The sequence below is a fragment of the Myxine glutinosa genome, chromosome 6 (genome assembly GCF_964187855.1).
Source record: "Myxine glutinosa chromosome 6, kmMyxGlut1.1, whole genome shotgun sequence".
Taxonomy (NCBI): Eukaryota; Metazoa; Chordata; class Myxini; order Myxiniformes; family Myxinidae; genus Myxine; species Myxine glutinosa.
In genome coordinates, this window is record NC_136266.1 from 179,627,054 (window position 1) to 179,691,639 (window position 64,586).

Sequence of the window (64,586 nt, forward strand, 5' to 3'; positions counted from 1 at the left end):
CTTGAACCTAACAACACAATAGAGCACTAGAACGGAGCGCTCAGTACTGCTTAACAACATGGCGGCCTCCATATAATAACAACATGGCGGCTTCCAAAAAAACAATGCTATCGTGGCCCGTACTCGAGCAAATGCTGTCCGGGTCGCCATTTTCTGTTTTACTCGATCCACTTATGACAACTTCCCCACACAAATGTATTGTGTTGGCAGAGGCTCCTGAGAGTACGAGGAGGCAAATAAATATGGAGTTAGAAGTGGTAGGCCCCACCAAGCTTATCTATGGCCGGCCTACCACTGCATTTTGGGGAAGGGTGGGTGGATTTTGCAGGTTTGTAGATGTTAAAGAATTAGGATGAAAGGTAGATTAAAGAAGTAACTAAAAGAATGAAATGCACGTTTTAATCTCATCCTCTGCCACTGCGATAGCAAAATGGAAGCTATAGCCACCAGTGGTTTTGAATTAGACTACGGCGGCCATTTTTGCTAACATGCGAAAGCGTTCCGTTCGCCAAACTCCTCAGTCTTGCTCCGCTTGCCAAGCGGTTGACGTGGAACGACTGGCTTGGCAAGCGACGGTCAAAGATGGGGCTGCCACAGCCCAGCATGGAGAGAACGGAAACATTAGTATGAAAAGAGAGAATAAGAGACTGAAGGCCGTAATGTTGATGTCCTTTGTCGGAAAGAGAATTAATGTCATGTGTCACCAGTAATGATGATTAAACAGTGTTTTACATTGTGTGTCGCTAAACGGTTACAATTTACATAATTATCTTCATATGTTTGAACAGTTTAACCGTAAATAATTCTAATAGTAATGATGATACTACTGGACTGACAGTTCGATAATTTCAACATATTTTTACCCTCATTTTACATTAGAATGCATATGTACTGGTACGTAAAAGGTAGAAATGTCATACTTATAGTTGATGATTAAGCCAGGTGTTGGCTTAACGGTTGAGGTGGGCTTAGAATCTGTAGGTTCCTGAGTTTGAGTACTGTCCATGTTATGAAGCTTGTGTAGTGTTATTCTGAAATACACCACTGGTAGAGTGCTCAGTGAGTGTGAGGACACAGCAGACTGTGGTGTACCTGCACCGACACCGACACTGGAAACGGATAAATTTTCAATTATAGAATAAACAAGAAAGCACCTGAAAATGCAAAGCTCGTCCAGGTCCGCTTTGTATTCAGACTTCTTCTTCTTCTCCTTCCGTAACATGATGAAAACAGCTAGACATTAGAACAGCACTCGGTAGAGTATACCTCCACCTGGTTGAACAGTTTATGTTTTGTATCTCACTGTTGGCCAGATCTGCTGAACTGAACCAAAATCTGATAGGCCAGGCTTGTACTTGTCACACACCCAACCTGACCACCAAGTTTCGTCCGAATCCGTCCATTAATTTTTTGAAATATCCTGCTCACAGACAAACAGACAGGGGGTCTAGAATTAGATAGAAATATATAATTATATTTAAATAAAGGTTTAAATGTGTATAAATAAATAAATTTCGATTTTTACCGCCGTTTTACCCAGAGTCTATTAAATCACCCTAACACCTTACATTAGAATTATTTGTGTCTGTTGTTTGTGTCTTTTATAACTTTATTGTGGGTTTAAAAACAGTAATTTTCCTGTTTGGAATGTTGTTGTTTTTCTCCGCTGCTCGGGGTAACTGGAGAGATCAAAGATCACCTTAACCCGTGCTGTCTTGAGAAACAAGAAGGGATTAATGGGCTGTGGTTATAAACACCGCACAGCTAAGATCTTGGTAGGTAGGCTTATACAAGTGTGGCACGATATCTGGGCGGAGTCTTCAGGCAGCAAATTTGATTGGTCGAAAATGCCGTTAAAGCGCGGCGTTACGCGCGCTGCTTGTGAGCAAGGAGGAAGCGGACAAGCGGTAACATATAAACGTCTTTATTGTAAGACTACACTGTAACACTGAAATGCTCCGGGCTGGTCGCCCGGTGTATATCATGAGGCCACGCCTACCCCTCGGGCGTGGCCACCGCCCACTTGGTGCGTGGAATGATGTCACCACGCCAGTGGGCTTTTGTGTCCGCCACACGCGCCCCCCCAGAATTCCCGCGCACCTGGAGGGCCAGTTTGCGGGGCAGACGAATGACCCGGCCGAAGCGCCCCCTGGCGATCGGCGGTGTCCGGGGTGCAGGGATGCCAGGTGGGATGCCCCTGGCTGCCCCTGGGATGGGTGCAGGACCGGGGGGCGGCGTGGCGGCGGGGCTGGGCGGTGCCGGGGGTCCGCCCGCAGGAGGGCGGCCCCGACGTGGGGGTCGGGCCACTGGCGGTGGATGGTCCACATCGAGGTGGGCCGGCTTGAGGCGGTCTACCGAAACGCGGTCAGGAGTACCGCCGATGTCCAGGGTGAAGTGCTTCGCCCCGTCTCCAGCACGCGGAAAGGCCCGTCGTACGGGGGCCGCAGTGGTGTCCGATGGGCATCGTGGCGGACAAAGACGTACTCCGCCGTGCGAAGCTCCGGGGCGACGTGTGTCGGTGGGTGCCCGTGGCATGCCGTTGGCACCGGGGCGAACCTCTGGGCGGTCTCTTGCAGAGCGGAGCGCTGCTGTGCCGCGGACCATGGTGCTGTGGAGTCGGGGAGGAACTCGCCCGGCACCCGCAGTGGTTGCCCGAAGACCAACTCCGCCGCGGATGCGCGCAGGTCCTCCTTGGGCGTCGTCCGGAGGCCCAGCAGGACCCAGGGGAGCCTGTCGACCCAGCCGCCATCGCGGAGGGTGGCCCGGAGCGCGGCCTTCAATGAGCGGTGAAATCGCTCACACAGGCCGTTAGCCTGGGGGTGGTAGGCCGTGGTTCGGTGCAGCCGGACCCCGAGCCCCTGCGCAACCGCCCCCCAGAGCTCCGAGGTGAACTGGGGGCCGCGGTCGGATGAGATGTCTGAGGGGGCGCCGAACCGGGCGACCCAGGTGGCGATGAAAGCCTGCGCGACATCGGCCGCCGTTGTCGACGCCAAGGGCACGGCCTCCGGCCACCGGGTGGTGCGGTCCACCATGGTGAGGACGTAGGTGAAACCCCGCGAGGGGGGCAGAGGTCCCACCAGGTCCACGTGGACGTGGTCAAACCGGCGTTCCGGCACCGTGAACGGGGCCAAAGGGGCCTGGGTGTGCCGGTGCACCTTGGCGCGCTGGCACGCGAGGCACGTCCTGGCCCAGCCGCGGACGGCCTTCCGGAGGCCATGCCAGACGAACTTGTCGGCGATCAGCCTTTGGGAGGCCCTCGCGCCCGAGTGGGACAGGCCGTGGATGGCGTCAAACACCTGGCGCTGCCAGCCCGCGGGCACGATGGGGCGAGGACGCCCGAGGGAGACGTCGCACAAGAGGGCCACGCCCGCGCCGTCGAACGGCACCTCGGTGATGCGGAGGCCCGTGACGGCGGTCCGCAATGCCTGGACGTCGGGGTCAGCGGCCTGGTCCGCTGCCATCCGGGCATAGTCGATGCCGAGGTGGACTGCGTGGGCGACGGCCCGGGAAAGGCAATCCGCCACCGGGTTGTCCTTCCCCGCGACGTGCTGGATGTCCGTCGTGTACTCGGACACGGCCGAGAGGTGACGCTGCTGCCGGGCCGACCACGGCTCGGTGACCTTGCCCATCGCGAAGATCAGCGGCTTGTGGTCGACGAAGGCAGTGAACGCCCGGCCCTCGAGCAGATGGCGGAAGTGCCTGACCGCCAAGTGAAGTCCGAGCAACTCGCGGTCGAAGGTACTGTAACGGCGTTCGGGCGGGCGAAGCTGCCGGCTAAAGAACGCCAGCGGTTGCCAAGCTCCACGCACCCATTGCTCGTGCACCGCGCCCACCGCGTAGTCCGAGGCATCGGTGGTGAGGGCGATCGGTGCATCGGGCGCCGGGTGCGCGAGCATGGTGGCGTTAGCCAAGGCGAGCTTCGCGCCCGTGAACGCCGTGTCCATCTGCTCGGTCCAGGTAACGTCGCCTTTGCCCGGCTTACCTCGGAGAGCTTCGTGCAGGGGGCGCAGGAGCTGGGCGATACGGGGCAGGAACCGATGGTAAAAGTTCACCATGCCCAGGAACTCCTGCAGCCCTCTGATCGTGCGGGGGCGCGGAAACCCCTTCACCGCCTCCACCTTGGCCGGCAGGGGGACGGCTCCGTGCCTGGTGACACGGTGCCCCAGAAAATCGATTGTGGCGGCGCCGAACCGGCACTTTGCGGGGTTCACAATCAGGCCATGCTGGCCCAGGCGTTCGAAGAGCGTGCGGAGGTGGCGTAGGTGCTCTTCGCGGGACGCGCTGGCGACGAGGATGTCGTCCAGGTAGACATAGACAAAATCCAAGTCGCGCAGGACACTGTCCATCAGTCGCTGGAACGCCTGAGCCGCATTCTTCAGACCGAAGGGCATGCGCAGGAACTCGAAGAGTCCGAATGGCGTGATGACCGCCGTCTTCGGGACGTCCTCCGGCCTGACGGGGACCTGATGGTAGCCGCGTATGAGGTCCACCTTCGAGAAGAAGGACCTGCCCGCCAAACGGGCGGAAACGTCCTGAATGTGGGGGACGGGGTAGCGGTCGGGAGTCGTGGCGTCATTGAGACGGCGATAGTCCCCGCACGGTCGCCATCCCCCGCCGGGCTTCGGCACGATGTGCAGCGGCGACGCCCAAGCGCTCTCTGAGCGCCGAACGATGCCGAGTCGCTCCAGGGTAGCGAACGCCGCTTTTGCCACCGCCAGCTTCGTCGGCTCGAGGCGGCGTGCCCGGGCGTAGACCGGTGGCCCGACGGTGGGGATGTGATGGGCCACCCCGTGCTTGACGGCCCCCGCCGAGAAGGTGGGCCGCGTGAGGGCCGGGAAGCCGGCGAGGAGGCGGGTGAATGCGTCCGCTGCCGGAAGCGTACAGACCAACGTGGCCGGAACCGAATCGTTCGGCAAGCCGCTTGGCAAGCCGCTCGTTGAGCTGGGCAACGCACAAGCGAGCGAGCTGAACGTCTCGGCCTGGACAAGCCGTCTGCGCTTGACGTCGACCAGGAGCCCATTAGCGCACAGGAAGTCCGCGCCAAGCAGTGCCATGGGCACGTCGGCGGTGACGAACGTCCATCGGAAAACCTGCCCTCCAAACCGCAGAGAGAGGCAGCGTTTTCCGTACGTACGGATGGGCGTCCCGTTCGCGGCAAGCAGCGCGGGGCCCCCACCCGCGGCGTGCTTGTCTGACGTGCCGGCGGGAATGACACTCACCTGCGCTCCCGTGTCGCACAGGTAACGGTGCCCGGAGAAGGTGTCCGTTATGAACAGCAGGCTGCTCGAACGGCCGGCGCTCATCGCCACTATTGAGCGCCGGCCCGGGCATTTCCCGACCCGTTGAAGGAGCACGGCGGATGACACCGCCGAGCTTCGTGGCCGAACTTGGCGTGGAACCAGCACCAGGTGGTGGAGCTGGAGGAGCGCGGCTGGCTCCGCCCGGCCGGTGGAGTTGGCGGGTTTCCCCGCGGTGGCGGTTTTCGCAGCGGCGGTGGGCGGGGCGTGGCGGCGTTCACGAGGTGCGTATCAGCATGCTGCTGAACATCAGCGCGCTGCTGAACATCAGCGCGCTGTAGAAGCTGATGCTGTGGAACATGCTGCTGAACATCAGCGTCGAGGGCCGTGATGGCCACGCCGACGCTCGCCCGCGTGTCCGAAGCGGCGAAGTACCTGTCCGCCTTGGCGGCCAATGCTCGGGGTTCCGTTAGCTCGGTCCCGGCCAACGCGAGGCGAACCTGCGCTGGAAGTTGGCGCCGGAAAAGCGCCCGGAATAGCGAACCGGGGGCTTCGTCGCCCAACAGTGACAGCATATGGTCCATTCGGACCGACGGGCGCGTCTCACCGAGCTCGGGGAGATCCAGGAGGCGATCGGCCCGTGCGTCGTCCGTGAGGCCGAACGTGGCTAGGAGTAGCCGCTTGAGTGCCTCGTACTTGTGGCCGTCCGGTGGATGGCGAAGGACGGACACAACTCGAGCGGCCGTGCCGGGCCCGAGGGAGGCGACGACATGGCAGTAGCGCAGGTCGTCGTTGGTGAGGCGCCGAAGCTGAAATTGGGCTTCGGCTTGAACGAACCAGACTTCGGCCTGGGCCTCCCAAAATTCGGGAAGTTTAATCGCCATTGCCTTGTCGTTGGCCATTGCAATGGCGTCGTGTTCGGAAGGATCGCTACGGCAGATCCAACGTCGAGGGTCACCAGTAAAGCGCGGCGTTACGCGCGCTGCTTGTGAGCAAGGAGGAAGCGGACAAGCGGTAACATATAAACGTCTTTATTGTAAGACTACACTGTAACACTGAAATGCTCCGGGCTGGTCGCCCGGTGTATATCATGAGGCCACGCCTACCCCTCGGGCGTGGCCACCGCCCACTTGGTGCGTGGAATGATGTCACCACGCCAGTGGGCTTTTGTGTCCGCCACACCGTAATATTTTGTCCAAATCCTGTTATAAACGGAAGGGTTTGGAAAGTGGCAAAAGGCGATTTGTGTGTTAATTATTTAATTGAAATAAAATATAGATTTTAAGAGTTGAAGAAAAACAAGAATGTTTACTACATCTTTTACACCACCTTATCAAACACATTACATTTGTTATTCGTGCCTGTTGTTTGTGTCCTTTATGACGTCCCTAAAAACAGTAGGTTTACTGCTTGAATGATTTTCAGTTTTGTTTGACTGACAGGGAGACAGAGTAAGAAAAATTGTCTCGCTCCTCCCTGCGTATGTGCGATCGGGACGAATTCAGAGCCAAGTTACTGCAAAACGACATGTTCGCTTTACTATTCATGTTAAACATCTTAATATAATTCACCAAATGTCCGTCTGTTCCCATGTAATGCAAAAACGGCTGAACCGATCGCAACGAAATTTTGGGTGGGTAATCCTGGGACCCCCTGGAGTAAAATAGGCTATATTGTTTTTCCAATTTTTTTCCCCAATTTCCAGCTTTTCCAAACATGATGGAATAATATTTACCGATATGAACAGTGATGTGGCTTTTGTTGAAATTCTACAAATACTGTTTAGATTTTGATGATTTGTGTGTGATATAATTTAACGGATGTTTATATAAATCGTTTAAAATAAAAAAAGCCTTCAATTTCTGATATTTTACCTTTTCATTTTGGCCTCCCAATGGAAGCCCCGCCCGTAGGGCAGGTACCGTTGCTAGTAATATAGAATTTGAACTTAAGATGTTCCTCGTTTGAGACAAAGACAGAAGTGAACCAATTGCTTAAACCCACTTTTCGCTTCACACGTGTGAGGAAATAACAAGAACAGTACCTGAAAATAAGTCTCCAGCCTCATCATTTACCACACAACAACAACTATCGGGGAGCCGTGGAGGTTGTACCCCCCCCCCCCCCCCCGCCGCCCAATGCAAGTCGGATCGGCTGTCTCCGTGCTGCGGGCCTGTTCAAGAGAACTGTCCGGGGCTATACAACAACAACAATAACCACACCATTGTGAAGGTTCGGCGTAACAATGGTCAAGCCAGGTGGTGAAGATTTCATGATAGTTCACTGACATTCCACTCCATGAAACCTAAGATTTAAGATTGATAATCCATATTTGGACATGGCTGCCTCAAACAGAAATTATTGGGAAACATACGGATGCTTCCACTCAGTGCTTTATCTCTTCGATTCAGGTTTGTATTGGAACCCATGCCTCGTCTCCAGCTACACTACAAGATAGCAAGTCGTTCAATTTGGAAACACTGGAGTAAGGATGTTAGTTTACAAAAGGTGGGCTTTTTTTTTTTTGTATACAAGATCGAGGCTCGTGTAAGAGGTAACATGAATCACAAAAAGACAAACTGATACATAAAACATAAGATAAAGGGAGCGGGAGACAAGATGGGGAGAGAGAGGGAAGCACACAAGTACAACATTTGAGAGCAGGCACATCGGGAGATCTGTGGGAGGGAGAGGGTTTGGGGGGAATGAAAGAGTGAAGGTGAGCAGAGGGTCCTGATTTTGGCAGTTTAACCAGAAGAGGGTTGCTGGCAGATCTTGTGTGACCTGAATATATATTTGGGGGACAGAGCACAGACAGAGCTGGGGGAGTTAGGCCGTAGAGGAGTCTTAAAAGGCATATGTGAGAATCTTTGGAACTCACCTGCATATCTTTCAAAAGTCGAGTTGGCCATGAGACAAATTTCCATCCCATGGTCTCCTATGATGTTGTTCGTTGCACACACCTTGTCTGCCTTCTCCAAGCTTTTCGATCCATCTGTGCACGTTTGTGCGGTCCAGCATGATGTTCGTTTGAGCATGATGCTCCATACCGCACACTCATTCCATTATAAATCCAAATTCGCACCTTCTGTCCGCAGAAAATGAACAACTCGATGGCACCACCATCTTGGTCAAATGATTCAAAGTTGTCAATGTGCCACCACGGATTATCACCACCAAGCACACGATGAAACGATGCTGACGTACATTTGTGGATCGAGAGAGGCATGATGCATCATGTGCGGCTGGAATGAATTTATCGGATCTTGTAATTTTGAAAAAGATGGTTTGCATTCCACATTGAATTCATCAATTATTTTTAACAGTTATATTTAATCAATTAATTGATTAATCACTTTAATCAATCAACTTGCATTCCCTGTGAGAATAAACTGGAGCTAGCAGGATAGCCCACACTCACCTTAGCTACCTATCCTCTGACCAAATATTCACCCAGGTCGATGGTGCACACTCAATATCCCACACCGTCTTTCGTGAAGAGTGAGTTAGTTATCATCGACACCCTAAACAAAGTACAAATTCCTGACAAATCTCCTTCACTTGAGTATCCTGTGTCGGAGTGGCGACCCTACCCAGGATTGGTTCTAGCCTCAAAACATTTCTCGACCAATCGCGATACACGCCGGAGCTCAGTAAAAAGAGCGTAAGTTTCCAATATTATGATTATGCAAAACTGACAGTGAGTTTGAATGCACAAGAGAAATTTTATTGATCAACAGCAAGAAAAAATCAACCTGATTCCTTCGACGGCACAAAAAAGGCCGAAAAGATGAAGCAAAACGATCATTACTAGCACGAAGCTCGACCAGGCCCGGTCAACATCTTCAGAAATCAGGTCCGTTTTTCTTCAACTTGCTGTAATCAGTCGAGATTGAAAGAAACTGCAAAAGGAGAAATAAACAAGAATATCCTCAGCATTATTCATTCCTCTTTTCTTCATAATTCATATTCACATTTCACAAATTCATTTCATATTCACATATTCATTCCTCTTTTCTCCCGCCTCTGGAACAAACTCCCTCACTCTCTTCAATCCCACTCCTTCCTCCAGGTCTTTAAAACAGCTGTTTCACCACCATCTCTTATACAAAACGTTCATCTTTTCTACCCCCGTTAATTCACCCCAGATCCACTTTTTTGAAATACCGACTTCTTTCCTGGAAGTCCTAGCAGTGTCCATGTGTTTTATACCTCCCCCCCCCCCTCCCCCCACCCCACCTTCCGGTGCCTCCTCTCCACAAGCCCTCTCCCTCCCACAGATCTCCCGATGTCCCTGTTCTCTGCTGTTGTACTTGTGTGCTTTCCTCTCTCCACCATCTTGTCTCCGATTCCCTTTATCTTACGTTTTATGTGTCAGTTTATTTTTATGTGATCGATGTGCGTTCTTACACGAGTCTCGATCTTGTATACAAAAAAAAAAAAGACCAGAAAAAAAACAAAAAACGGGGGACAAAAAAAAGAAGCATATTTCATCAAATCGGCATCAAAACTGAAATTAAGGAAAGATCTTCCACAAAGCAAAAGCCTAATACGACAAATAAAATACACAACATGTTCCATACAAATAAACCCAAAGAGCACAATATTCACACATCTACTGTGATTTCATTGATCCAGTCGACTTCAATCGGTGTATTATCACTTGCTTTGGAGTGCCAAACAAAAGGATACCTATCTTTTGCAGGCATCATTTGTCAATACCAAAGTTTTGCAATGATCATATCTACTCACGGGACTTTCCGTTGGTATCAGAAATCCCAGACACAAATCCCCAACGATAACCTCAAACAATCCAAACCGAACCAGACAAGACCTGGACCATACCCCAAAGGTGAACTCTCACCAACGCTAGCATTAATAACCTCAAACAATCCAAACCGAACCAGACAAGACCTGGACCATACCCCAAAGGTGACCTCTCACCAACGCTAGCATTAATAACCTCAAACAATCCAAACCGAACCCGACAAGACCTGGACCATACCCCAAAGGTGAACTCTCACCAACGCTAGCATTAATAACCTCAAACAATCCAAACCGAACCCGACAAGACCTGGACCATACCCCAAAGGTGAACTCTCACCAACGCTAGCATTAATAACCTCAAACAATCCAAACCTAACCAGACAGGACCTGGACCATACCCCAAAGGTGAACTCTCACCATTAATAACCTCAAACAATCCAAACCGAACCAGACAAGACCTGGACCATACCCCAAAGGTGAACTCTCACCAACGCTAGCATTAATAACCTCAAACAATCCAAACCGAACCAGACAAGACCTGGACCATACCCCAAAGGTGAACTCTCACCAACGCTAGCATTAATAACCTCAAACAATCCAAACCTAACCAGACAAGACCTGGACCATACCCCAAAGGTGAACTCTCACCAACGCTAGCATTAATAACCTCAAACAATCCAAACCGAACCCGACAAGACCTGGACCATACCCCAAAGGTGAACTCTCACCAACGCTAGCATTAATAACCTCAAACAATCCAAACCTAACCAGACAAGACCTGGACCATACCCCAAAGGTGAACTCTCACCAACGCTAGCATTAATAACCTCAAACAATCCAAACCGAACCAGACAAGACCTGGACCATACCCCAAAGGTGAACTCTCACCAACGCTAGCATTAATAACCTCAAACAATCCAAACCGAACCCGACAAGACCTGGACCATACCCCAAAGGTGAACTCTCACCAACGCTAGCATTAATAACCTCAAACAATCCAAACCGAACCAGACAGGACCTGGACCATACCCCAAAGGTGAACTCTCACCATTAATAACCTCAAACAATCCAAACCGAACCCGACAAGACCTGGACCATACCCCAAAGGTGAACTCTCACCCACGCTAGCATTAATAACCTCAAACAATCCAAACCTAACCAGACCAGACCTGGACCATACCCCAAAGGTGAACTCTCACCATTAATAACCTCAAACAATCCAAACCGAACCAGACAAGACGTGGACCATACCCCAAAGGTGAACTCTCACCAACGCTAGCATTAATAACCTCAAACAATCCAAACCTAACCAGACCAGACCTGGACCATACCCCAAAGGTGAACTCTCACCATTAATAACCTCAAACAATCCAAACCGAACCAGACAAGACGTGGACCATACCCCAAAGGTGAACTCTCACCCACGCTAGCATTAATAACCTCAAACAATCCAAACCTAACCAGACCAGACCTGGACCATACCCCAAAGGTGAACTCTCACCATTAATAACCTCAAACAATCCAAACCGAACCCGACAAGACCTGGACCATACCCCAAAGGTGAACTCTCACCCACGCTAGCATTAATAACCTCAAACAATCCAAACCTAACCAGACCAGACCTGGACCATACCCCAAAGGTGAACTCTCACCATTAATAACCTCAAACAATCCAAACCGAACCAGACAAGACGTGGACCATACCCCAAAGGTGAACTCTCACCAACGCTAGCATTAATAACCTCAAACAATCCAAACCTAACCAGACAGGACCTGGACCATACCCCAAAGGTGAACTCTCACCATTAATAACCTCAAACAATCCAAACCGAACCCGACAAGACCTGGACCATACCCCAAAGGTGAACTCTCACCAACGCTAGCATTAATAACCTCAAACAATCCAAACCTAACCAGACAAGACCTGGACCATACCCCAAAGGTGAACTCTCACCAACGCTAGCATTAATAACCTCAAACAATCCAAACCGAACCCGACAAGACCTGGACCATACCCCAAAGGTGAACTCTCACCAACGCTAGCATTAATAACCTCAAACAATCCAAACCGAACCAGACAAGACCTGGACCATACCCCAAAGGTGAACTCTCACCAACGCTAGCATTAATAACCTCAAACAATCCAAACCGAACCAGACAAGACGTGGACCATACCCCAAAGGTGAACTCTCACCCACGCTAGCATTAATAACCTCAAACAATCCAAACCGAACCAGACCAGACCTGGACCATACCCCAAAGGTGAACTCTCACCAACGCTAGCATAAATAACCTCAAACAATCCAAACCTAACCAGACCAGACCTGGACCATACCCCAAAGGTGAACTCTCACCATTAATAACCTCAAACAATCCAAACCGAACCAGACAAGACGTGGACCATACCCCAAAGGTGAACTCTCACCAACGCTAGCATTAATAACCTCAAACAATCCAAACCGAACCAGACCAGACCTGGACCATACCCCAAAGGTGAACTCTCACCAACGCTAGCATAAATAACCTCAAACAATCCAAACCTAACCAGACCAGACCTGGACCATACCCCAAAGGTGAACTCTCACCAACGCTAGCATTAATAACCTCAAACAATCCAAACCTAACCAGACCAGACCTGGACCATACCCCAAAGGTGAACTCTCACCATTAATAACCTCAAACAATCCAAACCTAACCAGACAAGACGTGGACCATACCCCAAAGGTGAACTCTCACCAACGCTAGCATTAATAACCTCAAACAATCCAAACCTAACCAGACAAGACGTGGACCATACCCCAAAGGTGAACTCTCACCAACGCTAGCATTAATAACCTCAAACAATCCAAACCTAACCAGACCAGACCTGGACCATACCCCAAAGGTGAACTCTCACCATTAATAACCTCAAACAATCCAAACCTAACCAGACAAGACCTGGACCATACCCCAAAGGTGAACTCTCACCAACGCTAGCATTAATAACCTCAAACAATCCAAACCGAACCAGACCAGACCTGGACCATACCCCAAAGGTGAACTCTCACCAACGCTAGCATAAATAACCTCAAACAATCCAAACCTAACCAGACCAGACCTGGACCATACCCCAAAGGTGAACTCTCACCAACGCTAGCATTAATAACCTCAAACAATCCAAACCTAACCAGACCAGACCTGGACCATACCCCAAAGGTGAACTCTCACCAACGCTAGCATTAATAACCTCAAACAATCCAAACCTAACCAGACCAGACCTGGACCATACCCCAAAGGTGAACTCTCACCAACGCTAGCATTAATAACCTCAAACAATCCAAACCTAACCAGACCAGACCTGGACCATACCCCAAAGGTGAACTCTCACCAACGCTAGCATTAATAACCTCAAACAATCCAAACCTAACCAGACAAGACCTGGACCATACCCCAAAGGTAAACTCTCACCAACGCTAGCATTAATAACCTCAAACAATCCAAACCGAACCAGACAAGACCTGGACCATACCCCAAAGGTGAACTCTCACCAACGCTAGCATTAGCTCTAGATCTAAAAACCCCGTGTGAAACCATCACCCAAAGCGTAATCTCAGCACAGATGCAGTGCTGAGCACATGGCGAACCGTTTCACACCCCAACGACAGCACCAACTTTAACACAAACCATAACTTCACAAACACGATGAGTAGCGGCTGATTCAGTATGTGTCACCACAGGAGGAAGTGCAATCATTTAGCACGTCATCATTTATCAACGATAAGAAAGAAATAAAATGACTGCACAAAGCATGCACACATGAACGCAGTAAAACACTGTGTAAGAGTAAAAAGGTGGTGGATGATGAGCTTTCTTCATTTGCGGTTCTTATCATCCCCTTTTGGATGGCAACAGCCGATACGACAACTATTGGGGACGCCTCTTCACGGTGGTTGTACCCCCCCCCCACCCCCCACCCTCCACCCCCACCCAACGCAAGTCGGGGGACAAATCTTCCCCATTCTTCCCTGCTGCCCGGATTCGTCAGGGCAGCGCGGTCACGGTCAGAGTGCCGATTGGTCCCCATGCACCGGCCCTTTCCCTCTCTAACTCTCCCTCCCTATGTCTCCCTCCCTATGTCTCCCTCTCTATGTCTCCCTCTCTATGTCTCCCTCTCTATGTCTCCCTCTCTATGTCTCCCTCTCTATGTCTCCCTCTCTATGTCTCCCTCTCTATGTCTCCCTCTCTATGTCTCCCTCTCTATGTCTCCCTCTCTATGTCTCCCTCTCTATGTCTCCCTCTCTATGTCTCCCTCCCTATGTCTCCCTCCCTATGTCTCCCTCCCTATGTCTCCCTCCCTATGTCTCCCTCCCTATGTCTCCCTCCCTATGTCTCCCTCTCTATGTCTCCCTCTCTAACTCTCCCTCTCTAACTCTCCCTCTCTATGTCTCCCTCTCTATGTCTCCCTCCCTATGTCTCCCTCCCTATGTCTCCCTCCCTATGTCTCCCTCCCTATGTCTCCCTCCCTATGTCTCCCTCCCTATGTCTCCCTCCCTATGTCTCCCTCCCTATTTCTCCCTCCCTATGTCTCCCTCCCTATGTCTCCCTCTCTAACTCTCCCTCTCTAACTCTCCCTCTCTAACTCTCCCTCCCTAACTCTCTCTCTCTCTCTCTAACTGTCTCTCCAACTCTGTCGTGGTCCTGACTTCATGAAGGATGGGGTAAACCATCCTGTACGTGGGGGATCTGTGGGTCGCTCCTGCTGGTGTCTCTGTGCCACGGGCTTGTTTGAGAGAACTGTCTGGGGCTATCCAACAACACCACCACCAACAACAACAAAAACAACAACAGCAGCAGCCGATACAAGCACAATAAAACGTTCACATTCATTTGCATGCCAAGCAAATTCCCGCTTAGCTCAATGAAGCAGAGGAGACAGACATTGTGGAGGCACAGGAATTCCATGTACAGAACTGAAGTGTTTATTACCATTCCATGGCACTAGCACCATGCACCTACACCTTACTCAACACAGAAAAAGGGTCAGCTTACAAAGTTCAATTACACAAAACAGAAATGAAGACGAGTCTGGTGACGTGATGGTGGAGGCGATGTTTCCCCACCATGTGCAATTTACAATGAGCTCATACATCGAAGATGTACGTTGAGCACCAATGAGATGTCACATGCCCAGACACCTTCCCAAAACACTTTTGACCACACAACAAAATAACAAAACCCTACGGCAGAACAAACAGCACTCAAAACTTCCCGTCTAACCCAGGTTGATTATACTTCCTTGAGCAGATACCATATGGCTGCAGAGTCCACAATAAGGGATTGGATGGAAAGTGGAGCAGCGATTTGGCGAATCCCGGTCAATGGAAAAGAAGGAATCTTGGTTGAAGCCTGTTGTAAATTGGGTTTTCAACAGGGCCCTAAATATCCAATTTACTTTCCTGAGGGAATGGTATGTTGTATATAGTTCCTTCGGTCTGCAGGACCTATCACTGTGATCCAATCACAAGCACCATCAAGTGATGTAGCCATTGCGAGCGTGAGCAATAATTTGTTTTACAAAGGTTCAAAGACACTATGGACAAGCACAGAAGCACCGAGCCAGAAAGTTTACAAATACTGACCAATCACAACCCATATTTACAACCGTAATTGCCATTGTTCGGTCATAATACTTATAACGTTTACTTGTAAAATTGACGCAGATTACATGGTTACACAGGCACATGCAGATTATATATCATTCACGCCAATGTAATAGATGACTGGAGCGAAGTCGATGGCACTGACAAATTCCCACTCTTCCCACCTAAAGCAAAGTTGAAACTGTTGCAAAAGGTTACACCAGGAATAACCCAATATCAGATGTTGTTAAAAATAATAATCTTGTTTTGACCCCCTTGACCTCAAGTTCCCGACCCTGGGGCATGAAATGGGGGCCGAATCCAAAACATCGTTACTCATTTTATGTGTCTCCCCCCCCCCCTCCACCCCTTCCCCAAGTTTGGTGATTAACGACCAAGTTTGGTGATGTTCTGCACAATTGTACGAGGAGGAGATCGTGTGACTGACGGACAGACACAGACAGGCTGATTACAATATCCTCAGCTGGTTTTTTTTTTTTTTTCAAAAAGCGTGGGGATAATCATAAATGGAACATCTGCACAGAAAAACATGGACATTACTGGAACGCCACTCCGTAGAGCGCATACTCCCACCGTGGGTCAAGTTGGAATAGTACGATTTCACAAAAGTTTGAGGGAGTAGTTCAGCGACAACACAAGACAGACACTGCACAGATATATATTTAGAATATATAGAAGATAATGTTTAAAAAAAACAAGGCAATTTCACTTACATTTTCGGATTCAGCGTTCAATTCTATATAAGTGAGTGTATTTTGAGGCGTGTGTGACTTCAAATAAAATTGTAAGCCAGAAAAACGTTCGTTTCATTCCTTAGGGATACAACATGTAAAACTGGCCCAAACGTGAAAACAAAACTCGCTCATTTTAAGTCGTACAAGCTAATGCGAACACTCATTCTTCTGGGAAGAATCCCGTGCACATGCTGGTCACACTTATAACTCACCTGTCTTTATAAGTTCATCAAATACTTACACCGCGATTGACATTCGCTGAGCTAAATGCTATGTTGATATCTCTTCTGAGGTAAAAAAAAAAAAAAAACAGTTTTAAAGTATTATACGTATCAAACGATACATTTTATGAAACGGGGAAACCTAATACACACTTTAGTGGTTTTAAAATGACAGAATATGTCTTTATTAGAAACAAGTGAATCCTCTTGGATTGCGCTGAGGTTCGGGCATGGAATTTCTAGGAGGAAGTATAATTTGTATGCAATGAAAGTACATGTAATATGGGATCGAGTAAGATCGAGTAAGCTTCACCAGTGCGCGTGCGCGAATTTACGTCACGTCGGCAGCGAGAAGGCGTTCCCCAACACGAACCAATCAGGAACTGCCACGCCCACTTATATGATCTCAGAATTCCTGTGACAGGAATTAGCGTTACACTGGCTGGAAGTCAATCGCTAAAGGCGCTTCCTCAGCGCCAAAAAAAAAAGAACCTTGAAGACAACGCTGCTAACAAAATACACCACTCAAACGCATAACCACAAGTTTAAACTACATTTACAACAAATATGAAAACTATTTTCATATCACAATGTTAAATATAGAATATAGACGATAATGTTAAAAGAAAATGAACCCTATCTTCCAACCTAGTTGGATGGGGAATGTTGGTGAACAGCAATCTTCAAGTCTTTCCACAGATTCTGAGCTTTGGCTGGGCCACTAAAGGACTTTCACGTTTTTCTTCTGAAGCCATTCCAGTGTTGCTTTGGCTGTATGCTTGGGGTCATTGTCCTGTTGGAACGTAAATCTTCGCCACGATCTAAGGTCTTTTGCACTCCGAAGCAGATTCTCCTCAAGGATTCACCTGCATTTGGCTCCATTCATTGTTCCCTCTGTCCTCACAAGTCTCCTCGTCCCTCCCGTTAAAAAGCATCCCCATAGAATGATGCTGCCACCACCATGCTTCACGGAAGGGATGGTGGTAGATGAGTGATGAGTTGTGCTCGGTGATGAGCTTTCTGCCATACACAGTACTTTACTTTGCATTCAGGCCAAAGAGTTCAATTTTCATCTTATGAGACCACAGAATATTTTGCTTCATGCTCTCACAATGAAAGCCGCATTCCAGTGGATTGGGAACTTCTCTGCTGTTGTACTTGTGTGCCTCCCTCTCTCTCCCCATCTTGTCTCCCGGTCCCTTTATTGTATGTGTTGTGTGTCCATTTGCTTTTTTGTGATTGATGTTAGCTCTTACACGAGCCTTGATCTTGTATACAAAAAAAACAAAAAAAACAAAAAAAAAAAATGGTAAAAAAATCCTTCAAAAAATTCCTGGATCCGGAATAATATCCTGAGCTTCACCAAAAACTAATCAATTCTTCCTTATCCCAAGGGCAATCATCCCACCAACTTTCATCCAAATCTGTTCAGAACTTTTCCAGATTTCTCGTTCACAAACGCACGAACACACACACGCACACACGCACACACACACACACACACGCACACACGCACACACACACACACACACACACACACACACACACACACACACACACACACACGGACACGATCGAATGCATTACTCCCTGGTGGGAGTAACAAGTATTGAGGAGACAGATCAGGAAAAACAGACAGCAAAGAAAGATGCTGGTTGCTCCGTCCTGTTATCGGTTTCTTCAAAATCAAACTGGCAATTTGTGAAGCTTGAGACCAGCCCGAATTGGCTGAAATGGTGTGAAGGAGTGGTGAGGCACAGCTGATGGTTTCTCTGGCAAATTGTAGCAAACTGTTCGCTCTGGTTGGTGTCCCATGACCCTACACAGGAATGCTAACTCGTCGCCTTCAAGAGTCACAATATGGCAGTAAAGCTGCATGTGGAGAACAGGCTTGCCCAATTCAATTGCTACAATTGCAGGACAAATCAATCACAGTAATGGCTCTGGGTGGTTGACCTCGGATGTCCCCAGCTCTAGTTCATACGTACCCAGCTCAGACTTCAATGTTCACATTACAAGCATCCTCAGTTGTGGGGGTTTTTTTAAATAGCAAAGCAGAAGGCCCAAGATAGCCTCATTTAGCTTTCGGCAATCTGGGGGTGTAACCTTGTCCTGCTTGCAAAGCAAAATGGCTGAGCTGGATGTATTGACACTTGTGTCGTTGGCCGCCATTAAGTTTTAGCATTTACCTCAACAGTGCAAGGGTGTGGTGAAATCAGAGATCCGACGAACACTCAATAATATATGACAGGAACTACATCAGTCCTACATTTGACTTCCCAATGAAAGGTAGTCTTCTCATTTGACTCCTCCCGTGTGTCTTCCCTCCAAATTCCCAGTCTCCAGAACCTACCAGATCATTATGGCATCCCTTCTCTCCAACCTAAGTTATCTCAAGCAAAAAGTTGCAGAGGTTGCACAAACAATGAATAACATTTTCCCCCATTGGAATTGTAGAACACATACACCTCATTTGGAAAACGAGAAGCAAATTTGATACATTGACATAAGCACAAAATCAGTCACATGGGACACAATATCTAAGCCACATCGTTTGTAACACGCTTCTATCTTGTCTATGCACTGTGTATATGTCTATCCATTGCAGTCCTCCATAATGACGATCTTTTCCTTCTTCAATCAATCAGCTCATCACTTTTGCAGGCGGATATATTTTTTTATCAGGTTCATACATTCATTGTCCTCACAAGTTAACAGAAGCTCTGAGTTGACTCCTGCCAAATAAAATGGACTACACAGTAAAGTAGCACATGGTGAATGGTCATGGTTTTTAAATGTCATATACTGTTGTGGCCAAAAATACTGGCACCCTTGCACTCTTTCTTTGGTATCCACATATGTATTTCTTTGGTTTGCAGTGGAACAAAACAAAAAAAAGCTTGAAAAAATTACTAAATGTTAGCTTATTCCACACATAAATCCTAAAAAGGCCTGGCAATATTATTGGCACCTTTGAGAAGTTGTTAGACATAATTAGATTTCAATCAGGTGATTCTCCTTTACTTTGGAATTGAACTCACCTATGGTGAGTTACAGGTGCCTGCAATATAAAAATCACTCATTCAACCAGTTTGAATAGAAAAAAGGAGTCGTTCTGCTATTTTGTGTCACTGCGTGTACCGCAATGAGCATGGAGAAAAGAAAGAAAACCAGAGAATTTTTGAGGTCAGCCACAAGATTGTAGCCAAGCATGGACAATCTCAAGGCTACAAGTCCATCTCCAGAGACCTTGATGTTTCTGTGTCCACCATACGCAATGTTATCAGGAAGTTTAAGGCCCATGGCACTGTAGCCAACCTCCTTGGACGTGGCCGCCAGAGAAAACGTGATCAAAGATTGCAGCGAAGGATTGTTCGAATGGTGGAGAAAGCACCATTCTGTCAATGCCACATCGATCAACTGCCAAACAGATTTAAGCTGACCTTCAGACACAAGGTACAACAGTTTCAACTCGTACCATCCGCTGCCAACTCAATGAAAGGGGGTTCTATGGTAGGAGACCGAGGAGGACCACACTGCTGAGAGAGAGACATAAGAAAGCCAGACTAAAGTTTTCCAAAACACACCTGAACAAGCCAAAATCCTTCTGTGAGAATGTTCTGTCAACAGATCAGACCAAATTAGACCTTTTTGGTAAAGCACATCATCTCTATGTTTACAGAAAACAAAATGAAGCCTTCAAAGAAAATAACACCTTCCCGACAGTCAAAGATTGAGGAGGTTCAGTGATGTTTTGTGCTTGCTGTGCTGACTCTGGCACTGGGTGCCTTGAATGTGTGCATGGCATCATGAAATCAGGAGATTACCAAGGAATTTTGGAGCACAATGTTCAACCCAGTGTAAAGAAATCTGGGTCTCCGTCAAAGGTCATGGGTCTTGCAGCAGGAGAATGACCCCAAACACACAAGAATGTTTCAAGAGAAAACACTGGACTGTTCTTAAGTGGCCAATGAGTCCAGATCTAAATTGCATTGAACACATGTGGGGAGATCTGAAAACAGCAGTTGAGAGAAGGCACCATTCAAATCTGGGAGAGCTGGAGTAGTTTGCACAAGAAGAGTGGGCCAAACTGCCAGTAGAGAGGTGTAGGAAGCTCATTCATGGCTATAGGAAGCGCTTGACTGCAGTTATTTTGTCCAAAGGCCGTGCTACCAAATATAAACTCAAGGGTGTCAATAATTTTGTCAATGCCATTTCTTTTTATTTTCTGATTTAAAAGGATATATTAAGTACTGAAATCAAAAACAAAGCTTCTGTAATATTAACAGAGAAATAATGAATTTTGGAGACCAAATACTCCTGTCAATTTCAACTTATTTTAAAAGAAAATTCTGAGTTATTTGAAAAAAGTGCGAGGGTGCCAATATTTTTGGCCACGACTTTATGCTTCAGAGTAAAAGTGACAGTCGAAAAAGTAAAAAATAATGCCAACCAGTTTAACGTAATGACGAGACTCCATGGCTTACAGGTGAGAGAGTCCGTTCTGAATCTGTGAGGTTGGTGGATCAAACCCTGGTCGAATCATACCAAAGACTTTTAAAATGTTACGTGCTGTTTCCTTGCTTGATGCTCAGCATTTAATAAGATCCAGCACGGATAAACAGCCACCAGTTGCCAACCATGGCGCGTGCTTTGATGGGCCTAATGGCCTCCTCCTGCATTGAAGTTCCTTGTTAGAACTAAAAATAATGCGCACGCACATTACACTGGGCCTAATCAAATTGGCAGTGCTGGAAATGGTGACAACAGTCAAAATTGTCTCCGATTTGAAGGCGATTCCAGTTAGAAAGTCTACTGTACTTGTGAGCTTTTCTATACTTCCATGATCATTCCTTGAATCTATTTTCCATGCACTCCCAACTGCCATACTTATCGCTCGCAGCCGAAAGTCTTTCGGCCCTACCACAAGCCTAAAACAATTGTAAATACAAAAAGGGTTCCGCATTTCTTTTTTCACCAAATCAGAATGTATCCTTGTTTGGTGAAAAAGCAAAGAAACGATAATGGTTTAGACTATTAAACCACTGAACGAGACGCTTCGTCATCCTGTTTCCTTCTATTCAGTTCAAACACCTTCTTCCCTTCGTCCTGGTGTTCAATGTCGATTTTCTTCCTGCTTGCAGTTTGCTCACCTCGTGCTTGTGAAGATCAAGCACTTTCATACAGCTTACAGATGGCATACAAATCTTCTGCAGAATGGAGCAGCTACATTTGAGTGTGAGTGTGAGGCAATGAACAAAGTTACTAATCACTGTGTCTATCACATCGTTTGATTCTTTTGCCCGATCATTGTTGATCAATTTGAAGATTTCCTGGCCGACAAGTATTTCTAAAGCTGTGTCGGAGCCACCGTTGAGGAAAAATAGGGAGGTTTCCTCGACTCAACCGCCGAGTCGTTTTGAGGGTCGCGTCACATTTCTTCCACATAGGAGGCTCGTCACCTTTGAAGTCACTCAGCTACGCAACACGGTGGCGAGCACGGACTTGCAAATCTCACTTTTCTCTGTTACACAAGTTTAATCAAAATCAAAACCATGTGTACTTCAAATGTTTCACCGAGCCACAAATGCCGTAAGTATTGGAAATGTGCATTTGAATCAACTACATGGTGATTTTTCTTTCTTCTTTTTTGCAGCAAATAATACAAATACATTTCATGCCAACAAGTTTAACATACGAAACAAAAATGCAAACAACCTATGGCCATATATGACATTGATTGGTTTATTAATTATTGCCAAAGAAGGGAGTGGCTGAAGTAAACAAGCTTCATCGACCGATATGCCTCCGCCCACATTATGTCTGTAAGGCGAAGTAGTCTGACCATGTTACTCCGCTTCTTGAATCTTTACACTGGCTGCCTGTCTCTGCTCGTGTGCAATACAAAATTTGCACACTATGTTATAAATCATTGTGTGGAGCGGGACCTCACTATCTCTCCGATTTGCGCACTCTCTATGAACCTCGGCGACGGCTTCGTTCAAGCGACGACTCTATGACCTTAGAGCCGCCACGCACCAGCACCAAGTCGTTTGGCGAGAAATCCTTTTCCTTTGCTGCACCTCTGCTCTGGAATGACTTGCCTTCCTCTGTTCGACATGTTGACTCTCTTCCTGCCTTTAAAACCTCCCTCAAAACCTATCTGTTTCACAAGTCTTTCAAAGTCTAAGTCCTGTTTTCCCTTTGGTTTGAGATGGGACGGAGATCGAGAGTATGTCTGTGTACGTGTGCGGCGGAGGGAGGGAAGGAGGAGGGGGAGTACACATCTGTGGGTTTTGAATAGGGAGGGAGAGGAATAGGGCAAGAGTGAAGGTATGTCTGTATGTTTGTGTATGTGTGTGCGGTGTGTGTGCGTTCGCATGATAATGTAAAGCGCCATGAGGGTCGTTTACTCTGCTTGATGGGGCTATATAAGACTCCTTTATTATTATTAGGTTTACTCTCCATGAAATGGAGAGAAACCTATTATTACTGCTAGAGTTTTTCTTATTATTATTCTTCCGCCCTATTTTGCACCTCCGAAAACTTCATAATTAAGTTTCTCAGCAACCGCTGGTCGGATTGACAGGAAATTTTCATCAAATGATCGGCTAGGCTCGTAGAATTTTTTAATGCTAATTATGACGTCATAGGTCACGTGGTATTGGCGCCATCTTGTAAAACACCTTCAACTTTGCCCCTCTGTATCTCCGAAACGGCTCAATGGAAAAATTTGAGGAATGGCTCATTCTAAAGAACTCTGCAATGGGAACAAAAAACATGTTTATTGAGTATATCAAAAATGCTAACGTTAAGAGGTTAGAATTCGTCAAACACAATTTTTCTCCCCCGAAAATGGGATTTTTTTCCCAGATGCTTAGTTAAAAAAAACTCAGAATGCAAAAATTTTCGAAGTCATACGTCACATGGTTCGGCCGCCATCTTGTTTTCCGTGAAAAAACACAAAAACCCCTGAACGTATCGAGCCCAAACCTGGCATGCATATTCGCATACCCATGACGAACAAAAACGTCAGCAAGCACGACGTCATCCGACACGTGGTTTCAGAGTTATGATGTTTTAAAATTTCAAACTAGAAATGGAATCACCTCCATAATTTGTGGAGATATCGAGTGGAAACTTTACACAAATGTTCCTCATGGGGCGATGTTTCATCGTTACTTGAGACGTTTTGATAAGTCACATGGTTTGGCCGCAATAAATAATGGTAGTTTAAATTTTAAAAAGCTTATAACTCTTGAACCACTGCATGGATCGACTTGAATTTTTAATGCAATGTGGCTCTCATCAAGCGAAACAAGTGTGCAAACTTTCAAGATGATTGGATGTACGGTCGCGAAGCTATAAGTCTTTATTGTTGAAAGAAGAAGAAACACACCATTTTGTCTTTCCAGAACGTGCTCACGATAACGCGATCTCCCGCGGTCATTTGAACTTCAAAAAAAATTATAATTGCAGATTTGTCAATAGATGAGGCATATTAACAAACGAATGAAACAGATTTGCTCAAATTCTGACTATTTTTAACTCGATCGTATTTCACTGAAAGTAAGCCCATCAAGGCGCGTACGTAATACACGAAAATACAGTGGGCCATTTGCGCATGTGCAAACATCCATCCACATATTACGTAAGGTGCTGTGCGAGAAGGAAATGGCTGTCATGGTCGCAATTGGTCTTCAGATTTGCGCAACTAAATGCCCTACACGATGCCGTTTATGTCGTCAAAATCCATCCAGCCGATCTGAAGTTATATGAAGAAATGCATTTACGTCGTGACGTCATCACGCGATTTTCGAATGCAGACGTCTTTTCGGAAATTAAATAAAGATAGAAATCGAAATGAATCATGTCCGCGATCTGCGCATGCGCGGTTTTCTGTCGCTTTTCAGTGGCATCACAGTGCAACCCATCTGCGCATGCGCCAGCTATTGAAAATTGGGTCGCCACGGCAAAATCCAAGATGGCCGCCACCATGTATGTCTGAACCTTGCAACCTGCATATCTTGAAAAATAAGCAAAGTAGCAACTTCTAATTTGGTGTGTGGGTGTATCTAGACACAAGGAAGAACGCTATCGAAAATTGGGTCGCCACGTCAAAATCCAAGATGGCCGCCACCATATATATGTCTGACCTTGCAACCTGCATATCTTGAAAAATAAGCAAAGTAGCAACTTCTAATTTGGTGTGTGGGTGTATCTAGGCACAAGGAAGAACGCTATCGTAAATTGGGTCGCCACGTCAAAATCCAAGATGGCCGCCACCATACCTATGTCTGAACTTTGTGAGCGGAATATCTTGAAAAATAAGCAAAGAACCAACTTCTAATTTGGTGCGTGGGTGTATCTAGGCATAAGGAAGAACGCTATTGAAAATTGGGTCACCACGTCAAATCCAAGATGGCCGCCACCATATATATGTCTGACCTTGCAACCTGCATATCTTGAAAAATAAGCGTGTGTGTGTGTAGGGGGGGGGTGTGTGTGTGCGTGTGGGGGGAGGGGTGTGCGGGTGTTTGTGTGTGTGTGCATGTGTGTTAGGGTTGGGGGTGGGGGGGTGTGCATGTGTTTGTGTGTGTGTTAGGGGTGGGGGGGGGGGTATGTGTGTGTGTTTGTGTGTGTGTGTGTGTGTGTTGGGGGGATGTGTGCATGTGTGTGTGTTAGGGGTGGGGGTGGGAGGACGTGTGCATGTGTTTGTGTGTGTGTATGTGTGTGTATGTGGGTGGGGGGTAGGGGGAATGTGTGTGTGTGTGGGGATGTGTGTGTGTGGGGGGGGGGGGGTGTGTGTCAGGGGATGTGTGTGTGGGATGTGTCTTGGGAGGTGGGGGGAGGGGGTTGTGCATTTGTCTGGATATGTGTGTGCGTGTGGGGGGAGGTGTGTGCGCGTGTTTGTGTGTGTGTGTGTGTGTGGATATGTGTGTGTGTGTGTGTGTGTGTTGGGGGTGGGGTGTATGTGTGTGTGTGTGTAGGGGGGATGTGTGTGTGTGTGGGGGTGGAGGGATGTGTGTGTGTAGGTGGGGGGGGGGGGGTTGGTGTGTGTGTGTGTGTGTGTGTGTGTTTGGGGGGAGGGGTGTGGGTGGGGGTAGGGTGGATGTGTGTGTGTATGTGTGTGTGTTGTGTGTGTGCATGTGTGTGTGTGTGTGTGTGTGTGTGTGTTGGGGTGGGGGGGGGGGGGTGTAGAGATGTGTGCGTGTGTTTGTGTGTGTGTGTGTGTGTGTGTATGTGGGGGAGGGGGTGGGGTGGAAGGGGATGTGCGTTTGTGTGGATATGTGTGGGTGTGTGGAGGGAGGGGTGTGGGGGTGTTTGTGTGTGGGTGTGTGTGTGGATATGTGTGTTTGTGTGTGGGTGTGGATGTGTGTGTGTGTGTGTGTGTGTGTGTGTGTGTGTGTGTGTGTGTGTGTGTGTGTGTGTGTGTGTGTGTGTGTGTTGGGGGTGGGGTGTGTTTGTGTATGTGGAAGGGGGGGGTTGGTGTGTGTGTGTGTGTGTGTGTGTTGAGGGTGTGCGTGTGGGGGGAGGGGTGTGGGTGTGTGTGTGGGAGGGGGTAGGGGGGATGTGTGTGTGTGTGTGTGTGTGTGTGTGTGTGTGTGTGTGTGTGTGTGTGTGTGTCGGGGTTGTATCCAAGGGGGTTGTGTCAAAGCATGTCCAATGAAAGTGGGGTTGTATCACAAGTGGGGTTGTATCAAAAGTGGGGTTGTATCAACAGTGGGGTTGCATCAAAAGTGGGTGCGAGTAAACCGGTCATCACTGCCAGCAGTTTTAAAGTGGCAGTTCTAGTTATTATTATTATTATCATTATTATTATTATTATTACATCATCACAATACTTGTACCAAGTTTGATTTAAATCCATTCAGCTGTTCTCAAGTAATCACATTTCTACCTGACATGACCTCTGACCTTTAACCTCTTGACCCCAAAAGTTAATCAGTTCATGTTTACATCATTATACATACCTGTACCAAGTTTTAATTGAAATCCCTTCAGCTGTTCACAAGTTATATTTTTACCTGACATGACCTCTGACCTTTGGCCTTTGACCTTGGGCTAATCATTTAATCTTTAGATAATTGTGCATATCTGTACCAAGTTTGAATTAGATCACTTCAGCTGTTCTCAAGTTATAGACATATAAGACTTTGACCTTTGACCTCTTGACCCAGAAATCCAATCAGTTCATCTTTACATCATTTTACATAACTGTACCAAACTTGGTCAGAATTCCAACACTGGTTCACAAGTTATCACGGTAACAGGTTTTTAACTAACATGACCTCTGACATTTGACCTGATGACCCTAAAATTTAATCAGTTAGTCTTTACCTCATTATACATACATACATACATGCACCAAGTTTGACTAAGATCCTTTCAGCCGTTATCAAGTTATCGTGGTAAGGAAAACCTATCACGGACGGACGGGTGGACAACCTGAAAACATAATGCCTCCGGCGACTTTGTACGTACACGTACACAATAGAAAACCTATACCCCCTTTCAAAATTTTCACCTTTTCTTGCCTTTTAGCCTGAAAATAAATTGCATTAAATCAGACTTTTTCCACCTTTATTTACACATCGTAACCCACAACTTCCAAGTGAAAAACAAATTCTACAAATTTCAGAAAAATTAATTAAAAATACAAAACTAGATTATCTTGGTTGGATAAGTGTCCACCCCCTTAATTTAGCAATAATTGTAAATGATCTGAGGTGTAACGAATCACCTTGAAAATCACACACCAAGTTAATTTGCCTACATAACACCTGTGTTGTCGTGATTCTGATTATTTCAGAATAACATCAGCTGTTCCTGTAAGTTTCCTCTGCTGGATAGTGCATTTCACAGCAAAGACTCAACCATGAGCACCAAGGAGCTTTCAAAAAGATTTCTGGGATAAAGTTGTGGAAAGGCACAAATCAGGGGATGGGTATAAAAATATTTCAAAGGCCTTGAATATCCCTTGGAGCACAGTCAAGACAATCATTAAGAAGTGGAAGGAGTAGGGTACAACCAAGACCCTGCCTAGATCAGGCCGTCCCTCCAAACTGGATGGCCAAGCAAGGGGGAGACTGATCAGAGAGGCCACCAAGAGGCCAATGGTAACTTTGAAAGAGCTACAGGCCTTTATGGCAAAGAATGGTCACTGTGTGCTTGTGACAACAATACACCAAGCACTCCACAAGTCTGGCCTGTATGGTGGGGTAGCAATAAGGAAGCCATTACTCAAAAAAGCCCACCTTGAGTCCCATTTGAGGTTTGAAAAGAAAAAAACCACTCATGAGATTCTGAAGTCATGTGGCAAAAGGTTTTGTGGTCTGACGAAACCAAGATGGAACTTTTTGGCCAAAATGCAAAACGTTACATTCGGCGCAAACCCAACACAGCACATCACCCAAAGAACACCATCCCTACTGTGAAGCATGGTGGTGGCAGCATCATGTTATGGGGATGTTTCCCATCAGCAGGGACTGGGGAACTTATCAGGATAGAAGGGAAAATGGATGGAGCAATAAAGAGAAAAATCCTAGAGGAAAACCTGCTGCCCTCTCCAAGGAAGCTGAAATTGGGACGGAAGTTCACCTTTCAGCATGACAATGACCCAAAGCACATGACCAAACCTACACTGGAGTGGCTCAGGAAAGATAACTGTCCTTGAGTGGCCCAGTCAGAGCCTCGACCTAAATCCAATCGAAAATCTGTGACATGACTTGAGAATGCTGTCCATCAACACTCCTCACATTACTTGACTGAGCTTGAACAGTTTTATTCAGAAGATTGGGCAAATATTGCCCAATCAAGGTGTGCAAAGTTGGTAGAGACCTATCCCAACAGACTCACAGCTGTAATTACTATCAAAGGTGCTTCCACCAAGTATTAACCCAGGGGGGTGGACACTTATCCAACCAAGATATTCTAGTTTTGTATTTTTAATTAATTTTCAGAAATTTGTAGAATTTGTTTTTCACTTGGAAGTTGTGGGTTACGATGTGTAAGTAAAGGTGGAAAAAGTCTGATTTAATGCAATTTATTTCCAGGCTAAAAGGCAAGAAAAGATGAAAATTTTGAAAGAGGGTGTGAACTTTCTATAGGCACTGTGTATATATACCACTGTGGTTTCAGCTTCCTCGAGTAGTTATGTTAATGTTCCATTCTGGCCACAGACAGATGAAATGTTTGCAAAATCATATGTCGATACCTTTTGCAGCCATTTTAGTTATTGTTCTGTTGGAGTCCAGGTTGTTACGACAAAATATCCAAAGTTACACATTGACATTTCACGTTTCACAGAATGTCCAAACGAGTTTTCGATGGAAGTTCAAATGAGAAAGTAAAAGAAAAGTTTTGTCCTAAGTATCCCATTTTTCTCCCACTTTCAAGCCCAAAATGCTGATTCATCAAATCCTAAGATATCTTAATTACTGGATATCTTCCTCTGGGATTTGCGGAGCGGCTGCGGATCCGTGCAAGCTGAGCGAGTGCCGCAGTATGCCAATTTAACACGCGAGCGAATCGTTGTTGAGGCGAGCTGGAAAAGGGCAGGACTCGGCCCGGTTTGAACGGGCACACACTCGGCACACCCCGAGCACGCGTGCGATGGGACTGGCGTCCACAATCACAAATCCCGATGGGACAGCAGCAAAGAAGCCAGATTGTTTGGAGAACACGTACTTCAACAAAGCAACCGTGATTTTATTGCACTAAGATAATCAATTATCCTATTTTAGATCACATCATTAACTCTGTCGAGCATAATAGTAATTGCTTAAGTTACTTTGAACTCATGTATACAGTGTATAAAATAACTTATTGATGATCACAGTCTATAAAAATGGTAATGTGAACAATAAAATTAAGTGAATCAAACTCAATCCGAGCCTGGTTTCAAAACGGATCAGAACAGAACTTTGCAATACTTTCAAAATCATATCAACTTTATATCTTCTCTGCTTGCCTTGTATTGGTCTGTGGGTTTCAGCTTGTTCCAAGGTTCCGGGTTCTTCCGTTTGTCCCAGCTGTTTGGATAGACGCAGTTCAAAAGGAAAATCCATGGCAAGTGAGAGGAAAGAACATGCTTTCACACACCATTAAGTTCTAAATAACCAAAAGGCAGCGTAAACTTTAACTGCAACTCAAAATCACAGCTACAGCATTCCAGTTGTTTTTCATTTTTCCTGCACAAACCTTTCTCAACTTTGGAATGGCAGAGCACAGAAACTTCCAGAAAAAACATGTACCTTTGGCTTCAAGAAATACTCATTTGGAATAATCCAACTTAATGCACAAACATTTCTCAACTTTGGAATGGCAGAGCACAGAAACTTCCAGAAAAAACATGTACCTTTGGCTTCAAGAAATACTCATTTGGAATAATCCAACTTAATGCACAAACATTTCTCAACTTTGGAATGGCAGAGCACAGAAACTTCAAGAAAAAACATGTACCTTTGGCTTCAAGAAATACTCATTTGGAACAAGCGTTACGCCTAGGTCCCCCGTCGGTGACGTGATGCGAGTTGACAAAGTGGAAGACGCAAGGCGGCCATCTTGGATTTTGAAGTAGCGACCCAAGTTTCAATAGCGTTCTCCCTTATGCGTAGATACACCCACACACCAGATTAAAAGTTAGTAGTTCGTTTATTTTTCAAGATATTTCGCTCACAAGTTTCAGACATATATATGGTGGCGGCCATCTTGGATTTTGACGTGGCGACCCAATTTTCAATAGCGTTCTTCCTTATGCCGAGATACACCCACATACCAAATTAGAAGTTGGTACTTCGCTTATTTTTCAAGATATTCCGCTCACAAGGTTCAGACATACATGGCAGCGGCCATCTTGGATTTTGACGTGGCGACCCAATTTTCAATAGCGTTTTTCCTTATGCGTAGATACACCCACACACCAGATTATAAGTTAGTAGTTCATTTAGTTTTCAAGATATTCCGCTCACAAGGTTCAGACCTACATGGCGGCGGCCATCTTGGATTTTGACGAGGGTTTCACCCACACACCAAATTCGAATGCGATCCTTCGCTTACGCACGCACACACGCACGCACGCACGCACGCACAGACGGACTGAGGGCAAAACCATAGTCGCCCTTTCGCTCCGCGGTGCGACGGGGGACAATAATCCAACTTAATGCACAAACATTTCTCAACTTTGGAATGGCAGAGCACAGAAACTTCCAGAAAAACATGTGCCTTTGGCTTCAAGAAATATTCATTTGGAATAATCCAACGTAATGACCAAGCTCTATTTTATGGCCATAATTACTACAAAACATTCGGGTGGGTGTAGTTGGACCAATCGGAGCTTACCGGATAGCTTAGAGGTATGTGCATTCACCTTTGAACCATTCAACTTGGATTCAAATATCTACCCAGGTATAACTTTCACTCTGGCATTTCAGATGGAGGGCGATGCATCAACGTGTGCGCCATCAGAATGACATCAAGCCAGAGGATCCAGTCTGCTAGTACGGGTTGTTGGTGTGTGTTAAAGGTCTTGCAATGCTTTTTGTGAAGTGGTGGCGAATTATTGCCGGAACCCTGAAAAAAATTCCGAATTCCTGCCCTTTTCAGTCAAAGAGGAGGCCAGGCTAGCCAGTTTGTGAGAAACTTGGGTTGACATTATTCAAACCAACCGCATAAAAGGGGAAATAATCAGGGACATTAAAGAAATAGTAATATACGCAGTTGTAGTAGTTCGACCAATTTGGTTAGAATTTCAAGGATCATGTACATCGTTGATCAGTGTTAATAAATAGGACCATTATGGTACTGTTTAAATCATTATTAATTACTTTTTATTAATGTATTTTAGACATGACTCACAATATGATTGACTTTTGTTTCCAAAAAAACCCTCAAAATAACTAGAGAGTTCATAGAACACCTTACTCAACGCTGTCCTGAGAAGAAGGACATGGGAAGGGACTTTTAAACTCTTGCTTTACATTTCCTAGTACAATCTAGATTTCCTATGAGCCGCCATTTTGTCTGTATCGGGATATTGTCCAACGTTGAGAGTGTGAGCGGTATATTTGATTCGTCGAGATGACATAAAATGGCGTAATATTTTGTTTCAATATTGTAAAACTTGAGGTTTTTGGAACTTCCAAGAAGGCGATTTGTGTTGAAATGGAATAAAATAAAAGTTTTAAAGGCTGTATAATTTTTTTTTTTTGGTGAAGTTACTGTCGACGATGCATCATGTTTAACACCACCATATGTAACACTTGTAATTAGCTCTTTGTACTGTTCTTTGTGTCCTTTATGATATCCCTAAAGTGTTAAAAACAGTAAGTTTGGAATGATTTTCAAGTTTTTTTTGACTGCCAGACATCAGAGTTTAATCTGTGTTAGTGGTCACGAGTGTATGCCAGACAGCAGAGACAGAGTAAAAAGGATCGCACCTATGTCCGAGGGAAACGGTTCAGTTTGGCATTTTAAATATGAAATTCAACAAATGAAACCGATTAGAATTGCCCTTTAGAACTCATTAGAATTACCCTTTAGAACCCATTAGAATAATCCCCATTAGAACCCATTAGAATTGCCCTTTAGAACCCATTAGAATTACCCTTTAGACCGCATTGGAATTACCCTTTAGAACCCTCTAGAATTACCCTTTAGAACACACTAGAATTACCCTTTAGAACCCATCAGAATTACCCTTTAGAACCCATTAGAATTACCCTTTAGAACCCATTAGAAATACCCTTTAGAACCCTTCAGAATTACCCTTTAGAATTACCTTATAGAACCCTTTAGAATTACCCTTTAGAACCCATTAGAATTACCCTTACAACCCATTAGAATTACCCTTACAACCCATTACAATTACCCTTACAACCAATAAGAATTACCCTTACAACCCATTAGAATTACCCTTACAACCCATTAGAATTACCCTTTAGAACCCATTGGAATTACGCTTTAGAACCCATTGGAATTACCCTTTAGAACCCATTGGAATTACCCTTTAGAACGCTCTACAATTACCCTTTAGAACCCATCAGAATTACCCTTTAGAACTCATTAGAATTACCCTTTAGAACCTTTCAGAATTACCCTTTAGAATTACCCTTTAGAACCCTTTAGAACCCTTTAGAATTACCCTTTATAACCCATGAGAATTACCCTTACAACCCATTATAATTACCCTTTAGAACCCATTAGAAAGGTTCTTCTTCTTTTTTTACGGATGACAGACCTAGCCAAATATTGAAGCGGCTTCACAGCTTAAAATTTTTCTCACTCCTCTGTGCGCATGTGCGATCGGAATGAGATTCTGTATAGTTTTCCAAATTCAGAGCCAAAGTACAGCTAAACTATAAGTTTGTATTCTGATTCGTGTTCTACATTGTTCAAGAAATATAATTCAATATAAATTAAGTTGTTCCTTGATCACAGCCTGATGTCTGCAGACAGACAGATAGACAGACAGACAGAGAGTTAACCTATTGGGTACCCCGCTTTGTGAGCGAGGTAATCAAGTCCGATTCAGGATATATAGAGATCCTTCAACAATTTGATTACACGTCAATATCCAACTGTACAATGCGTGCTGGAACTAAATTTTACTTTGTGAACATTTTAGTTAACGTTAAAAAAAATCCCACAACAGCTGTCATAAAGGAAGAAAATTTAAACTGGGGAAGACACCTTTGGATGTACGAGCTCATCATTTATTGTACAAACCTTTAGAACATCTGAGTAGATCATGGGAAGTTTAAACAAGATCAATTAGCACGGCAACTGTATTAAAAATTTGAACGATACAGGTTTGAACGGTCGTATAATTTGTTGTGACAACTTTGCTCTCATAAGCATAATGATGTTAATTTTTTCATCAGCATGTACCCAATCCCCTATTTCCTGATCATCAGCATGTACCCAATCCCCTATTTCCTGATCATCAGCATGTACCCAATCCCCTATTTCCTGATCATCAGCAAGTACCCAATCCCCTATTTCCTGATCATCAGCATGTACCCAATCCCCTATTTCCTGATCATCAGCATGTACCCAATCCCCTATTTCCTGATCATCAGCATGTACCCAATCCCCTATTTCCTGATCATCAGCAAGTACCCAATCCCCTATTTCCTGATCATCAGCAAGTACCCAATCCCCTATTTCCTGATCATCAGTATGTACCCAATACCCAATCCCCTATTTCCTGATCATCAGCATGTACCCAATCCCCTATTTCCTGATCATCAGCATGTACCCAATCCCCTATTTCCTGATCATCAGCATGTACCCAATCCCCTATTTCCTGATCATCAGCATGTACCCAATCCCCTATTTCCTGATCATCAGCATGTACCCAATCCCCTATTTCCTGATCATCAGTATGTACCCAATCCCCTATTTCCTGATCATCAGCATGTACCAAATCCCCTATTTCCTGATCATCAGCATGTACCCAATCCCCTATTTCCTGATCATCAGCATGTACCCAATCCCCTATTTCCTGATCATCAGCAAGTACCCAATCCCCTATTTCCTGATCATCAGCATGTACCCAATCCCCTATTTCCTGATCATCAGCATGTACCCAATCCCCTATTTCCTGATCATCAGTATGTACCCAATCCCCTATTTCCTGATCATCAGCATGTACCAAATCCCCTATTTCCTGATCATCAGCATGTACCCAATCCCCTATTTCCTGATCATCAGCATGTACCCAATCCCCTATTTCCTGATCATCAGCATGTACCAAATCCCCTATTTCCTGATCATCAGCATGTACCCAATCCCCTATTTCCTGATCATCAGTATGTACCCAATCCCCTATTTCCTGATCATCAGCAAGTACCCAATCCCCTATTTCCTGATCATCAGCATGTACCAAATTCCCTATTTCCTGATCATCAGCATGTACCCAATCCCCTATTTCCTGATCATCAGCATGTACCCAATCCCCTATTTCCTGATCATCAGCATGTACCCAATCCCCTATTTCCTGATCATCAGCATGTACCCAATCCCCTATTTCCTGATCATCAGCATGTACCCAATCCCCTATTTCCTGATCATCAGCATGTACCCAATCCCATATTTCCTGATCATCAGCATGTACCCAATCCCCTATTTCCTGATCATCAGCATGTACCCAATCCCCTATTTCCTGATCATCAGCATGTACCCAATCCCCTATTTCCTGATCATCAGCATGTACCCAATCCCCTATTTCCTGATCATCAGCATGTACCCAATCCCCTATTTCCTGACAAGCTCTGGATAGAAAAGCTACTGGAGAGAATACAAAATGAAACACTGCACACACAGCAAGGTGCTCGTACACCCGAGATGTCACACGAGTAAACAGCCATATGAACAATGAGGTCACGAGGATTAAAAATAAATAAAAACAAGAAAGAGCAATCAGAGATTGCAGACCCCCGCCAGGACGTGTTTTTGGTGTTTTTTAAGGCTTTTGTGTTTTTTTTTGGATACAAGATCGAGACTCGTGAAGAGCTAACATTAATCACACAAAAAGTCAAACTGACACAAACCGACACATAAAACACAAAATAAGGGGAGCGGTAGACAAGATGGGGAGAGAGGGCGAAGGACACAAACACAACATTTAAGAGCAGGAACATCGAGAGAAATGTGGGAGGGAGAGGGCTTGGGGGGATGTGGGAGAGGTATAAAACATATGAACACTGCAAGGACTTCCAGGAAAGAAGTTGAAATTTCGAAAAAGTGTATCTGGGGTGAATTAGCGGGGGTAGAAAAGATCAAGGTTTTGGATGGGGGAAGATAAGAGATGGTGGTGAACAGCTGTTTTAAAGACCTGGAGGGAGGAGTGGGATTGAAGAGAGTGAGGGAGTTTGTTCCAGAGGCGGGAGAAAAGAGGAATGAAGGAGTGAAGGTGAGCAGAGAGTCTTGATTTTGGCAGTTCAACCATAAGAGGGTTGCTGGCAGATCTTGTGCGACCTGTAGGAATATTTGGGGGACAGAGCACAGAGAGAGCTGGAGGAGCAAGGCCGGAGAGGAGTCGGTAGAAGACAGAAAGACCACCAACCTGCCTGCGGTGAGTGAGTGAAAGGCCCTCGGAGATAGCTTCATCGCAGGAGATTCCAACGATTATGAAAGTTTTGGTTTCATCAGCGTGAAGTCGAGCTAGGTGTGAGGCAGGAGCACCATCCAAATGGGGAGAACAGTATTCCATTGAGCTGCGGATGAAAGCCTTGTATGTGTTGAGGAGCTCAGGTGTGCCGAGGAAGGACTTCGCACGATGGAGGATGCCCAGTCGGCGACTGGCTTTGGAGGCCAGCTTGGAAATGTGGTTTTCCCAGGAAAGATCATGGCAGATAGTGAGACCCAAAAGCTTGATTGTTGAGAAACTAGATGAGAGGGTTGTCCAGTTGGTCTTTTCTGAGAGATGTAGTGAAAGTGTGAGATTTGTCAGGATTGAAAGACATGTTCCACTTGTTTGCCCAGTCTATGATTTTGTCTCGGTCTGCAGAGAGTGAGGAGGCTGCAAACTGCCGATCTGAGGGATGAGGAATGGAGCGGTAGAGAGTGGAGTCATCAGAAAAGAGATGGAGAGGATTTTCCAGATAGTCAGACCATATCCAGACCATACAATATCGATTGGGCCATATCATTTGCCAGACCATATCGAAGGCACGTGATATGTCAAGGGAGACAGCTTTGATTTCCTGTTTGGCATTGAGGACCTCCATCCATTGTTGAGACAGCAGAAGCAACATGTCCAGAGTAGAGTGACCTTGTCTGAAACCAAATTGATGATCGGAGATCAAGCCATTGGAGAAGAGGAAGGATTTGATATCCGAAGCAATGATGGATTCCATGACTTTGCTGATAATTGGGAGCAGGCTGATTGGTCTGTAGTTGCAAGGATCTGTTTTTGCACCTTTTTTGTGTAAAGTGGTAATGTTTGCTGATTGTTAAAATATGTTAAACAAATATGAATGTTAAACAAAAACGAACAAATATGAATTTGAAACAAACAAATAAGAGTGTTAAAACAAATATGGCGGCCAAACCATATGACCGGTGATATCATTATTTCTTTTCTCCACAAATTTATGTTTTTTTAGATGTTGTTAAAAAAAAATTCATCTTGATCAGATGAAGTTTTGAACTTGTCAAATTATGACGTCACAATGGCAGCACCTATGACATCATCATTAACACGTTATTCCCGATGGATAGTTCTTTACGACGAGCCACGTTTCAAATTTTTTTGTATGCAACACTGAGATATGGAGCAAAGTTTTTCGTTTTTTCAACGATGGCGCCCATATCACGTGACCTATGACGTCATAATTATTATTTTTAAAATTCTTCAGGAGGGGCGCACCTTTGGTCAAAATTTCCTGTCAACCGGACCAACGGTCGCAGAGAAAATGATATTTATTCTGTGTGGACAAACAGACAGACAAAGAAACGGACTCGAATGCAATGCCCTCTCCTCTGGTGAGGGTAATAAGAGGGAGGGAAGGAGGTGGAAAAATAAACATTTGGATGAACTTCAGGTTTAAATTGTCCCTCGGTTTATGTTTTCGCATTTGCTATGCATGAGGAACCAGGTGCATAGTGCTCGAGTGCTTGCAGCAAACGAAGAAGCAAAAAAATATACAAATTCGCCCCCCAAAAACTAATTCAGCTGAACAACACCTTTGGCCTAATAAAGGTCAAAGCAACCTCTTCACGTATTACGCCAGATTGTAGAATGTAACCGAAAAGCACCTAATATGGTCGCGGTTTAAAAGGGCAGCGAGAAAACGCAGGATTCAATTTGTGTAGTCATTTCAACGTAGCACGAGGAGAGTCGATTTGCTTACGGGTACTAATCGTGAATCGGTGCGTCGCCGTAACAAAAGGTGAACACGGAGACCGCACCGAGCTCGGTTCGTGACGGCCTCGGACCAGGCACCACCTACCGAACGGCATCTTCGTTCCACCTGGTCAGAACACCGTCACGGCGACCTTGGTCGATCAAAACCGTGGATTAGAGCAACTCATTTAGAAATTAGGGAGGAAGCGAAACATCACCGATATCGTGAAGAACATTCTAGAGGTGAAGAACGTAGAGGTTAGAGGCCCTCGATTTTTACATCCATGGAAAAACACGGGAGACATCTCGCAAAGATAGCGCTTACCTGCAATCAGGACTGAAGAGAGCTATTCGCAACATGTAGGCCATGGCACCACTCATCCCGAGAGCCATGCAGAAGAACAGCGGAATGATCTAGTGAAGATCACGCACAAACAAAACAAAAAAAATTAAAATGAGACAATTAAAAGAAGAAAAAAAAGTGATGCCCTTTAAAAGCACCACATCAAGTACGAGCAGGGACGGAAATCAAACGCACATTCTCTAATATCCACATGAACTTTCTCTAAATGTTTAATTGCGCTCGATCGCGATTGCAACCGAGCTCGGCGTTTACCAAACAAACAGGCCTGTGTTCTTGGCTTACAGAAGGCAGGTGAAGTTCGTCGTGTTGTGCAGTGCATAGCAAGGTAATTTTTAAAACAAAGAATCACACAGGTATACATTGCAAACGAGGGTCATCGACACACTATTGTAAGTCAATGAGTGTACAAGAAACCTCGTTCAGTTAGCGTTGTTTATTACCATCAAAGCAAATGGGATCCTTTGAAGGAGAGAGGGAGAGAGAGAGGGGAGAGAGGAAGAGAGAACGAGGCAGCGGGATAGAGAGGAGGACAGAGAGAGAGGGGGAGAGGGCGAAGGAGAGAGGGAGAGAGGGAGAGAGAGAGAGGGGGGAGAGGGCGAAGGAGAGAGGGAGAGAGAGGGGGAGAGAGGGGGAGAGAGGGGGAGAGAGGAAGCGAGAACGACGGAGCAGGAGAAAGGGAGAGAGAGGGGGAGAGAGGAAGAGAGAACGAGGGAGCGGGATAGAGAGGAGGACAGAGAGAGAGGGGGAGAGGGCGAAGGAGAGAGGGAGAGAGGGAGAGAGAGGAAGCGAGAACGACGGAGCAGGAGAAAGGGAGAGAGAGGGGGAGAGAGGAAGAGAGAACGAGGGGAAAAAGAATGGGCGAGAGGGAGAGGGGAGAAAGAGAGAAGGAGAGAGAGGAGCAGAAAGGGAGAGGGAGTGAGGGGAGAGAGGGAGTGAGAAGGGGAGAGAGGCAGAAAGGGAGAGGGAGGAAGAGGGAGGAAGAGGGAGACTGATGGTGGCAGATTCAGAGTTCAGAGTGAAAAACGTTTTGTTTTGGTGTTCAGCAAAGGCCTTGAGCAAAACATATTCATCCTTAAGGCGAAATAGGACCCAAATTTGCATTGAACATTACTCATTTCAATCATTAAACTCCAAAATCGAGCAACCAAACACACGCACATGAACACGTAGTTCAGTCGGTTGGCTCATCCAAGCCAGGCCAAACTTGGCTCCGCGAATCGCATCGTCGGTGTCGTAAAATGTGGAATACAATAACCCTCTACAAACCACCAGCAACACACGGACACAGGTGCAAATTGTAAATTTAATCACATAACATGAAATAATAAGTGCTAAATCAGTTACACGAAAAAAACACCACTAAACAATTAGCCAGATGTGTACGATCTGTAAATAGTTCTGCATATGTGCAAATGTTTTACTGCATGTGTAAAGCTTTCTTCACTCCAGAAAATTGACATCGAAAGAGCCAAGCAATGCAAGTTGGAAGTTTGGAAAACAATTATACTCGAGTTTTCAACGAAACAGCTAGTAGGTGAGGGAGAGAGGGAGAATTGTGCCTTTGATGACACAAACACGAGAGTTGGCACACAGTTAGAGTATGCCCTAAGGACGATATATGGCTATAGGGCCATCGCAGATTTGTCCTGTGACAACAACGGCGGCCATTTTTCAAAATGGCCGCCATTGCTTGTTATTTTACAGATATTTGGTACATTACTGTGTACTAGCAACGGTACCCGCCCTACGGGCGGGGCTTCAATTGGGAAGCCGAAGTGAAAAGGCAATGGCCTCTCCAATATTGTACCCGTTTGTGACGTTTGTCACATTGTCTCCAGTACCCGTTTGTGACGACGTTTTCAATGCGACGAAAATATTCGAATTATTATTCGAATATTCGAATTCGAATTTATTTATTCGTATTTATTCCAATTGCACGAATATGTGAATTGTGATTGTGTTTCATTGTGATGTTTGTGCGGCGACGGGCGGTGTGTACAAAGGGCAAGGACTTAATCAACGCGAGCTGATGACTCGCGCTTACTGGGAATTCCTCGTTCGTGGGACACTGTCTCAAGCCCCAGTCCCCATCACGGATGGAGCTCAGCGGTTTACCCGAGTATGACGGCGAAGGGCAAGGTACACGCTGGCCCGTCCAGTGTAGCTCGCGTGCGGCCCCGGACATCGAAGGGCATTAAACGTTCATTAAACATTAAACGTTCATTAAACATTAAACGTTCATTAAACATTAAACGTTCATTAAAGGATTTAAAAAAAAAAAACAAAAAAAAAAACACCTTTAGAGGCCATTTTTCCCCGCAAAGCGGGGGTTGGCCTTTTTCGGGAACCGTGGTTGTTGTTGTTTTTCGGTCCCCTATTTGAAGCAATGTTTTACGGCCGGATGCCCTTCCTGACGCCAACCCTTTTTGCCGCCTTTAACGACAAACAGGGAATTACCAGTGAACTGGTACTCAATTAGCCGACCTCGGAAGGATGACAGGCTGAGTCAACCACCCCTGGCGTTAATTCAGCGATCGACCGGGATTCGAACCCAGGATCCTTGGATCCTAAGCCGGCACCCTAGCCGCTAGCCCAACACCAGGGATGATTAAAGGATTACGAAACGAAAAACATTACGAAATTACGTTCACACCGTCACGTCAAACACTACCGTGAACACATACATCGTCACAACATCGTCACAATGAGAACATCGTCACAATGAACGTTATGCGAACGCAAATGTTATGCGGGTGTCGAAACCTGAGAATGCTGGAGACCAAAGCTGAAATTGGGAAAACGAAATAGCCTATTTAACTCCTGGAGATCCCAGGATTATCCACCCAAAATATCGCTGTGATCGGTTCAGCAGTTTTTACGGTACCTTCGAACGGACAGACAGACAGACAGGCGGACATTTGGTGAATTACAGTAAGATGGCTCATAGTAAAACATCGAAATTTCGCGATCTTCGTGTCTTTTTGACCGAGGAATCGTGACTTTCTGAGCATATTTTGAGAATGACATTTTGGACTCATTCGATTTATTTTCAAGAAATGACGGGATATTTAAAGAGAGAACAAGGAGGTAATGTGATTCTAGCAATTTTTAATGAATTTTAGAAGAGGTTTTGTCTTTTACCAAGTACGGGACTCCGAAAAGTCATCCTACATCGGCTTGCCCTACTCTCCATTAATACATTCTTTTAAATCAGAAAATAAAAAGAAATGGCATTGACAAAATTATTGACATCCCAGACTTAATATTTGGTAGAACAGCCTTTGGACAAAATAACTGCAGTCAAGCGCTTCCTATAGCCATGAATGAGCTTCCTCCACCTCTCTAATGGCAGTTAGGCCCACTCTTCTTGTACAAACTGCTCCAGTACTCCCAGATTTGAATGGTGCCTTCTCCCATTGCATCGAATTTCACAACTTTTCTGTTGTTTCTTGGAAAAATGTTTTGATGCATAATAATCTAGAGATGTTACTCTTTCTATCCATATTAAAATCTCAATTTAGTCCCTGTCGTCATATTTTGACTCTCTTCGGCTTTTTCTCGCTAAGAGAAATGCCCCCTGGAAGTGTCTGCTTTTGCCAGAGCCAGCCACACATATATATATACACTTCCGACTTCCGGTTCCTCGGGCGAGTGAAGCGTACTTCGAGCTCTCCACGGCATCGAAGTTTAAGTGTTTTCCCATTCTTGTCTTTGTCAAATTTCCACTGGTTATTTTGCTGTGTACGTGTTATTCTGTGTTTCTGGTTGGTATTGGTTTGTAATTGGTACAAACTTGTGTGTAGTTAATCGTTTTCTGGGTCGTACCTCGTGCGCGGCCTGGTAACTTGGGGCTTCCCTCCCCCCGTCGGTGTTTTGTCGGTTTGGGTTCTTTCCTTCACTGTATTGCTTGTTTCTTTTATTATATTTTCTCCCCCTCACCTCACCTCCCTAGACAAAGAATTCTATATTGATTCTTTCTCTCCTCCCGGACACGTGCTTGTACGCTCTCCTCCTCGTCTCGACTTGTGCCCCGCCCCCTCCTGTATCTCGTTTTTCTTCCGCCTCTGCTCCTTCTTTCTCAAATCCACGTTCTCGCTTGGAGACTTTTCCCAGATTGTTTTTCATGGTTTTCATGGTTCTGTTTGGATATTGTTGGAATATGTTTAAACCGCAGCCATGATGCTGACGCCGCCCCCCCCCCCCCCGAATTTCCATGTTTTAAACGTTTCCCAGTGTGTACCCTGGTCAGAATAGGTACACCGTATCCCTGCGTGTCGTAAGAGACGACTAAGAGCGTTGGCGTCAGGAAGGGCATCCGGCCATAAAAACATTGCCTCAAAAAGAGAACCATGACAATTACAAGTACATATGGGCAGGGTGCAGCCCGAAGTGGAGATCGGTTTCTGAGGTTTGGGACATGGAATGTAGGGACAATGACAGGGAGATCAGGAGAAGTGGTGGAAGTATTGGTCAGAAGAAGAGTGGACATATGTTGTGTGCAAGAGACGAGATGGAAGGGAAGTGGTGTGAGAATGGTGAAGGGTAGGCAGGGACAGAAATACAAGTTTGTGTGGCAAGGGTGCCCAGAGGGCGTGAATGGTGTTGGTGTCCTGTCCTCTGAGGAGTTTGTAGACAGTGTGGTGAGTGTGACTAGAGTGAGTGATAGGTTGATGATGGTGAAAATGATGATTGGAAAGCTCTTGGTGAACGTCATCTCGGGATATGCTCAGCAGGTTGGTCGAAGCGATGAAGAGAAGGACAAGTTCTGGTGTGCGATAGAGAAGCTGATGGAAAACGTGAAAGATGAGGAAGTTGTTGTGGTGGGAGGAGACCTCAATGGACATGTGGGAAGGAGCATGGATGGTTTTGAGGGAGTTCATGGGGGTTACAGATATGGTGTGAGAAATGGAGAAGGTGAAAGGATTTTGGAGTTTGCTGATGGAGCTGATTTGTTGATTTGTAATACTCAGTTCCAGAAAGAGGATAATAAGCTTGTTACATACACGTCAGGTGGGTCGACGACAACCGTTGACTACCTGATGGTGCGTAGGCGAGATAGGGGGCACCTCCGGGACACAAAGGTGATCCCGGGGGAGGAGGCTGTTTCACAGCACCACTTGGTTGTCTGCGACATAAGGGTGAAAGGTGCGAGGAGAGCTCGGCAGGTGAAGTATGAACCAAGAATGAAGGTGTGGAGGTTGAAAGAGGTGGCAGTAAGGGAGGCATTAAAAGAGAAGCTGAGTAGGGTACAGGATGATGTGGTTGAGCTTGAAAGTGGTTGGATGTCAATGAAAGCTAGTCTGTTGGGAGCCGTTGGTGAGGTATGTGGATGGACAAAAGGACCACCGAGGCACTCGGAAACATGGTGGTGGGATGATGAAGTGGGAAAGAGGATTGACGAGAAGAGGAAGAAGTTCAAGGAGTGGCAGAAGGCAAAGGGTACGGGAGCAGAAACAGCAAAGCATGAAAGTTATAAGGCAGCCAGGAAGGCTGCAAAGAAAGAGGTAGCAAAGGCACAGGAGGCATGTAGGAAAATGTTCGGAGAACGCTTGGGTTCGGAAGAGGGTCAGAAAGCAGTATTCAGGATTGCAAAGCACATAGCGAAAGAGAGGTGTGATGTGATGGGGGTGAGTTGCTTGAAGGATGAAGTGGGACAAATCGTTGTCGACCCAGATGGAATTAAAGGAAGATGGAAAAGATATATGGAAATGCTGTTGAATACAGAGAATGAATGGGATGGCAACATAGAGAGTAACCCAGTTTTAGGACCGGCAGAGAAGATAACTGAGAAGTAAGTTGAGGAAGCGATAAAAGCAATGAAGAGTGGAAAAGCGGGAGGGCCGACGGGAGTTGTGGGAGATATGTTGAAGGCAGCAGGAAGTTGGGGTGTGAAGAGAATGACAGAGATCTGTAATCTGGTGGTGAAAGAAGGCCGCATTCCAGTGGTTTGGGAACTGAGTACCCTCATCCCTCTATACAAGGGGAAAGGTGACCCTCTGGAGTGTGGCTCGTACCGAGCGATAAAGTTATTGGAGCATGGAATGAAGGTATTGGAAAGGGTGTTGGAGAGGAGGATAAGGAAGAAAGTGAAGATCGACGAAATGCAGTTTGGATTTATGCCAGGAAGAGGAACGACAGATGCGCTTTTCATTGTGAGGCAGTTGCAGGAGAAGTACATGGAGAAGAGGAAGAAGTTGTTTTTTGGGTTTGTTGATCTGGAGAAAGCATTCGATAGGGTTCCACGCAAAGTATTGACATGGGCATTGAGGAAGTTAGGAGTGGAGGAATGGTTGATCAGAGTAGTGATGGCAATGTACAAAAGAGCGCGCACAGCTGTAAGGACGAAGGACGGGAACAGTGGTGAGTTTGAGGTGAAGGTGGGAGTGCATCAGGGGTCGGTACTAAGTCCACTACTATTTGTAGCTGTGATGGAGGTGCTGGCTCAGAACGTAAAGGAGGGTTTACCGTGGGAGTTGTTGTATGCAGATGATCTGGTGTTGATTGCGGAAAGTATGGATGGACTGAAGGAAAAGATGAACAAGTGGAAGGAATGTATGGAGACAAAAGGTCTGAAGGTGAATATCGGAAAGACGAAGGTGATGGCAAGTGGTAAAGCATGTGGTGAGGTGGAAAGAACTGGGAAGTGGCCGTGTGCTGTGTGCAGGAAGGGTGTCGGAGTGAACTCCATTCAATGTACAATGTGCGCTGAGTTGGTTCATCAAAAATGTAGTGGTCTGAGAGGGTCATTTACCAGTGTGGCAGCTACATTCAAATGTAAGGTGTGCACAGAAGGAGCTGCAGATGGAGGAAATGTTGAGTTGGATCTTGGAGACGGCATGAAGCTGGAAGGTGTGAAAACATTTTGCTACCTCGGAGACATGCTGAATGGAGAAGGTGGATCAGACTCGGCAACGGTTGCTCGAGTGAGATGTGCATGGAAGAAGTTTCGGGAACTGAGTGGCGTGCTGATGAGGAGGAGAGTGTCGCTGAAGCTGAAGGGAAAGGTGTATGCTGCATGTGTGAGAAGTGTTATGATTTATGGGAGCGAGACATGGGTAATGAACGTAGAGCAGCAACGAAGGCTGGAAAGGGTGGAAATGCGAATGGTTCGATGGATGTGCGGAGTATCGTTGAGAGAGAGGAAGACAAATGATGAATTGCGAAAGATGATGGGAATATTGCCTGTGATTGATGCTGTGAAGAGGAACAGGTTGAGATGGTTTGGTCATGTGTTGAGGAAGGATGAAAGTGACTGGTTGAGAAGAGTGATGGAAATTAATGTAGAAGGAGGGTAGAGGACGGGGAAGACCGAGAAAGACTTGGCTAAAGATGGTGGAAGAAGAAATGCGGGCAAGGGGGTTAACAAGGAGAGATGCAGAAAATAGGGCAAAATGGAGAAGATTGTCATGGGGACCGCAAGGCTAACCCCCACTCTAGCAGGGAAAATGGCCTTAAAATGCATGTTGTTGTTGTTGTTGTATATACACACACACACACACACACACACACACACAACACACAGTCATGGGCAAAAAATGTTTTTTCAAATTATGCAATATTTCTTCCAAAAAGTTGTTGAAATAAAAATATATTTTGGTATCCACATATGTATGTATTTCTTTGGTTTGTAATGGAACAAAACAAAAAAAGCTGAAAGAATTACTAAATCTTAGCTTATTCCACACAGAAATCCTAAAATGGCCCGGACTATATTATTGGCACCTGTTAGAAGTCGTTAGAAATAATTAGATTTCAAGTAGGTGATTCTCCTTTAGTTTGGGATTGAACTCACATGTGGTGAGTTGCAGGTGCATGCAATATAAAAATCACTCATTCAACCAGTTTGAAAAGAGAAAAGGGGTCATTCTGCTATTTTGTGTCGCTGTGATCGCTGTTAAATCGACGTTAAATCGACGTAAAATGTTAAATCGACGAACATGCCAATGAACATGGAGAAAAGAAATAAAACCAGAAAATTGTTTGAGGAGGTCTGACACAAGATTGTAGCCAAGCATGGCCAAGCTCAAGGCTCCAAGTCCATCTCCAGAGACCTTGATGTTCCAGTGTCCTATGTATGCAATGTTATCAGGAAGTTTAAGGCCCATGGCACTGTAGCCAACCTCCCTGGACGTGGCCGCAAGAGAAAACTTGATCGACAATTGCAGTGAAGGATTATTCGAATGGTGGAGAAAACACCTCGATCAACTGCCAAAGAGATTCAACCTGATCTTCAGACACAAGGCACGACAGTTTCAACTCGCACCATCCGTCGCCAACTCAACGGAAGGGGGTTCTATGGAAGACCCCACTGCTGAGAGAGAGACATAAGAAAGCCTGACTGGAGTTTTCCAAAACACCTGAACATGCCAAAATCCTGGGAAAATGTCCTGTGGACAGAAGAGACCAAATTAGAGATTTTTTTGAAAGCACATCATCTCTATGTTTACAGAAAACAGAATTAAGCCTTCAAAGAAAAGAACACAATCCCGACAGTCAAACATGGAGGAGGTTCAGTGATGTTTTGGGGTTGCTGTGCTGCCTCTGGCACTGGGTGCCTTGAATGGGTGCATGGCATCATGAAATCAGGAGATTACCAAGGAATTTTGGAGCACAATGTTCAACCCAGTGACAGAAAGTTGGATCTCCGTCGAAGGCCATGGGTCTTGCAGCAGGACAATGACCCCTAACAGACTTCAAAAAGCACCCAGGAATGGTTCAAGAGAAAATGCTGGACTGTTCTGAAGTGGCCAGCAAGGAGTTCAGATCTAAATCCCATTGAACACCTGTCTGAAACAGATCCCAACAAACAAACAAATCCCATTGAACACCTGGGGAGATCTGAAAACAGCAGTTGGGAGAAGGCACCATTCAAATCTGGGGAGTACTGGAGCAGTCTGCACAAGAAGAGTGGGCCTAACTGCCAGTAGAGAGGTGTAGGAAGCTCATTCATGGCTATAGGAAGCGCTTGACTGCAGTTATTTTGTCCAAAGGCTGTTCTACCAAATATTAAGTCTGGGATAACAATAATTTTGTCAATGCCATTTCTTTTATTTTCTGATTTAAAAGAATGTATTAATACACAGTAGGGCGAGCCGATGTAGGAAGACTTTCTGGAGTCCCGTACTTGGTAAAAGACAAAATCTCTTCTAAAATTCATTAAAAATTGCTAGAATCACATTACCTCCTTGTTCTCTCTTTAAATATCCTGTCATTTCTTGAAAATAAATAAAACTTGAGCTCTATTTTGTTTCTGAATATCTGTGACCAATGGCTATAAATAGGCTTGGGTTGGCGAAATTGAACAATCATGAGCCGGTATTCATTACGTCACACTCGATCAGTTCTGCACATACGGATGTGGCTCGTTCGACGATTAAAAAAACAACAACTTGACAACCAAAATGGCAGACAACGTGGAGTTCTCCGATGTCAAACCGACGTGCCTTATACACTTCTCATGTGTCGATGGAGCCAAACTTACAGCATTTTCTGATACTACCTGGGATAGATATAGCATTAGAATATGCAGATGCTTGGAAGAATTATGACGGCGATAGAGCCGAAATCGCCAACAATTTCCGCAAGCGCATCGTCAGCATCTCTCTGTACAATCCATGCGGACTACATCTACGACTACATCTACGAGTAGTACAACACACCAGACGAAGCCACTCAATGCCCGATGACATCGAAAATGTTATCAGAAATTCACTGACAAGACCAAGAAAGAGTACGCCGAGAATAGAAAACGGAAAGCAGCAAGTGAACGTCTTACATGTGCATCCAAAGGTAGGTCCCGACACCAGCAGTACGTCAGCACGCAGATTATCTCATGTGCTACCTCAAATATGCATCATATGCCGGGGAAAAAAGTACATTTCTGACAAGCTCAAAGGAACAGGAGTAGTAGAACCCCTCACTTCCTGTGAACTTATAGTTGGTGGCCAACTATCAAAACAAGCCAAAGCACAAAATGATGAGGACATTTTATGAGAAATTGAAGGCAAGGACTGTGTAGCAATCGAAGTGAAGTACCATTCATCTTGCTACAGAGAATACACTACTCACAATAAGTTAGGGATATTGGCAGGTTCTTCGGTGTGGTTGATTTTGTGTATTAATTATGTTGAAAAAAGTTGTTGGTCCTAATTCTATGGTTATTAATGAGTGTGAAAAAACACAGCATTCTTGATTTCAATACCATAACTCTAACCCCTATTAAAAAAAAAAAACTCACTCCCACAATATCCCTAACGTATTGTGAGTAGTGTACATCAGGCCCTGAAAAGGCAAAAAAAGCCAGAACAGAGCATTGTGACAGACAGATGTTTTGGAAAATCTTTCGACAACTTTTCAGAGGAGGTCATCGAACCACATATTATCCGGGATAAGGCTGTTTACAGATTAACAAAGCTGAAAAGGAAGTTTGTGAAAACTGTAAAAAAAAAAAGGAGAGAAACAGGATGCCCAAACATACAAATCATTCAACTTGAAGCGAAGACTGCAGGTCCGGTACCCTCAGCTGAAATTTCGGTGTCCTCGTAGATGCAACCAGAGTGACATGGTATATGCAGATGAACTTTCTACAGAAATGCTCTTGACAGATGAAACGTGTGGTCCTATTGAACAGTTGGACACGGCCACAGATACCACTGACTCTGAGGATGACACATACCAAGTGCGCATGACTGCAGATCATGTAAATCCATCAAACACAGCAACACTGAGTGAAATGTATGCAAGTGCGTTGGATCCGAGGACAGAAATTAATGCCATTCCATCTCAGACAATACGATGGCCACCTACATCTTCTCACCTGACATTGGATACAGCTGAGAAACTTGTTCCTGTAAAGGTGTTTAATTTTCTTGCCTGGATGAGTGGTCTATCTTCTGAGCCAGAAGAAAAGGAATTTGTCAAAATTACAGATGAGCAGCAAAGACACATCCTATCCATAGTGCAAGACATCATTTACTTGGCATCAAATGGCAGGAAAGCAATGCCAAAACATACATAACTAGGGATGGCAGTGAGGCACTAGACGGGGTCTGCACAGCTAATTGGGCTTTTGAATGGTTTTGGTCATTCAACTTCGCACACGATACTTCGCACACACGAAGTGGAGCACGATACAGCGTTGGCAAAATAAGAGCTTCAACAAGGAGACACCACTCTTCCCACCTGTCTGCAGAAAGGTGTATTCACAACCCTTATGTGAGATAATAACGACTTCGGTGAAGAGACATTGTCTGGCAAAGGAACAACACATAACACAAACGCAATTGCCATCCAACATGAGCCGTCCACAGAAGAAAGGTCACCTTCACTCAAAGTAAGCATGAAGAAAACAAGGGAAAAATCACTGGCAGCCACAGAGAAGAAACTGGTTCCATTCTTTGGAAAAAAGAAGGCCAATCCAAAAAGTCTTGGAGTACAGATCTCGCTTCAAAAGGACTTCCATAGAGGAGTGGCAGATGCAGCAACACACATTGATTATGGGTACTTCATCATGAAATACCCAGTTATTGACAGTCACCCGCTGCTCCCAGGTTGGACAGGACACAACCAGAAGCTTGTTAATCATGTTCCTCAAAAGGCAACCATAGGCTACCTTCCCATAGTAGACGCCATGCCAACTGAGCTAAATACAGTGAACACTGTCTTGCACAGAAGTGTCGATGCAGTAAACTCACTCCATCTGGATGCAATTGTTGTCATTGACTGGCCTTATATGCAAAAGCTCAGGTTAATAGATGGCAAACACCTGTGTTTACTGAGAAGATCGTCTTAAGGTTGGGGGGCTTTCTATACCGCAATGACCTTCCTTGCTTGCACAGGAAAGCGGTTTGGAGATGGTGGGCTGGAGGACATCCTTATTGAATCTGAAGTATTGGCACCTGGATCAGTGAATGGAGTGATGAACGAAAGCAACTATAACAGAAGCTTGTGCTGTCACAAACTGTTGGTAGAGGCCTTACACCGTTTACTTTGGCAGAATTTACTCCAGTCTCGGACAGAAGACGATGTTAACCGTTACATGGCAATCATTATGCAGCTACAAGCATCATTTCCATCGCAAGAATACACAGATACAGTAGATGGTGCTGACTTCCGCTCCATGCTAGAGACCTACTCAAAGTTTGTTGAGGAGAAGAAAAAGGCAAATGCAACATTTGCATTCTGGTGTACATACATTGAGATGAAGGAAACACTTCTTCAATTCATCTGAAGTTCTCGAGAGGGCAACTGCCCATTACACTTGTCATCAATAGAATCAATGATGCCATGGGTGTTCTCGTATAACCGGCACAATTATGCACGTTATCTGCCTGTGTACTGGATGGAGGTGCAGGATTTGCCAAATTCCCACATAGCCATTCACAAACAGTTCCAGCAGGGTCATGTTTCAGTGCAGAGACAGAACCTAAATGGATTTGCTGGTATTCCCTGTGACATGACAATCGAACAGACTGTGAACAAGGACTCCAAGACACGTGGTGGACTCAAAGGATTTATAGTCAATAAAGGAGCAGTCAACAGGTGGACAATGGATGACCATGAACGAGCGTCGATTACACACCAGCGTGAGGAAATGGTGGGGAAAAGCCAACGAGCTTTGATGAGGAAAGATTTGACGGTGGGTCGTATGACAAGAGATGAGGAGGATGTATAACGGATTTGTGACACAATTTCAGATCTCACCAATCTATTTGAAGACCAGGAAGAATCATCAGAAATTGTTCAGCTTGCCTCCGGCGTAGTGGCCTCACCTGGGGTATCGAGAGACTTACTTTTTGCAGAAGAAAAGGAGATGCTGCATTTGTCAAATTCTGTGAGGAAAGGCTCCAAAAAGATGACAAGACTTTGCAAGACACAATACCAAAGTCAAAGCTGAAAACATTCAGTGACATGTCAAAGACGGTTGTAATAAAAGTGAAGGGGAAAGAGGTACAATTGAAAAGCGACAGGGACCTTTTCACAAGACTTACCATCATTGGAAAAGTGAGAAACATTGACCTGCACAACATGATGACCTACTCACTTGGCCCATTGCCACTAGCAATTGCAAAAAATTATGGCTGCCCAGTAAAGACAAACAAGGCAAAACTCCTGCATATGTTGGAGGATTTACATGTACCAAATGAAGAAGTTGATGCAGAGCCCCCACTGGAGCCTCCAAAAGGTGGTGTGTGGGTTGTTGATGGCATGGCACTTCTCTACGCTAACCACAATAATTTGCCGCACACTTTTGGGCAGTTTGCTGAGAAGATACTAAGACAGCTGATCACCATTGCCTTGAAGAATCGGTCTCGGTGTTCACTTTGTCACCGACATCTATCCAGAAGTCAGCATAAAGAATGCAGAGCGGAAAAGGAGGGCTGCCAGTAAATCTCAAAATATTAAGATTTCTAGACCTGACCAGAATTTACCCAAGCAGCGGAAGAAATTCCTTGCTAACAACCACAACAAGCAGCAGCTAGTGAGATTCCTCCTTGCAGAGTGGAAAACATGCCAAGCAGACCAACTAAGGGGAGTATGCTTAATTGTAGCACATGATGAAGAGTGCCATTCCATTTCTTCAGACGCAAATAGGGCAGTTGAAGTCAAAGCTGTGGATCAGCTATACTGTAACCATGAAGAAGCAGACATGCACATGGTGTTGCATCCTCAGTACATAGCTGAAACTATGAACTGTGCAACTGTCATCATCCGAAGTCCCGACACAGACGTGTTTCTGATTTCTGTTGGACTTGCTAATCAGATAAGTTCACCACTGTACTTCCGCATCGACAAGGGTGACGAGGAGCGCACAATAAATGTGAGGGCTGTTCAACAAGATTTGGGAAATTCACTGACGGAAGCTCTCATTGGCTTCCACTGTTTTACCGGCTGTGATTCTGTCAGTTCCTTTTATGGCAAAGGAAAACAAAAGACTCTAAATCTACTGCAGAAGAACCCCTCCCTTGCATGGTTCATACCTTCAAATACCATACCTTCATACTTCATACCATACCTTCAACCCCTCCCTTCAAATAATTGGGAACATCTGATGTTGTATCTGAAGAGATGGTCAGTGGTTTGGAAGCATTTCTTTGCCTACTATATGGATAGAAGGAAGTGAGTTCTGTAAATAAAGTAATATATATTATGTTGAAGACTGCAACAAGAGCTGAAACCATCATGCCACCAAACCATGACTCATTAATGAAGCACATCCAAAGGGCTAACTTTCAATCCAGCATACAAGAAAAGCCTGCTACAACAGCAAGATCTTCCATCGCCAGCAGGCAATGGATGGAAGATGGATGACGGTGAGCTTTTTATCGACTAGATGGATTTGGCTCAAGCTCCTGAAAGTGTTCTAGAGCTTGCATTCTGCAGGTCTAAGGGATCCAAGTGAAATTCTGTGGATGCCGACCAGTCATGTTATGCCTCCTTTGGACTTAGATGCACTGATCTGTGCCAGTGTAAAAAGTGTGAAAACATTGCACTCCCAACGGATGAAGAAGGGTTAGAAGCATCTGAAGATGATGATGATGATGATGTAGGCGATGAGAATGATGAACTTTAAGGAAGGTATGAAATTTTGAATCTGTATATTAATTATCATATACAACTGGATGAAAATGATTGGTACCTATCGGGTTTTCATATTTTTGCAAATGATTGTCACATCCAAATGCAGCATTTAACAAGTGAATCCACTTGGATTCCGCCCAGGTTGGCACATGGAAATTATGATGTAGCATAATTATCATCTCGGGTCAAGATTTGAAATTATGCCATGGTTTTTGTAAAATTGCTACTAGTATTCACATTATGTACTTTCACCAAAACATACATCATCATAGAAACATACATAGAATTTGGGTCCTCTGGGTCATTTGGGTCCTCTGGGTCATTTGGGTCCTCTGGGTCATTTGGGTCCTCTGGGTCATTTGGGTCCTCTGGGTCATTTGGGTCCTCTGGGTCATTTGGGTCCTCTGGGTCATTTGGGTCCTCTGGGTCATTTGGGTCCTCTGGGTCATTTGGGTCCTCTGGGTCATTTGGGTCTTCTGGGTCATTTGGGTCCTCTGGGTCCTCTGGGTCCTCTGGGTCATTTGGGTCCTCTGGGTCATTTGGGTCATTTGGGTCCTCTGGGTCATTTGGGTCCTCTGGGTCATTTGGGTCATTTGGGTCCTCTGGGTCATTTGGGTCCTCTGGGTCATTTGGGTCCTCTGGGTCATTTGGGTCCTCTGGGTCATTTGGGTCCTCTGGGTCATTTGGGTCCTCTGGGTCATTTGGGTCCTCTGGGTCATTTGGGTCCTCTGGGTCATTTGGGTCCTCTGGGTCATTTGGGTCCTCTGGGTCATTTGGGTCCTCTGGGTCATTTGGGTCCTCTGGGTCATTTGGGTCCTCTGGGTCATTTGGGTCCTCTGGGTCATTTGGGTCCTCTGGGTCATTTGGGTCCTCTGGGTCATTTGGGTCCTCTGGGTCATTTGGGTCCTCTGGGTCATTTGGGTCCTCTGGGTCATTTGGGTCCTCTGGGTCATTTGGGTCCTCTGGGTCATTTGGGTCCTCTGGGTCATTTGGGTCCTCTGGGTCATTTGGGTCCTCTGGGTCATTTGGGTCCTCTGGGTCATTTGGGTCCTCTGGGTCATTTGGGTCCTCTGGGTCATTTGGGTCCTCTGGGTCATTTGGGTCCTCTGGGTCATTTGGGTCCTCTGGGTCATTTGGGTCCTCTGGGTCATTTGGGTCCTCTGGGTCATTTGGGTCCTCTGGGTCATTTGGGGCCTCTGGGTCATTTGGGTCCTCTGGGTCCTCTGGGTCATTTGGGTCCTCTGGGTCCTCTGGGTCATTTGGGTCCTCTGGGTCCTCTGGGTCATTTGGGTCCTCTGGGTCATTTGGGTCCTCTGGGTCATTTGGGTCCTCTGGGTCATTTGGGTCCTCTGGGTCACTTGGGTCCTCTGGGTCATTTGGGTCCTCTGGGTCATTTGGGTCCTCTGGGTCATTTGGGTCATTTGGGTCCTCTGGTTCATTTGGGTCCTCTGGGTCATTTGGGTCCTCTGGGTCATTTGGGTCCTCTGGGTCATTTGGGTCCTCTGGGTCATTTGGGTCCTATATTCCTATCCTATAACATATATATCCTATAACCTATCCTATATATATCCTATATCATATAACATATATCCTATATATCCTATAACATAACATATAACAAATATATCCTATATTATGTACTAGCGAGCGGCCGCGTACCAGCCAAAGGGGTAGCCCATGGTTAGCCTAAATATAGATTTGATGACGTCATGTTTACACATCTGAGCGACAGAAACGGAGCTTCACTTTTGGAGAGACAGAAATTCCCAGGCAAACGCTATAACGCACCAGGTTTACAACCTGTGCGTTAATAAACTTGAAATTAGCAGAATGTAATAGATTAAAAAAATTATATTCCATCAGGCTACAAATATATTTACAAGTGGATCTCATGTTGCAGTTGGAGGTGGCAGTCTTGCCAACTAAAAATGCAAACTGATGGGTATTATCCATTTTGATAGGTGTATTGTTACCGGTACAAAAATGTTAATTTGTTCATTTAGGATTATTTTGGTAATGTGCACTCGAAAAAGTGGGAACAATGCATTTCTTTAATGAATAATCATTACCCAGTTGAACTATGCAGTTCCTTTCCACTTCCAACGAGGGGACTACGAAATTTGTTATCCAATGGGTTAATATATGCCATTGCCCCACTGTCTATAAGTTCTGAATCAACAACAAAGGTTCTGTAATATTATCAGTGAAATAAAGAATTGTGGAGACCAAATACCTTTGTCAATTTCAACCTATCTTTAGAGAAAATTTTGAGTTATTTGAAAAAAGTGCAAGGGTGCCAATATTTTTGGCCACAACTGTGTGTATAGACACACATATATATATATATGTATATATATATATATATATATATATATATATATATATATATATATATATATATACATTTTTATATATACATATATATATATATATATTTATTTATTATCGATAGATAGTAGATAGATTGCAAGAGTAGCAGGGGTACCCGACATTGCCCTGTGCTGTTCTAATTATAGTTGGCATTTTGAAGAAATCAAAATTATTTTTTTTCTATTTTTGTTGTGGGGGCCTAAAACACTTCCCTTTACCCACTAAGGAATAGGGTTGGGGATCATTTGATATTACCTTTCGGACAGCTGCAAAGATATGAGATGGTGGTGAGCACTGAGCAGCTGTTTTAAAGACCTGTAGGGGAGAGTGGGTTTGAAAAGATTGGGTGTTTGTTCCAGAGGCGAGGAAAAAGAGAAATGAAAGAGTGAAGGTGAGCAGAGAGTCTTGATTTTGGAAGTTTCACTGGACTTTTTGCTTTACTGACTTGCAGAAATATTGGGGGGGGGGGGGGGACAGAGCAGACAGAGCAGGGGGGAGCTATGCCGGAGAGGAGTCGGTAGAAGACAGAAAGACCCCCAACCTGCCTGCAGTGAGAGAGTAAAAAAAAGGCCCACACAATCAGCTTCTTCGCAGGAGATACCATTGATTCTGAAAGCCTTGGTTTCTACTTGGGCACTTGTAGGCACTATAGTGATTACAAAAAACATACGGGCAATACCCCTGGCACTCACCTGGTAGAATAAACAGTATACTGCACCCACTAAGGTATTTTAAACCAATTTCAATGCTTGATAGAAGACAGGGCAGCATCATAGAATCATACTTACATAATCATAAGACTTTAAACAAACAAACAAAAAAAATACCTATTTTGGGGGGTAACACCCCGTGTACCTCCTCAGACCCCAATTTTTCCAATGCCATGAACAAACATTGGTACATCATGGATGATGAAGGTTGTGGTGAAGTTTCATCGAAATAGTGTGTATAGTTTCAGAGGAAAGAGCAAATTCCTATTTTTGGGAGGGGGGGGGGGGGGGGGGGTTGGAGCGACAAACCTGGATCCACTTTGACCCCAGGTAGACCCCCTTAGATCACGATTTTTTTAAAGCCGTGAACAAACTTTAGTCACAGGCAACAAATATCATTTGTGCCAAATTTTGTCTCAATCCCATCAACGGTTTCGGAAAAGAAGTTTTAAGTGTTTACAGACTGACGGACTGACGGACGGACGATGCCCCATCGCAGAAGTTCCCCTGAACTTCGTTCCAGGTGAGCTAAATAGAACGGCACTCTTTGACGTCGTGACGTCAACCGATATGCCTCCATCCACATTATTCCATCATGATAATACTTGTACCAAGTTTCATTTAAATATCTCCAGCTGTTCTCAAGTATCACATTTTTACTTGACATGACCTCTGACCTTTGACCTAGTGACCCTATAATGTAATCCATTTATCTTTACATCATTATACATATACTTGTACCATGTTTGACTTAGTTCCCTTCAGCAGCTTTTAAGTTATCTCAGTAACAAAAACCTATTACAGAAACTGACGTTTGACTTGTTGATGTAGAAATTTCATCAGTTCATCTTTGCATCATAATATATTCTTATACCAAGTTTGGTCAAAATCCCATCACTGAGTGAGTCGCAGTCCCAATGAGTCGCAGAAGTCCTTTGCTGAGGTGCCATGGCTGGTGTGAGAAGAACCCACACCAAGCCAGCTGGCATGATGACAGTTGAAGTCGCCACATATGAGGAAGAGAATGTTGGGATGAGTGGATAGAAGTTGGTCCATGTTGTCAGATAGGGAGAGTTATCTCAAGTTATCACATTCTCAAGTTATCACGGTAACGAAAACCTATTGGAGACTGACCTTTAACCTATTGACCTCAAAATCAAATAATTTCATCTTTGCATCATAATACATACTTCTACCAAGTTTGGTCAAAATCCCATTACGGGTTGACAAGTTATCGCAGTAGCAGTATTTTAACTTAACATGACCTCTGACCTTTGAACTCATGGCCGCAAAATTTAATCAGTTCATCTTTACATCATTGTAACCCTGGTGTTGGGCTAGCGGCTAGGGTGCCGGCTTAGGATCCCAGGATCCTGGGTTCGAATCCCGGTCGATCGCTGAATTAACGCCAGGGGGGTCGACTCAGCCTGTCATCCTTCCGAGGTCGGCTAATTGAGTACCAGTTCACTGGTAATTCCCTGTTTGTCGCTAAAGGCGGCAAAAAGGGTTGGCGTCAGGAAGGGCATCCGGCCGTAAAACATTGCTTCAAAAAGGGGACCAAAAAACAACAACAACCACGGTTCCCGAAAAAGGCCAACCCCCGCTTGCGGGGAAAAATGGCCTCTAAAGGTGGTTTTTTTACATCATTATACATACCTGTACCAAGTTTTAGGAGGCATCCAACTTTCTTTTATTAGATTTCTTTTTTCACCTAAAACACTCCCTGGCACTCACTGATGAACCTCTGACAGTTTGAGGAAGATCTGTTCGGCCATCTCTGAGAAAAATGGCGACAGATATAGACAGCCAAACATCTCTCTTCGAGTACAGATTGGAAGTCTTTCACTTCATGGTGATCAATAATAAGGTCAGATTAATGAGTCAAATCTTCGACTAGTAAAATATTCGCCATAAAGAAACATAAATTTACTTTATTAAGTAGTTACATCTCTCATAACACAAATATTATGCAACAAAGAAAGAACTTTACTACAGCCAGAAATAGTCAGACAAACCTAATATTTCTCAAACGTGGATGGACCAATTGATTTTATAAAGTAGACAACTCGGATTTAAAAAAGAAAAGACAACGAGCACACAATATACAGCATCGGAAAAGGTTTAACATCGAGAACGTTTCAGTAATGGCGGTGAGCAGACAAACCCTTTCACCATTGCTCAAAAGTGACACAATGCTCCTTCACTTTGTCACTTCACTGCAAAGTGACCTCACACTGGAGCCTGCTGCGCAGCGCACGAGATTGCTTCTGTCAATTTATCCCTCCTTTAACGTGGTATTGTTTCCATCATTTTATCTCTACCATCATTGTTGGTGCATCTCCCACCACACAGCAGGAATACAACACGGTTCACATCGTGGTGCGGAAAAAGCAAGGTATTCAGCCTCGCAAGGTCACCTGATGAGATATTACAGGAATAAATGGGTCAAAGTTCAGATCTCAACCCCTCGCTACTTTCTCAACCCGTTTACTCGACCTCTTTATGCTGAAAAGAACATCACCTCCAACACACCTCCTCGTGTTTCCATTCCTTCTGTCAAGCAATGTCTATATTTTCAGGGCATTAATTTCTATTCCTCTTCCCATATCTCATCCTCCCCTCCATTTATCCTACTCCTTTCACACCTTCTTCCTCATATGCATTTCTGGTGCTCCTCCTTTGCATCCCTCCACCTCATTGTTGCCCCATCTCTCCATCTCTTCCTCATTCTGGCCACCATCCTCTTCCTTAATTCAATTTCAAGCCTACCTCGGCCTCAATTTGCAGTGCCTCCTCCTCGTCCACCTTCTCCGTTTGCGGCCCCTTTTCCTCCATTTCCAGCCATATTTTCCTCATTCCCATCCCCTTCTCCATTTCCAGCTCCCCCATTCCATTCCCAGCCCACTTTTCCTTCATTTTCAGCCCCTTTTCCTTCATTACCAGCCCCCTACTCCTCTATTTCCAGCCCCCCTCCTCCTCCATTTCCAGCCACCTTCTCCACCATTCCCAGCTCTTCCTCCATTCCCAGCCTCGTCCTCCATTCCCAGCTCCTCTTCCATTCCCAGCACCTCCTCCTCCATTCCCAGCCCCATTCGCCTCCATTCCCAGCACCTCATCCTCCATTCCCAGCTCCCTTCTCCTCCATTCACAGCCCCTCCTCCTCCATTTACAGCCACCTTCTCCACCATTCCCACACCCCTCCTCCTCCATTCCCTGTCCCCTCCTCCTCCATTCCCTGCCTCCTCCCCTCCTCCATCCCCCCCCCCCCCCCTCCTCCATTCCATTCTCCAATTCTTTGTTTTGTTCCCTCTTGTCATAATCTCCGTCCTTATCACTTCATTCGTCTCATATATTTGAATTCATTATCTTTCTACAACCAGGAGATAAAACATCGTTCGTTCTTCGATAAAACACGTTCGACCATTTACAACGAGCGCAGTTTTATAAAGTTATCCAAACACCACAAAACCCCGATGATCCTAAAAGAGCCATAAACATGGAGCTGCCAGTCAAAAGTGAAATCAATCATACGGGGTACCATGGGTATGTCATACGGGGTACCATGGGTATGTCATACTGGGTACGATGGGTATGTCATACGGGGTACCATGGGTATGTCATACGGGGTACCATGTGTATGTCATACGGGGTACGATGGGTATGTCATACGGGGTACCATGGGTATGTCATACGGGGTACCATGTGTATGTCATACGGGGTACGATGGGTATGTCATACGGGGTACCATGTGTATGTCATACGGGGTACCATGGGTATGTCATACGGGGTACGATGGGTATGTCATACGGGGTACCATGGGTATGTCATACGGGGTACCATGTGTATGTCATACGGGGTACCATGTGTATGTCATACGGGGTACGATGGGTATGTCATACGGGGTACCATGTGTATGTCATACGGGGTACCATGTGTATGTCATACGGGGTACCATGGGTATGTCATACGGGGTACCATGGGTATGTCATACGGGTAACCATGGGTATGTCATACTGGGTAACCATGGGTATGTCATACTGGGTAACCATGGGTATGTCATACTGGGTACCATGGATATGTCATACTGGGTACCATGGGTATGTCATACGGGGTACCATGTGTATGTCATACGGGGTACGATGGGTATGTCATACTGGGTACCATGGGTATGTCATACATGGTACCATGGGTATGTCATACAAGGTACCATGGGTATATCATACAGGGTACCATGGGTATGTCATACAGGGTAGCATTGGTATGTCATACAGGGTAGCATTGGTATGTCATACAGGGTAGCATGGGTATGTCATACAGGGTAGCATGGGTATGTCATACAGGGTAGCATGGGTATGTCATACAGGGTACCATGGGTATGTAAGAGTTGCATGCGATAATGTGCGAGTTTGCGACAAGGCCGATCGCAGTTAACTTAACAGGATAAGTGAACGGGTGTGTCCGCACAGACGTGGTGCGTTTTACCTCACCGATCAAGGTACTTGGTACTTACACTAGGATGCTTCTTGCCCTGAGAATACACGAGGCGTAACATCGTACTCTGCGAACAACAACTTTTTTACGCAAACTCAGCAGGAATGGGCACCGTACGGGACCGGGAGGGACTGTTAACTTGGCAATGCCTAGATCTACGGCAATCTAAATGACACATACACATCTAAGATCTACGGCAATCTATATGACACAATACACATCAAGTGACTCTTAAAATCGCCAAACTTCCTCTAATATTACTGTATTATATCCAAAATGTGTATAAAAGTGGATTTTGGCCTTTAATTTGGTTGTAAGGAGTGTACCAATCCCTAAAATATTCCACTGGATCTTTATTAATGTCCACTCGAGTGCAGACGGGAAAGTGGGATTTGATGACGCATGACATCTCAAGTATACTCATACATACATATATACAAGATGGGTCGTTTTTCATGCATCGAGGCTGTCTGTTGGTTGCATCATTTCTCGTGACGCGGTTGAGATGCAGATGAGGTGCCCCCTGCTGATTAAGGCTGGGATAATAAGGTTGGACAGCGTGTGACGTCACACAGTGGCACACGGTTCGTCACCATCAAATAGGGAGTGATGTCAGATGGGAATTGGAGGACGGCCCACTCAATGATGCAGGTAGGACCCTACAGCTGCCAGGTCGGGAATCAAACCCAAACTGGACAGGTGAAAGGCGAGTCCGATAACACTAAGCAGGGCAGGCAGCTATCATGGCGCAAGGTTCGACAACAACTAAGCACCCGGATCTGGGGGGGGGGACAAAACAAATAATGCATCGCAAAGACCTGCGGATCTTATAACGTGGACAGTGACGTCAGAAAGTGTCAGTGATCCAAGAAGAAGAAGACGTGTCGGACTGAATCTTGACCAAGAGACGCCGAATTCAAAAGCGGTCGATGGCTTTGCCCTCTAAAACCATGGCAGCAGGTTTTCCTTCCATGGAGTAGCCGAGCCTGTCTCATTTGGTTGCTCCTGATGTGATCGGGCCACGCACGGACGTGCTCCGCGAGTACTGAATCACGAGGTAGAAAAAGAGTTTAATAGTGCACGTCTATCAAACGTGCGGAGCAGCTCAATGAGCAAGGGGAGGTACCGGTAGATTGGAGAATAACAAACGTTGTACGAATATATAAAGGATTAAGGGAAGCAGAAGCAAATTATAGGCCTGCGACTTTAATTACAAAAGAATGTGAGGTGATTGAAGCAATAATTAGGGACACAGTGAGGCCAACATCGAGTGTGTTTAACATTAAGACTAGTAGGCCTAAGCTTGGGCCGATGGGAGTTAGATTGTGCGTAATAACTAATTTCGTGTTAAGAGATAACTAGTCTCGTGGAGTATGGTCAAGCTTTTTCTGAAGGTTGTAGCTTAACCGCTAAGCTAACGCAATTGGCAATGGTGCACACTTACAGCTGCGAGGAAGCCAAATACGTACTTACATTTTGAATTTGGCGTCGTTGTGTAATGTTAAATAATTACCCGTGTGTCTTTAATGGGTAATTAACGATTTCGGTCGGGTTCCTTTTTAAAAAATCTGATGTCGGTCGTGAAATTGAACCCTAACATTTCCGCTCCCTCGACTCCTGCGCGGGCCTTCCTGACCTCACACTGACGGGCCGGCCCGTTCGGCGAGAACAGCCAATATTTCTCGGCGGGTGCAGTGTCAACATTCGAAGAGGCGAGAAGGCAGCAAAATTATCATTATTACCTCATACTTGCCATTTTGAAGGAAAGGAAGTGTACAAAATTGTGAGCCTACTGTGGCGGAACGCCTGCGTCGGCAATTTTACGTGCCAGGCAGCACGAGCTCCCTTAGCCCTTTGGAATGGAAGTTGTAAAAAAAATAAAAAAAGGACTCCTCAACCACCAAACCATTTTACCAAGAGATAACGGAGGACTGGAAGTGGTTTAAGACCGAAATTAAGCAGGGAAGTTGAAATGCCTCACAATTTATTTTGTTAATTACTCTTGACAAATGGTGAAGTGATAAATCCAGCCACAAGGCGAGAACAAGTTCCAGCTTCCTCTGGGCCATGGCCGTGATGCGATAAGCGTCATCAGCAAGACCATTTTATCCGGCTCTCTCGCTGGAGAGCCGCATCTGCAGAGCTATCCACGGTCGTCTTCACAGGACAATCTAGCCGGCGGTAATATTATGGACTTTGGGGGAAATTAGTCGTCGGCGGGGAAGGGATGGCGTCAGAGCGGGAAGGTGGGTCATCCGACGGGATGCCAGATCCGAGTGGCTCTTTCACAAAGGCCTGGCATGTACGTTCTGTATCACTCCGCAGTCTGTTATCCTGGGATGTCTTTGGGAGACTTACTTTGATACACATTTCCTGGTTCTTAAGCCACTGCCAGTGAAGACCCGACCTTCACGACCTTGGATTGGTTTCGCATCTGCAGTTCTCCGGTACACTCAGAATGAGCCACTCTCAGAGAATACACAGGAAGTATAACATCTCAGGGCCAATGCCATTTAGACGTTTAGTAAGCGGCGTTAGGGATGTAGGCGAAGATTGAGGCGGGATGGTAAAAATCCTGGAACAAACAAATTAGATGTTCCGTTTATTCATGCGGCTCCTTCTGGTCTGCTCGGCACCTACTACTTCAACTCTGTGTTAATGCAACACAAATGTAGATTGTTCGTTTTTAAAAAAAATAGAATACTGTCACAACGGGCTTGACTCACGTCACCCACCACGCCAGGTGATTTAGCCATCCCTGAAGATCGCCGAGCTTACCAAATGCACATTGCTTTCAATCATCTGTTCTTTACCATTGACAAACCCCAAGGATCGCTCCAACCTGAGGCCAAACCTGGCGGTGCAACATGCCAGAGGCAAAGGGTGGGAAAACGTCTCTTATAATAATAAAAAAAGTTTATTATCGTGAAACACGACACAGAGATAGACAAGACAAGAAAACCCAGACAGAACTTGTGCATGAGGACAACAAATGGGGGAAGTGAGGCACGAAAAACGGAACTTATGTATAATAGAAAATAAATAAAGCCTAACCGCCGAATGGCGTCGTTTACCAGATTCACAGACAATGGACAATGGGGACTGGTGAGGACTTCTGAGGGGCATGAGCCGGTTGAGACTCCACCACAATTGCGTGGTCGTGCAAGTTGGCCCTGCACCATTGAAGTGTGGTTCACAGAGCGATGGACCTGTGGAAATGGTGATGATGGAGGCGAGATGAGAGGGACGTCTCTAACTCCCTCTTTCCTCTTTTTATAATCTCCTCTTTTTATATATTTTGTTTGTCTGGTTGATTTGTTTGTGAAGTAAATGTCAGCTCTTTCACGAGCCTCGATTCAGTATACAAAAAAAAACAAAAAAAACTCGGAGGGTGATCAAGACATGGTCAAGATCCTCCTGAAGTCTGGTGCCATCCCATGCGTCGAGTCCCTGTTATTGGGCGCCCATGCCTGTGGGCATGCCATTTTTCAGGCCGTCGCACCCCACGGGGAGGCACCAATAAAAAGTCTTACTTTTACTTTTCATTATTGTTGTATGGTTATAATCTCCTTACATTATTGTTGTCTGGTTATAATCTGCTTACATTATTGTTGTCTGGTTATAATCTGCTTACATTATTGTTGTCTGGTTATAATCTCCTTACATTATTGTTGTCTGGTTATAATCTGCTTACATTAATGTTGTATGGTTATAATCTCCTTACATTATTGTTGTCTGGTTATAATCTGCTTACATTATTGTTGTATGGTTATAATCTGCTTACATTATTGTTGTCTGGTTATAATCTGCTTACATTATTGTTGTCTGGTTATAATCTCCTTACATTATTGTTGTCTGGTTATAATCTGCTTACATTATTGTTGTCTGGTTATAATCTCCTTACATTATTGTTGTCTGGTTATAATCTGCTTACATTATTGTTGTATGGTTATAATCTCCTTACATTATTGTTGTCTGGTTATAATCTGCTTACATTATTGTTGTCTGGTTATAATCTGCTTACATTATTGTTGTCTGGTTATAATCGGCTTACATTATTGTTGTCTGGTTATAATCTGCTTACATTATTGTTGTCTGGTTATAATCTGCTTACATTATTGTTGTCTGGTTATAATCTCCTTACATTATTGTTGTCTGGTTATAATCTGCTTACATTATTGTTGTCTGGTTATAATCTGCTTACATTATTGTTGTATGGTTATAATCTCCTTACATTATTGTTGTCTGGTTATAATCTGCTTACATTATTGTTGTCTGGTTATAATCTGCTTACATTATTGTTGTATGGTTATAATCTCCTTACATTATTGTTGTAATCCCACCCTACTTACCGGCCCCATTAAATAGTCCTCTCCGAGGATCCACAGCCAACCTCGACACCATGGCTTGCTTGGCTTGCCGACCAAACAGTTTGTAATGGTCGCTCCTCCAAAAACACAATGCGCTCTCCGGTGTGCCTTGGTGTTAAATGCCCCGGTGCCACAAGACCACACCTGGCCAAGCCTGATTTGCAGGTGGTTTTACACAACAGACTTACCTTAAACTGTCTTAAAGTTAACACTCGCTGCCCTCCTCATTTTACAATAAGACTTACTCTGACA

The 64,586-nt window shown here is 45.3% G+C and overlaps 1 protein-coding gene across 1 annotated transcript; it reads right to left on the bottom strand.

Annotated features, from left to right (window-relative positions):
* Window positions 1-8,942: 8,942 nt before the first annotated feature.
* On the bottom strand, window positions 8,943-60,147 carry LOC137429313 (cytochrome c oxidase subunit NDUFA4). The gene is made up of 4 exons (XM_068119268.2): window positions 59,984-60,147; window positions 37,775-37,863; window positions 29,572-29,632; window positions 8,943-9,139 (listed from the first exon to the last, which is right to left on the bottom strand). Exons 1-4 carry the CDS (start codon window positions 60,023-60,025, stop codon window positions 9,083-9,085), a joined length of 249 nt encoding a protein of 82 aa, XP_067975369.1. The 5' UTR covers window positions 60,026-60,147; the 3' UTR covers window positions 8,943-9,082.
* Between the last annotated feature and the right edge of the window lie 4,439 nt (window positions 60,148-64,586).

Bases quoted from the DNA above. Each gene is read 5' to 3' on its own strand.
- LOC137429313 (XM_068119268.2), bottom strand. From the start codon at position 60,025: ATGTTACGCCTCGTGTATTCTCAGGGCAAGAAGCATCCTAGT. The intron at 37,864-59,983 runs GTAAGTACCAAG...GATCTTCACTAG, and splicing joins AGGGCAAGAAGCATCCTAGT to ATCATTCCGCTGTTCTTCTG. The intron at 9,140-29,571 runs GCAAGCAGAGAA...CTCCTTTTGCAG, and splicing joins AACCCACAGACCAATACAAG to TTTCTTTCAATCTCGACTGA.